General features: G+C 38.1%; 2 protein-coding genes across 2 annotated transcripts; one reads left to right on the plus strand and one right to left on the minus strand.

Annotated features, from left to right (window-relative positions):
- Positions 1–9,655: 9,655 nt before the first annotated feature.
- On the plus strand, positions 9,656–12,799 carry myl13 (myosin, light chain 13). Its single transcript, XM_030751637.1, has 5 exons — positions 9,656–9,804; positions 11,316–11,343; positions 11,767–11,916; positions 12,130–12,303; positions 12,395–12,799. Exons 1-5 carry the CDS (start codon positions 9,697–9,699, stop codon positions 12,499–12,501), a joined length of 567 nt encoding a protein of 188 aa, XP_030607497.1. The 5' UTR covers positions 9,656–9,696; the 3' UTR covers positions 12,502–12,799.
- Positions 12,800–16,371: 3,572 nt separating this feature from the next.
- LOC115795641 (corticotropin-releasing factor receptor 2) lies at positions 16,372–58,617 on the minus strand. The gene is given in 15 exon segments (XM_030751636.1): positions 16,372–18,914; positions 22,756–22,797; positions 23,261–23,396; positions 28,420–28,505; positions 29,542–29,614; positions 30,802–30,862; positions 34,903–34,994; positions 34,996–35,054; positions 35,144–35,184; positions 35,187–35,260; positions 38,279–38,363; positions 38,366–38,384; positions 39,341–39,426; positions 58,182–58,301; positions 58,420–58,617. Coding segments are annotated over 15 exon segments (1,236 nt in total). The 5' UTR covers positions 58,541–58,617; the 3' UTR covers positions 16,372–18,773.
- Between the last annotated feature and the right edge of the window lie 13,472 nt (positions 58,618–72,089).

Below are 72,089 nucleotides of genomic sequence, written 5' to 3' on the forward strand. Positions count from 1 at the left end.
ACTATCAATACTTGCAAAAATAAATTTGTGTGTGAAAAACAAAACTAACAAAGCATGTTACGCACACCAACAATTTTGTTGAGTTGTGATTGAGTGGGCGTTTGTGTCTGTGTCATGTTTGTGTCTGTGTCATGGAACGTACTTACCAATGAGGGCAAAACGCTGCAGCTCCACCCATCAGAAGCCAGAGGCAGGTACGGAAAGCCCCCGGAACCCCAGGCCACCAGCAGCCCACCAAGGGCCAGGAAGACCCCCGGCCACTCAGTCCAAAGACAACCGCACACCTACCCCAGCAGACGGGAGAGGGTGGTCTCAGACGGGTGGTCCTTGTATGTTTAGCGGACTAGATAATTGTCAGAGCATAGAATCAAAGGCCTTAAAACATCTTCTTTTTTTTTTCTCCCTGGGTAAAATTGGATTTGAATTCCTTAAGGCTTTTCTTTAATCAAGTTTTTAAAAAAATGTAAAAAGTAAATTAAAAAGTAAGCAACTCACAGTATGAGTACACCAAACAAAAATGTTTTTGGTGCTTTTTGGTATAACAGGCTACACCCGCAGAGTCTTGATATTATTCATATTTGGCATTTTGAAAACAGTCCTTAACCTTTGATTGTTTTCATACAGTATATCACCAGCAGAATGACATTTTTACACCTCAGTGCAATGGATTATAACACAATGGAAAAAGGGAAAAAATACATACAATGGGAAACATGCCCTCCACTGCTGTGAATATATATGTGGTTGGTAAACAAGATCAAAATGAACAGAACATGTAACTGGTCAATAGTGAGATACAACATGCTAGTTAAAGTTAAGCAAAAGCAACAAGAGGACTTTGTAACTTGCAGAAATCACAGTCAAAAAAGCAATTTTAAATAAACAACACTTGTCAGAGTTACTTGGTGTGACACTGTTGCCTCACAGCAAGAGCAATCTAGTGGTCAGTGGCCACTTGGCTGCCTGCTGCTGAGCTCTGTCAAATTCAGAGAATGAATGTCCCCAGGAAGATCAATACATATGAAGTACCTCAATAAATCTTCCTTCATTCTCACTGACTCACAGAAATATAAGAGGTATATAGTGGGCGTATGGAGACAAGGTACAAGCAGATAATTACACAGAGAGCGGAAAGAGTGGGGCTGTATTCAAATAAATTAGATGTGACATCAAACTAATGTGAGGATAATTTTAAACAAGGCTGTCTCAGAAAAGTCACAATAATTCAGCTGTGCTGCTCTGCAGGATTAAGTACCCAAATATCCAGATTGCCCCATTATTTTCTCAGTGTTACCTCATGTTAATTGAGATAAAAAAAATATGTTGCATTCAAATATGAAATGGATGATATGAGGAAAACACAAGACGAGAAATCATTTGGGGATTCAAAGGAAGATTTGCTTTAACAGTTTTTCTCAATTGCTTTGGCACATTTTTTGCAAGCTTTTTAATCTCTCAGCTCTGAAGAAGCATTTCCCAAAACATGCAGCAAACACTACATTACCTGCAAAACAGTACAAATCACCCACAATCTTATGTGTCAAAATGAAGTTTTGTGTCAATGGAGAAGTCATTGTCAATACAATAAATAATCTTTTTGACATTGTTTAAACCAAGGCAGCAAATGTTTACTTACAATGACAATAGACTCTAAAGGTGTGTTTCTTCTCTTCAAGCTTCCCAACAGTCTTGCCCTTCATGTTTTCAGTGAAATCCAGAGCAAACTATTATTTTTCTGAGGATAACTGAGTGCTGTTATATCAGAGTGTACAGTATATAAATGCGCAAGGTTTTACCTTTGACTTTGAAAACAAATGCGTTTTTTTTTTTTTTCCATTTTCATATTTTGTGAGGGAGACATTTAAATGGCTACACTACAATACAGAAATAGAAAAACTGAAAATCTACACATAAGTGCATAGAACAAAAACAACTAAACACATAGGCTACCCAAAAAAAAAAAAAAAAAGTACTGTGGTGACAACACATCAGTCTGCTATGTGCAATATTTCTAGTTCTAAAATACATCTGCTGATGCACCAAGAACACATCATTGGTGATGTATCCTGGGGGTTATCGGGTGTTTCGGGTCTTCCAATATCATACTCCCAGGCGACCCGACCCCAGTTGATCAGACTGCGGCCTGTGTTCAGAATACTATCACTGGATCGTTTTGCCCACAGACTCTATTAACCTTCACACCTAATGCTCCCCCTCACAAGGTAACAGGGGAATGCTGCATCCATCCTCTGCACTCTTCTGCGCTCTTCTGTATTCTGTTGACTTCCCTTTGCTACAGTGGCACCTCTTTACTCCTCTTCCTTTTTCACCATAAAATGTTTGTCTGAGCAGACTCCTTCATGTTCACAGATGTTACAATTTTGTTCACTCAAGTTCTCTCAAATTCACTCAATATGTTTTACAGCATTTCAATTCATAAATTACACCTGTGGGTTTGCCAGATTGTGATAGTTAGGTAACCTAACGCACAACTAAATAATGCAAGCGTATTGTTAAGCCTATTCAACTGATCATTAATTTGTAGTCTAAGCTAGAAATACTCTTTCAAATGCACACAAGTAATAAGACGTTACTGGATGTTAGATGTCGTCTCTCTCGGTGTTCTTCAAGAACTGTGCCAAAGCAGCTGAGAAAACCTCTAAATTGTGTTGCAGTATTAAGATCCAGATAGTTACACTGTGACCATAGGAGGGCAGTGTAGTTCAGCTGCTGGCTGAGTTCTTGGTGTTTGACAGCACAGATGTTGACAACTTGTAATTAAGGCTTGCAGACTGACATCCTGCCCCTGAATAATAATACCAGTCTCTCATTATATTTTAGAGTGAAGCCTTTGGTGTATGAACTTTCAGCTTGTGAACATTAAGATGCTTTTTTTTTTTTTTATATTAGAGGTATAAATGATTGTGACAGAATAGGTTAAACTAGGACTTTGTAAAATGAATGTTGCTCTCTGGCAACACACACTCGCATAAACACACATAGCATAAATGTTTTGGATAAATATGTTCTGGTGGACATCCTGCTGAGAGTCCCTAAAAAACAGTTTTTAGATTTTCTTTACTAAATAAGAATTTCTGCCAAACAACATGGCAACTATGGAGTCTATGTTGGAATGAATCCTGTGCAGACTGGCACCATCACCTCTTCAGCACATTAAACTGGATACCACATCGGATCCTAGTTGGACAGGGGACAGTTTAATTACATGCTCTTTCACTTCACTGACTGCCTTGTGGACCTGATAATGAACACGTCAAACCTACCAGGAATCGAGCTGGTGTATTAACCACCTTATTAGTATTAACGCTGGCGAGGACACGCTGTATCCTGAGTGCTCGTAAATGATCACAGTGGAGCAGTGTCGCCCCAGCTCCACAGAGCCCTGACACAGAGCCAAAGGGGAGTTTGTCTGTTTTTGCAGTTACAGAGCACTGGATACACTTAATCTTGCTCTGAAAAGAATTCTGAAAGTAAATAAAAAAGATTTCCCCAACACTGCCACCTGCTACCAGTGTTAGGTTTGACTGTTGACTTTAGTAGAAAACAGGCTTATATTTAGTGTTGAACTGATAATCACAATAATGCTGAGCTTAAATCTGCAACTGAAGATACAGTATACTATTTTTATGTCATTTTTGAGTAATACCACATATTTATGTATAGGGTACAAATAGCTTAATTTGTATTCAGTTTATGAAACTTCACTCAAACTTATTTTTGTTTTAATATCAACCCTATTATTATAATTATTCTGTGATGATTTACATACAATTCCAATGAATGAAACTTATCCTAAGATTATTTCTTTCTTTAAACAAAAGCTTTATTGTTCACCTACATCTTCCTTTATCGCTCCAATACACTGATGATGGGACTACAGCCAACAAAAATCTCCCTCCAGTGTCAAAGTGTACAAGCAATTCAAGAAAAAAGACAATGCTGAGAAGCAGCTGCTCTTTCTCTTTGACTTCAGACTCACTTTGAGGCCTGTTTCTCCCTCAGTTGAACTCATCAGTCCAAAGCAAACCCTGAGCCAACAGCAGTTTGAGGAATCTGTCTGAACCCTCTGTGCCAGCGATGGTAAGGCTTGCACCGAGTTCAAACACAGGGAAGCTTTCTGTCTCTTGTTCTACAGTGCCAGCTAACATGCTTTCAGTCTTCCTTGTTCATTAGCTAGCTTTCTATTGTATTCTTGGCTCCTGTGCATGGCAATAGCCCTGGCAAGCACTTTAGCATTCCTGCATGACAGACTACCCACAATAAAAACTGCCAGATCACAGATCTGGCCACATGGGAGATATGGCCTGCTACTGTCCCCACCTCTCACTTGACATCATTGCAGACCTTGTCCAAACCTTTATCATGCACAAAGATATGGTAGAATTTTTAGCTTATATGTGACATAAATAATAATGGATGCCAGTTATAGGCTTTATTCCTGCTTGCATAATGCACAGGTGAGCTCACCTGTTAGCTCTGTAAGTGAATAGAACGCCCCAGCTCAGTTACAGAATGGAGGAGCACCAGGTTTGTCACATAGTTTGTTTCACCCGGCATGAGAGTTTGACAGGCGGTCAGTGTCTTTTATTGACACTGATGGGTTCAGATGTAAGCTAGATGAGCCATTGGGCTGTGTTTACCTCTTTACCTGCACCGTTTAGTGCCTATGCTGACATAAGCAAAGCAGCTTGGAAGGTTACTCAGAGCCCATTTCTCTTCACCTACTTCACACAGCGATTATGTTAACACAGGCCCTAACAGAGGCTTTTAGGTGCATTAGGGGCTTTACATCTCTATGCTATGCTATGTTGTGATTATGTCAGCAGAGGAGGTTCTGTGGTTAAGCACTGTGCACTCCTGATCTTACTGCCCAGTGCAGCAGTGAACCGTTCCCCCTGTTGAAAGTCACTGGTTCTCTGTTGTGGAGCATGGAAGTGAATCTACACCTGTACTGCAGGTATAGCTTCCAGGTTGTGATCATGCCGTCAGTCGATTTGATAAAGACCTTTTATTTTAAAGTCATGCAATTCAAAATTGTTTCTTTGATTACCAGTGATGATGCAATGCCTCAACATGAGCTGATGCCCTCATTAGGAAAAAGCTGGTTTTGACAGCCATGAAACATGACTGCAGCTCCATGCCTCCATCTACATTTAGTGCTCACTTTGCAGTTTTGTTTTCAGCCTCTTCTACATGTGTGGGTTCAGGGGTTAGCTATTTTTTAAAGTTAAAGAACAGTCATAGTTCAGGCTGTTTCCATGCCAGTGACATCAACTCAATGCCTGTACATGTAGCATGTAGCACATGTAGCTGCATGTACAGCTGTGCTACACTGTGCTACACAGGTTTTTAAAAAAAATGCTGTCTTTTTTCTACAAGTCCTGAGAGTGGACCACAAACTGCATCTAAATGTAGTGCTCATGGTACCATGTTCAGTATGAAATGTTTGTTGGACTAAAGAGAACTTGAATGTTGGTCTGGTCATTGCTGCACACAAAAAAATCTTGATTATGATGAAAGATCATGATGTGCACATATTGCTGAACAGATCTGCCATGTCTTTGGCTAGCATGTAGCTAATATGTTCCGATTGTTTACAATAAAAGGTCTGCAAGATGGGACATGCAGACAGTGCTGAATGATCCCAGGGCTCTTGGGGTCTTATGAACACCCCAGGTTGAAGAGCTCTTTTGAGGGGCATTCTGCAGCTACTTTGAACCTTTTCAGGACTTTGCCTTCAGTGATAACAAATAGCAGTCTGTTAGCCAAGAGCGGTTGCCACCCACTGATTGGATGCTGAATCCATGACCTCTTGTGGTTCCAATTGATTAAACAAGTCTCATAGTAAGCACATAGTCAGAGAACTGGAGTGGCATCCAATTACTGTCATGAGGATTTTATTTTACAACCACGGCCTCAAATCAGAGGAAAAACATATAGTTAGCCCAGACCTAAACATAAACATCTGGATTTCATGCTTACACAACATTACAGTCTGTACAGTAAAGCCTCAGAATCAAACTACATGTCACTAACACATCATGACTTTTGTTATGGCTTTCACGTCTTTCTGATGCCGACTGATAAATAGCGTTTGTACTCATCAGAATTGGACTATTGCTTTTTGGAGTGACAATGTAATAGCGTTGCTTTATCCAGGCTCTTAAAGCATACACTAAAAGCTGCAGCTGCACTGAAGGTCGTCTCATAGGTCAGAGTAACAATTGGCATTGTGCACTTACTGGAGTCTTTCCAAGGTGCATACCAGCCAGACAACAGACTAACTTCAAAATAGCAAACTACACAGGTCTTGGATGGTTTGAGAGCTTGAGTGTATGTGGTTGGTCATGTCAGGAGTTGTTGCTGCAGAATGTTGATGGGATCACCTGACAGTTGGGGGATGGGGGGGCAGTGTGCTATGTATGGCTGGATCCATTTATACTTGGGCTAATATACACTGTTTCCATCTGCCTCTGTGTGGGTTTGCTCAAGCCAGACATTGACAATTTAAGTCATCTGCTGTTTGAAAATAATGAGGAACAAACTGCAGCCATGACTAATTATTTCTCAAGCATTCACTCATCAGATTTATTTTACAATTTTCTGCACCATCTCTTGCATGCCAGACAAGGCCACAGTCAATGACAACAACAGAAGAGGAGCGGGCCTAATTATTTTTCTTTTAATTGTGTTTTAAAGACTTTCTCTTCATCATATACTGTGATTAAGTTTCTTCTCTCCTTTTCTGTCATTTTTACAAACTGTTTACACCGTGGCACAGTAATGAAAGTTACCTCATTGGTTCATATTGTCTGTGACATCATTCCTAAGAAATTAAATTCTAGCTAGATTGAGATTTGCATTCATTTAACTCAAGTGCAACATCCTGAATATCATCACAACAGTGAAATTAAATCATTCAGGCTGCTACAAAATTGACTATGAAAGGAATCATTTCAAATCATTCAATATTCATATTAAGTAAAATTGTCATTATGGACATGGAAATCTCTCAGATTATTTAATTTCCTCTTCAAAAGCTGGGTTTGAGGTGCAACCGTGTCTGTCCAACTAACGACAATGAATGCCAGGATTGTTTGCACATCCTAACAGTGAATTTGCCAAACTTAATATTTGGCAATATTGACTTCATTAGTTGCCATTTTTGTCACATGAGCCCATGCTTTAAAGACGAACCATGCGCAGCTGTTGACTGCTGTATTTCATTCCAAGTACATGTGAATGTAATAATGATCAGCCTGTAGAGTGAAGGCATGGAGCACACTGATATGACATCAAAATATATATTCATAAAAATAGACAAAATACGAATCTTTTCCCTGTTGCAGAAGATTGTTTCAAGCCCACTGTCACTCTTGTGTATTTAGGTAACATTCATATTTCATCGTCCACATGTCAAGTGGTACAAACTCAAAATTGATTGCAGCACCAGTGCATCAATCAAAATATTCCACTGAATCAATATCTACCCTTACCTTCAGCCCCTCAAAATGAAAAAAGCAGTAGAGAGTAGAGTAGAGTAGAGAAAGTAGAGTTATGAAAATTTGGCCATTTTTAGTCTTGTATAAGTAGACAATCATTTGAAGATTTCCATCTTTAAAATTATGATAATAATGATCATTCTTTTTTACTTCAGTTTTATCTGCTGTCATGTGAACCAAAGAAATGAGATGGTCTTAGCACAGTGTCCTTTGATTTAGTGACTTTTAATGATTTTACACACTGTTGAAGTTTTAACAATGTGGACAAATGTCCTTAATGAAACATATTCCAAATAATAAGATAATTCAAACTTATTTGCACAGTCTAGTACAGAGGCAGTGATGAAATTATGGCATGCAAGGAGAGAAAAACCTTCAAAAAGGGGTAATAAAGAGCTACAAACTTTTAAAAATTCAAATCCATAACATATCCATAAACATATTATATATGAGTATAAATAATTAAGCCTCTAATGCATCTGTGAATGGATGCTTTGCTTTTATGTTATACAGTCACTGGCCACTTTGTTAGGTATGTCTGTTAAACGAATCAGCCAATCATATAATTATGTAGGAACGTGTCCCCACCAAATAACATCTGTTACATCCCTACCAAGTTAGTTAGGGACGGTAGGGAGATGTCCCTACCAATATCAAATGATGCAAACAATATGAATGCTTGGATCCACCCTGCCTTATAGCAACGGTTCAGTCAGCTGGTGGTGTTATGGCCCACTGTGGGCCTCTTAGTACCAGCTGAACATTTAAATGCCACAGCTGAGTATTGTTGCTGACCATGCCCATCCCTTTATGACCACAGTGTACCCATCTTCCAGCAGGATAATGCACCCTGTTACAAAGCTCAAATCATCTCAAACTGGTCTTGAACAGGATAGTGAATATACTGTACTCAAATGGCCTCAACGGTCACCAGATCTCAATCCAACAGAGCACCTTTGGGATGTGGTGGAACAGGAAATTCGCATCATGGGTGTGCAGCTGACAAATCTGAAGCAACTGTGTGATGCTATTATGTGAATATGGACCAAAATTTCTGAGAAATGATTCCAGCACTTTGATGAATCTATCCCACAGAGAGAAATGAGGTCCAAACTGGTACCAGCAAGATGTACCTAATAAAGTGGCCAGTGAGTGTATTTCTGTAGCTGGATAAACAGGTCACAGTGCAGTTACATCCCTGTGAATGAGCATCTTATTCAAGATGTGTTAAATCAGAAAATCACGGGAACTGTGATGCTAATGTGAATGTCAAGCTTTGGAAGATATTTCACTGTATTAATTAGCAAATTAAATGCATGTTTGCTTGAATTATTCTTGCATATACGGTCTTTAATTCATAATCATGTGTATACCAAACAAAAAAAAAATCATCAGATGGCTACCACTCTGGCTGAAGAGTGTCTCCATTCAAGTATGAGTGGCAGCTTTACAAAGTGGCACTCAGTGTTATCACAGATTACTTTCCTCAATTCTATGTTTTTGACATTTAAGTATGAGAGCAGTTTGTACACATTTAATCACTCTCAAATAGCTAAGATCACACAGACACAACACTTGGTGAATCCTATTTTCAGCTGGATTTAATTTTAATGGCCTGAAAATCCCTCTGATCAGACTAGATAAATGGTCATCATAAAGGCTTGTCCTGGCACACAGTGTGCACAGTGGATGATGATGTCTCATTGGTTGTAATTTTGAATAATAATCAAGGATAATTGCTGTTCATCATAAAGCATTGTGGCACTGGAATTTAAGCAACTTCCCTTCTTGTTCAGCAATCATCATTTTCATCATACTCCCATCACTAATAACCACCACACTTCACCGAACAAGGTCAGTAGTCAAAGATTGGTTAGGTTACATGAGGTCTGACACAGCTTGATTAACAGAAGGCTCCAGGATTGGGATTTCAGCTAATGCAGTTTTCCATCAGTCCTGTCTTGATGATGTTACACGCACAACAACCTTTGTCTTAAATAGAAGCACAAAGGCATATCCTTTTATAGTCCTCCCCTATTGTTGGCAGCGTGGTTTGGCATGGGGGTGGAGGTGACACCTGTGGACAGTGGATAAAGGGCCTCTAATCACCCATCTCTGACCGCAGTGTCCAGGATCACTCGGCTGTGTCAGTCCTCCCCCTTTATCTTTTGCAATGGCCCCTAAGAAGAAAGAAGAGCCAAAACCTGCTGCACCAGCTGCCCCCAAACCCCCAGAGCCTGAGCGCCCCAAGACCCCGGAGTTTGACCCAACATCAGTGACGGTAAAACATCAACAGATATTATTACTGTACACACAGATTGTATATTGACTTAAGATAGAGACAGATTGTTAATGAATTTTAATTTTTTTTAATCTCGATTAGATTATTATAATAAGGAGATTTCATTAAAAAAATAAAACAATATTTTTTAGCTATGCTCATCTTTAAAGTGCATCAGAGACCCCATGTGACATTTACTTGGCAGTGTAAGACAAACAGGAGGGTAGAGCCTTTTCAAAGGATTGTTGTTATTCTTGTAATATTTTTTCTAACTTTCTTAATTCATAGCTTCATAGAATTTTTCTTAAACTGTAAGCATGCAGATCCAAATGTGTTGGACAGTTAAAAAAACAAAATAAATGCACTGTTAGGGCGAGATTCAGAGGCAAACTACTTGATATATGAGACATCATGGAAAGATTGTCTTCTGCTGACTTGGCCCTTTCTCAATGGATAAATGTTTTCCTGGTTGAGCGAGCTGCCATGTTACAATGGACCGCGGTTAAATCCACAAAATATGATCTTCATTATGTCTGTGACTAGCAGACCACCCTCACCATTCCTCTGTGGGGAAGAGGGGTGGAAAAACTGGGAGGAAGAAAAATACAGATAATTATAGTCATCTTCATCCATCTTTAAACATGCTTAGATAAGTTTTTGGATAATATTTTTACAAAGCCTCATGAAGGGGCTAGGGGTCTGTAGATAGTCTGACATGAGGCAGAAACTGAGGGCACACCCTGACAAAAGTCCAAAATACACTTGAGGTGCAAAACTTCAAAAGGTGTTGCGGGGTATTGAGGGCAACACTATTTTTAGACTTAGAATAACAGATTAGACTGGCGCACAAAGCTGATTGTAGAAATGAGCTGTTGTACAGCTGGTTTAAGGTTCAGCTTTTTTTCTGCTCTATGAGAAAAACTAAAAGTATTTTAAATCAAATTTCTGTCTTTATCTTAATCTCACTCACAAAGACACAAAAAAAAAAAAAAATGAGGAGAAACAGCTGGGTTTCCCTTCAAGGTTTTGAACTGCTTGTTCTGCTTAACAAATGGAAGAATAATTAGGAACATATATTCTAAAATCACTGGATCTCAGCTGTTCTAAATCTAAATGGAATTTGTCAAATTTTATTTATTTCATCCTCTTTTTACAATGTTGGTTATGTGCATCACATGACATTACGACCTTGTTACTTCCCTGTGAAGTTGACAGTACCAAAGATTCCACGTTAGGTCTAAAAATATCCTCAAATGACACTGACACTGGTAGACAGTATACATCTAGTAAGAAGGGGGTATTAGCCTCAAGGTCACGAGTAAACAATGCACTCTGATCAGAACAGATGAGGACTGTAACTCGACCTGCTGAAATGGCTTGATGATGCTTAAAGGAGGGTCATCAAGGTCATCGTCGTTCTCTAGTTTCTTAAATGAATTCACTTTGTGAGCTGTGCTAACTCCCAAATGATCAGCGTCCTCAGTCGTTTTGTTTTCTTTGTCTTTTTGCAGCTGGAATTCACTCCTGAACAAATTGAGGGTAAGGCTGCGGTGGCTGTTACAGTTGTCTTTTGGGCTGCATGGATTGTGAGTTATTTATAGAGTGAATAAATTGTTTGTGTGATCATGCTCCCCATAAGTGTGTGAGAAATGTTCAGCAGCAGCTGGTGATACACTAGAGCTGGCATATGCTATTATATTAAAATAAACACATCCATCTGTGTCACAGTCCCTTTGAAAAAGGCTTTAAGATGCATGTCAGTCTAGGTAGAGTGGAACATCTGAGGGTTTGACTCTCTCATTAGCAGAGGAGCCTTTTATCTGAGTCATGTGATTATACGGTTGATCATTACATACACAGAGTGCATTTGGGGCCTATTCTCAAAGATTTTGCATGTGCTCTTAGATCACAATAAAGTAATGAGAAATCAAAAGGAATAATGTGCTTTCTTTTCATTCATAGACTTCAAAGATGCTTTCCAGCTGTTTGACAGGACTCCAACCAATGAGATGAAAATCACTTATGCCCAATGTGGTGACCTAATAAGAGCCTTGGGCCAGAATCCTACAAATGCAGAGATCATGTACGTCCTTGGAAAGCCCAAAGCTGAAGGTTAGTAGTATGCCCAGTGTGCAGAATGAGTCATTCCACTGTGTGTCTGCTGTCAGATTGGTGTTTAAAGCCAGTCCTGGATCTGGTTCAAAGACAGCATCTGTCTAATACTGGTCCAAGTTCAGGGGTCAAAAAAAAAATCCAGCTTTTTTTTTCTTTTTTTTTTTTTTTTTTTTTTTGCTTTATTTTGTGTACTTTCATTATTTTCTTCAGATATGAATACCAAGATGCTTGACTTTGACCAGTTTCTACCCATACACCAACACATCTGCAAAGCCAAGGACCGTGGAACATTTGAGGACTTTGTAGAGGGCCTCAGGGTATTTGACAAGGAGGGGAATGGCACAGTCATGGGTGCAGAGCTCAGACATGTTTTGGCAACACTGGGTGAGCTAATTAACAGCTTTAATGCTTGAAGCTGTGATCATAAGAAAAACTGAGCTGATTTCTCTCCTCTTTTCTTCCTTGTGGATCATAGGTGAGAAGATGAGAGAGGATGAGGTGGAGCAGCTAATGCAAAACCAAGAGGATGCTAATGGATGCATAAATTATGAAGCTTTTGTTAAATACATTATGGCATCTTAAGGCACTCAATGTCTCTTTCAGCCTCATTGTCATTCTGGTGCTACATCACAGTATAAAATGAAATCAATATGAGTGAATAATGAGTGTTTTTTTTTCTTTCTCCCTCATTGTGAATTGTTGACCGCAAGATTTCTGTACATCTCATCTTGTATATTTTTCATTTCCATGCATCTTGGATTGATCTACAGTATAACTCATCAATATTTCACAGTTTTTTTTTTTTCTAAGGTCCCTGATGTTAATGTTGTGCGCGCATTGCGCATTACACATTGCCCCTGTTCATTTTGTAGATCATAAATAAATACACTCATGATGATTGTACTCTCTTTTTCAAAAATGAATGCAACAATGTGTATTATTCTCTGCGCCTTTCACAGAAGACAGTTTATTTTAGACTGAGTCATATAATACAGTGCAGTAAGATTAGTGGCTCTGTAGTTTCGTGGATAACACAATTGCCTAACATGTGAAAGCTTTCTGGTTTGAGAAACACAAATCGCCTTTCCTGTTGCATCAGGAAAGGCATCCAGCGTGAAAACCTGCTTAAACAAAAATGCGGAACCATCCACTGTGGTGACCCCTCACGAATAAGGGAGCAGCTAAAAGAAGCTATACTAAGAGACAAATAAATAGAGGATCCTATTTGCTTTTTCTTAAGATATCAACAAAGAAGCAACATATGAAAAAACGCACAAACCACATAACATCTCTGTAGCTTCTTCTGTGAACAAACATAAATTTGATTCAATTGCTTCTTCTAAAACCATATTGCCCAAATAACAAATATGTTTCTTAAAATGTATTTCATTTTGCCAAACGCATTCACCGAGAGAAAATCTTCTTTCAGAAATCCTACTGTGTTTCAGTTCTGTGTGTAGAATACAGAAATAAACACTGACTTGTCGTCCATGTTAGGAGCATGGGATGAACAAAGACAAAATACAAAGTTTTTAAAATCTGTGTTCATCAAAACATCAAATAACTGCAAAACATAATATTAGGCAGTGTCATTTAATGCATAACGTCAAAGGAAATGTAAAGAGGACTCCCCTCCTCAGCCAACAGAGAGAGCTGTTGCTCAAAAAATGTCTTTCTTGGAGTGAACATGGGGATTCTGTAAACACTGATGAATTAAAAACAACATGCAATTCTTCACTTCCAGCCCTGCTTCAAATATACAGATGAGGGATATTAAGGTGCCACAGCCTGTCCCTCCTACTAGTCCCACATCACTGAAAGTCAAATTAAATTCAGGTTTGCATTTTTTTCAATAGTTAGATTCATAATGCTGATTAATCAACATATAAGCCCTAAATAAAGAGCCATAATGAGCCAATTTAACATCACTGGTAAAATGTTAGCTGATTGTAATGATTGTTATGTAGTTCTGCCTGTGTAGTTTTGGGTGGTAAAGTTTGGGATTTCATGGAAGCTTACTTAACAATGTCAATCCTGTGCATGCATTTTCCTTTACCCCCCCCCCCCCCCCCCCCCCCCCAAAAAAAAGAGAAAAAAAAAAAACTTTTTATTCCTGAACAGTATCATCATCATCATCATCATCATCATCATTATCATTATATTGTGGATTATGTTTAGCAGGCGTTCTATGAACCTGTACAATAAATAAGTCAAACATTCAGCACCATTGCTTTATGACTGCATGGTGCTTAATACTTACTTACATACATGATGCATACATAATGTGGAGTTTCTCTGCCTGTGGATGACTGGAAAAGAACGATTAACTGAAGCCCGAGACTACAAACACAAACCTGCCACAACTACAGTCTTATTGTTGAAAAACAACATATTTCAGCTTAAGTCTGAAATCTGAATATTAAAAGAACCGTACAGTAACAACTGTCACGTCAGCTTCTAAAGGAGATTATCTCTTTTTATTTGAATTCATTTCAACATCCATGACCTTCTCCTTCACCTCAAATAGCATTTCAAGCACTTGTTTTTCACTGGTCTGTGGACCCTCATCACACTGCATAATCTTTTTCAGTCAGCTTTCCTCATCAAGTTGCTTCAGACCATACAGTACATTTACTGCTTATGTGTGCATAGACAGTTTTCCACCAGATGGCCCGGCTGGCATCAGCTCATAGTTGCTGGGACATATTGACTGTATGGGTTGAGTAATTCAGTAAACTAGCAGCATGATATTCGAATAATTTCAATAATATGACTCTCTTAAGGAAAAATCCTATTGAAATCAAGCATTCACATTTAAAAAGAATTGGTTTAACTTGATTCATTGGATTTCCAGTTACCTGTATGATCTCCAACTTTTTCTAAAAGAAAGAAAGAAAGAAGCCTGTAGTTAGTCTGTTGTGTCAATATTTTGAAGCATATAAGCCAAATTTTATATTCTGTTTGTAGAGCTTGAAAAAAAGCCAGCGTGTTAAAGCTGGAGACTTAAAAAAGAACATCATTTACATTAAAGCCCTCACCAAATGAGCCCTCACACAATGCTGATTAAGCCTATCATCACAAGGCAACATTAAAGCAAGAGTTATAAATCCGGTGTCTGTGATGACATTCCCGAGCTGGCACAGTTTTAGTGACTCATCTCAAGTCAACTGGTAAGAATTGTTTTGCCAGTGGTGAAGATGTGAGCAGCTGCCAGTGGGAGTAGTTTCCCTTTAAGGTGTTCTAACAGAAAGCTTTATTTTCTTTTGTAATATTCTCAGTTTTCAGATGCTGTTGGCTATTTTTAGGCAACAAAACTACTTGGTAAGACTTAAATTAATAGAAGGGATTGAGAATTTGTCTGGCAGAAAACCCTCGAAGGCAAACACCACCAATAGTATAATTTTCTTAGCCCCTTCCAGTCTGATGTGTTTCAAACTTTGCCCCACCCTCCGTGTAGGCATGTGATGCATGCCTTCTCTTTGCAGTCTTGAAAGCCTGAACTTGAAAACTCAAACTTGATTAAAGTTACTTGACAGCCATAATTGACATTTTCCCAGGCTGAAGCATATTGTCTATGAACATTGCTATTAACTTACCTTTAAATATGAAATCAGGAGGTTGACCCTTGCGTGGCTGTGTTCTTAAAGAAATTACTGTTTCAGCTTAAAGCAGCAATAATTAAGTGATGTGAGATACTTCCATTAAGTGATGTGAGGTCATTTAATAGTTTATGTGAGCTTACTGTATAAATATTACATTACAGATTGATTTATTTTCAAATTCATAAAGCATCTCAGGCTCAGTGGCAGCCTTATGTTGTCATGCCAGTTATTTATTTTTAGTTGACGCAATGTAGAATGCAGTTTAATGCAGACACGTGGGAGTTCAGGGCAAATAACACATGATGCTGTGCAGATGTGCAGCATGGCACTGGAGAATGTGACATCTACTGTGTGTCTTTCACAATTCTGTCAACCATTTCAGGCATTAATTGTCACAACAAGCCTTTATTAGGCTGCATCAGAGTCCCGGCTGATCGTTTGGGGATGTATAACTCGAGCCCTGAGGGTTCTGGGCATAGGCAGTAGTTTCTGCTCCATTTCACTCCAGCCAAGCCTCCAGCATATGAAACTGTGTCTACCAAACATTCTCTGAGTGCATCTCCCGTTCTGTGACTGAAAGCTACAATTTCAAATCAGGCAATAGCATGCCACAGTGTCAGTGAAGCAGCAGTCAATCACTATCATAAGAATACATGTGAGACTGGATCATTGCAAAACTGCTGTATTTATTTTAAAAAGTGCCTGGAGGTAGGAGAAATAAATGAATCAACTTAACAGAGCCTATTACTGCAATCTGTGACTTTGTCCAACTGTATAGACTCAGTGCATCATATTTTCTCTTAATATTGATCATAGCTGTTGCCATTTTTCTCTGAAATGGTCCCTTTATTGTGAAAAGCTCAAAGAAGTATGTCGTATAATATATAATTTAAAGTACAATTTTAATCAAAATTTTTTTTTTTACATGTACAGTCCAAGTGTATACAAGTAACACAAAGATACATCATTTACAGTACAGAGACAATAGCTTCATTTCCACAAAAATGCTTTTTCTTTTGTTTATAAGGCAACCTGGGTTGTTCAACAAAGAGGTTTTTTTTATATATATAAAATTATGTCTGACATCAAACAGCACTGAATACACTTCATGTACAACAAATGATGTACAAAATAAAAAATATGATTTGGTCGGCAAAGTCCAGTGGAAGTAATAGAAATACACAGAGAATTAAAAAATCAGTATGTCAGTAAACATGATTTATCTCTTTGGTGAGTTCAAATAAAATATATTTTATTTATATTTTATTCACATTTTTTAAAATTCTTTATGAAAATATTTCACAGTTCTAATGTCATGTAGTACTTTTTGTGTTAGGGTAACATAATTAAGTCTTGGAAGGGTGTGCAATGTTGTAGGTAAATTGTGATGCCCTTGATTACAAATATATATACACAGTATTAATGGGTAAATAATGAGAAGTGATCAGTATTTACCAGCTAACATCAAGCAGCAACAGCAAAAATGAAAACAATCAAAATTAATGTTGTAATGTAGCAAAAGTTTACCAAATACAAATGTACTTTTTACAATAAGATGATTAAATATTTTATGTTCTATACAACATCCTCACATTAGATCAGTCTTGGAAATAAATTCAGTATATTTTATGTGACATTTTTAAATACAAACCCCAATATAAATGCAAATATGATCTAAAATAAATACATAAATTAATAAATAAATAAATAATATATGGGGAAAGTGAGACACTTTCTGTCTGAAGCTCACAAAATCTTCTTAATGACTCCTTCAGAGCTCAACTACAGCATTAAGTGTAAGTGTTACTGTTACAAAAAAAAAAATCTGACAGAAGTGAGTGGTACCTATTTTGCCATCCATCACTCTGCAAGACAGGCAATTAGTGCATTTACCTCAAATGTGGTGCAGTTAATTTAGCAACACACAAAGGAATATCTGAATCAAAATGTAAGCTTTCTGTAATTCATATTTTTGATTCCTAAACCTTTTCAAAACAAACATTACCTCCACCATTTTTACCGCTTATCCTTACATGGCTGTTTCCATTATTACTGTGTGAGAAGCCTCAGGAGATCTAAATGCTGGGGTTACAGGCAGGCAGAAGGTTGATCTCACCAGATCAAGGGTTTAGGAAACGGATCGGCCCTCACTTTGTCAAGCTCCTCTTCCTTTGACCCAGAAGCTTAGTTGTGACACTGATTATAAGGAAGCCACAAGGATTTCATAAAGCCAAAAGAATTTAATCTGCTCCTGCTGTGCCTGCATGACAAATCCATGCACAGCACTTAACAGGTTATATAAATGAGAACACTTAGAGCCATAAAATAATGTATATAATCTTATCTTTACTCGTCTGGAAGAGGGGTCTGACTTGGGAATGCTCATCTATCAGCCTCGGGGAGTTCAAACACATAACACGTTAAATTGCTCTTTATGTTGGCACCCTCCTTTCACAGTAAGAAAGTGGGGGGAAAAAAAGCCAAGTCTAACAATAGGGAAGTAAAAATAGTTGTGAAAACATATATTTTAACAATGTTTACAGCAGTAGAAGTATAAAGATGTATGAAAGAAAAAGAAGACAAATGTTTTTTATTTTTGTTTTTTTTAATGACACATTATAAAGGCTCCTTAAAATGGCTTGTTTGTATAAAATAGCCGCACCTCACATTAACCAAAACACATCATGTGTTGAAATTGTGTTTTAGTAAAAAGCATTTGATGACTCTAGGTTGAAGTGTTTTCAGTCTCTGTTCACTTCAGAGAGCAATGTCTCAGTTAAATCTTTTTACTCTGTGCTGTTTTCTGTTTTCTTCCTCCCAAAAGCCTCTTTATGACAAATTAAGCTGTTGATAAAGAGCAGGTAACTCAAAAAGCATTTTAGCATTTTTATTATAATAGATACAAATGGCAGTTTTGGCAACGTATAAATACATCATGAGCAGTCAAATTTCAAGTACTAATAACCACTAGGCAGTTGGATGCCAGTGACAACAACACTAAAAAAAAATTATAGAGTTACCTGCTGTGATGTGACGATGATCCCATTTCTTTGAATACTGCAGTCTTCAGAAAAACGCAGCCCCTGTACCTCATACACAATACCTCATATCAATAATTTCATGTGATTTTTGTGCAGTTAAAATGTACTTTTGTCACCAGGCAGAATAAATTCCATGGCTCCTTAGTTGCACTGGACAAACGGTGACCTTGCTGGAGGAGTCAGTCTGGAGCTTGTGGGTTTGTTTCTGTGATCACACAGCTGTGGTCTGTTTGATGCTGTGGAAGCTAATCCTGGTTGGGGATGTTGGGATAGACATGGCTCGTGCCACTCGAACTCGAAGAGCGTGGTTGTCCTGCCAGCGGTGCCATCGTTTTCTTACTGCTGAGCGAACCTACAAAGATGAGGATATTAGTATATAAAAAGTTCTAATAAGAAGACATATAAAGAGGAAAAAATGCTGCAATAAACTCAAACTTCAAACTAGATTTCTCTTTTTTTTTTTAGATTTGTGTAACATTTTGGGAAGTCCTCCTTTTTTACTTAATGACAGGATACAGTCAAGTGAGAAAAGAAAATTTTCATAGGACTTGCAAGCATTCATTTTTGCACAGCTTTCTTAAGGTCCTGAGTATTTCACTCAGGTTAAGGTCTTTGACTTTGACTGGCTATTGCAATACCTTGACTCTTTTACACAGATGATCTCACATTTGACTCATTTATAGCACATTTTGGTATACAGAGGAGTTTATCGACTCAAAGACTACAAGGAGTCCAGTTCTTGTGACTGCAAAACAAGCCGAATCATCACCCCTTCACCACCGTGGTTGATGCTCAGTATGAGGTGTTTGTGCTGATATGCTGTGTTTGGTTTTCACCAAACATGGTGATGATCATTGAGGCCAAACATCTCTGCTTAGGTCTTGTCTGTCCAAAAGACCTTGTTCCAACTTTGCAAATCTAAACAGTGCTGCCATGTTCTTTTTAGAGAGAAGAAAGCTTCTCTTGGCAACCCTTCCAAAAAAGCCATACTTGTTCAGTCCTTTTCTAATTGTACTGTCATGATATTTAACATGAACATTAGATATTTAACATTAGAGTCTGAGATGTAGCTCTTGGGTAATTTTGTAGTTTCTCTGATCATTGTACGGTCTTACTCTTGGGTAAATGTGCTGAGGTAGCATTGTGTTAACACTCTCCTGAACGCAGCAGACCAGCAAACTGCCAAAACCGCTGCTTTTATAGAAGTGCGATAAAAGCAGATGCGCTTGATCAATTGATCAACTGCATTTAATTAGCAGCACCTGGCTGCTACTTACCCTCAGTTCTTATAGAAGCATTAAGGGTGTACTTTCACAGGACTCTGTGCAGTCCTGCGAAAATCCTTTTTTGTCATGACTGAACATACATTACATTTACAGCTCTTTTAAAAATCAGGCTGCAACCAAAGGACTGAGGATGGAAACACACTTAATGGTAAACTAATTAACTGTTATTAAACTAATTAAGTGTTATTAATATATAAAATCTTTACTAATAATTTGCAATGCTCTTTTGCATGGTTGTATTTTTAAAAACTGAGCAGCTTCGTCTTTATTTATTAATCACATAAATTAACCTATTTTTATTCTAGAAGATTCTGATTTGATTTCTGTTTACTTTTGATTGCAATCAAGGATGAAAAAGCCTTTACTCCACGTGTCTGCTGTCCTTTTATATTTTTATAATTATAGCTTTTCTTTTATTGATCTTTTAATCTGACTCCCTTTTTTTAAAAAAAAAAAAAAAAGGTCATATTTACAACCTTACATCATGGCCTGACTACATATGTTATAATCAATTAAATGCTGATTTCAACATATATGACCACAAGCCCTGACTTTCTGTGCCTGCTGCTAGTCCATCTGTCCATATTGGTTCTTTTGAATCCAAGTCAGCTAGAAAGTTTTCCACACTGACATTAATTTTAATGACTGGAGTCAATGGTCTTTGATGCTAGTCTTGCCACTTGGCAGAACTTGACATCTTCTTAAAACTTCTAGGCAGTTTTTGGGCACTTATTTTTAAGACCCTATCTAAAAGAATGGGAATTTCAGTGGTCCTCCGGGCATAAAAATTGCATGTATCAAATCACTGAGTGAAGCTTGGCAACTTTGCTCTGAAAAAGGTTTCTTTCTCAGAAGTTTTACTTCTACTTCACTTGTGGAGAGTTACACAGCCTTACAGTTTCATTATCAGCTCATTCCAGAGTGCCGACATAATCACTGTCTCTGTTCAGTCCACCAGAGCACTGAAGAAAAGCCAGTTTAATTAACATGGTTACAGTAAACCAAGAAAAACAAGTGCACTTACCTACGTCTTCACTATGCATCCATATGCCTACCACCAAACTACTGAAACTGTTCTTACCCTTAACTGTGCACTTGCAACAACCCAACTAATATGCTTCATGGTTTGGCTGTCAGAAATCAGTTGATTGACTCCTTGAGGTAAGAGCAGGAACTGCACCAAGTTTCTATGATAATGTATATGCCTCAGTCTTTCTGATTGCTTTGATCTACTCAACATTTTTGACTGAACGGTCTCAACTATTATCCAAACGTCCAGAAAAACAAAATAACAACCACACGGGTGAGCCAGAGTAGATTTCTTGTTTTTTCCACAACTGCAACTCTGCTATCACTACTCCCCAAAGTCAACACTTCAAATTGAGTATACAAACCAGTGAATCTTTACTGAACACTCTAACACCGTGCCTCACTTTGAAAATAAATGTAACCTTAAGACTTTAGAAAAAGTCTCATTTGAACTCAATCAGTAATCCTTACAGTTTAAGAAAGACAATTTTCCCCCAGAAATTATTTCAGTTGTCAGCAAATAGTTGACCTGCAGTGGCACACGTGCCAGTTTTGTTAGTTTTTTGTTGTTGTTGTTGTTTTAGAAATGTTTCTTAAATATTTTGTCTTGTGAATCATATCAATACCTATAAGCAATTTCAGTCTTGATGCTGCACATACCACAGCACATAAATCATTCACTCATTAATCTATTCCTCTTTGATTCTCCTTGAATTAAGCTCAGATGACCTGCAAACTCACTATTAACTGTTGTTTGCTATGATGACATTCTCACTTAAAATTGCAAACAGCTGCCACAGCCTGTTTGTCAGAAATAAAAAGATGGATAACTCCAAAATTTAATACATCCAAATTAGACATTATATTAAATTGTCACACCCAACCAGACCACTTACATACAAACAAAGCTTAAGTTTTATTGACATTTATATATTCTTTATATTATATATTTAAATTAGTGGCACATTCTGTAACTGTGGTTTGAAAAGTGCTCTATAAATTTATGCACTATTATTTTATCACATTTGTCTTTTAAATCTGAAGCCAAAGCCAGGCAGAGACTAAAAGAAAGCCAGAATGTCACTTTCTATCTAAAATGGACAAAAACAAAGTCTAGAAACAACAAGCAGTGACAGAGCCGGACTACCTGTTTTGTATTCAGTGTTAATATTTGACAAGCAAAATTGGATAAATTAATGGAAAATGGTGAGCAACAGGCAACCCAACCCTCCTAAATTTTCACTTTTTATATAAGGATGGAATGAGACTTTAGTGCAACCATTTGTAACATGCTTGGTCAGTGGCCTATAAATATTCTTTAAAGTCACACAATCAGTTTTGCCACTTGGAGTCTTAAATTGCATTAGATATTTATTCAAAAAGGGTGACTCAAGTTCTTCACATCACATCATTAAATTAAACTCTTTACCCCCGAGTTTCAATAATTTGAGGGCTGGAAGAGAGCAGCAAGAGGGTCCTTCATTTTTTTCAATCACTGACAAATGTGTAATCATAATGGCTTTGATGACTTTTAAACAGCTGGAAGTTTTGTAATTAGTTTTTATTTCAATCAGGCAAAAATGAGACAGCTCAATAAAGGTTTTCTATCGTATTTATGGGCTCTCATCAAAATGCTACCATTTCCCTGAGTGTAAGGAGAATCGTTGGCATTTTTTTTTTCTCATTACATCTACTTGAGCCTACCCCTGGTTGAACATAAAAATGGCAACTTGGAGGTAAATTAGAAAAACAATATTAAAACTAATTAAAGCGATCAATTTAGGGTTTTATCAAGCTCATGTCTAAAAAAAAATCCCACATTGACAATAAAATTAACATCATAAATACAGAGTGTTTCGCTAAACTTCAGTGACTCACCTCTCCATTTAGAAAGCAGTAAAACACTGACACAAAGAACCTCTGCAAAATAAGACACATTGGAATTAGCAGAAAATTTGTATTATTGTGTAACTGCAATGTAATTAGCTACAATAATTAGAAAGAAAAGGCAAAATAAATTTTTAAAGCTCTGTTTGAAACCCCCCTCCCCCCACTCAGTACTACATTTAAGCACAGAAGAAAAAAAAAAATAGCCACAGAGCAGAAATCATGCCCACATGACTCTGTTATTCCTGACAGCTGAGAACACTGAACATGAGGTAGGAGGGCCATATTGCGTCTAAGCGCAGCCAGGATGCTACTTCAAATCATCTTCCCACAAGAAGGCTTACAATCTGAAAAGTCACTCTTAAAGTAGCAAAAGAACTCCCCAATAAAACACATTAAGAAATCTGTATGATTCATATTGTTAACTTCGTGGGCAGTGAGTGTGGGTTTTCAAACTCTGGCCACTGTCACATTGTATTATTAATCATATTCTCACCTGAAAAGACTGTAGAAAGGAGTTGAAATAGATGAACACAATTTGTGAGATGTCATCCTCCCCCGGATTCACAAAGAAGAGCATGTAGGTGATGCCAAGTAGAGGCAGCAAGACTAGTGTTGCTTTCACGGCTTTTCTGTGAAGACAGAGTTGGAGCCTCATTTATAGAATTGCAAAAATGGAGCCTTGAATGTCAGCCAAGTCGATTTTGGAAAATACATGACTCTGTGTCAGTGGCAGACTGGAAAAATAAAAATAAAAATGTCACCCATTGCTGCATTGCCATAATATTGAGGATGTTTTAGTTTGAAAGATGGGGCCCTTGTCAGAAGTATCCAAAATATCCATCCATCCATCCATTTTTTTCTGCTTACCCTTCCAGTTCTTTCTATAATAATTAGACAATGTTAATAAGAACAAAGTTTAGCTTTCTTGGATCTGCAATGCAACAATAAACTATCACATTTGTAGATAAAATTGTAAATGATTCATCAATTAAGTGTTTTACTATTTGCAATATTATCCATATAGTATCTCAGTGTAAATTAATATTAATTAGTTGTAACATGCTGATTTTGATCTGAAGGTTTAGCAGCTTTTAACAAAGGATAGTTAAACCTGCCATTTGGTTCAATTCAATAAGCTTGCTAAGAAGACATAGCAAGTATAATACTATTAGATCATGCAACCTTAGAATCCCTTTAGGGGTTGCCACAGCAGATCATCTGCCTCCATCTCACCCTATCCCTAGGATCCTCCTGTATCACACCAGCCCTCTGCATGTCCTCCACACTACATCCATGAACCTTCTCTGCGGTCCTGCCTGCCACCTCTGTCTTCGATATCCTGTGTCCAGTAGATCCACTTCTCTGCACATGACCAAACCATCTCAGCCTTGGATCTCTAACTTTGTTTTCAAAATAAAGCTCAAACTGTCACATACTTTGAAATGTTTAAGTTCACAAGAGGACCCAAAATGTAGACACAGCAGGTACTGGCAGGTGGGTAGATAAACTCGGAACTTTAATATAGAACTAATAGACAACAAAAAGCACTGTGCAGTCTGGTGGAAAAACTCTGAAAGCACTCGGCTAAGGAAAAAATTCAAGATCCTAAGGGTAACACCCAAACCTAAGGTTACAAAAGAAATTCAGAGAGTAACACAAACACCGCCTTAAGCAACATCATTGAGCAGTGCGTCGAGTACCGGCAACAACTCGTCGTCAACTTTGTCGACTTCAAGAAAGCATTCGACAGCATCCACCGGGACTCTCTTTGGCAGATGCTGTGCTTGTTCGGTGTCCCGGCCAACTTCATCAAGATCTTCAAGGACCTGTACTTGCGATCGAACTGTTGCATCAAGACAGGAAGCAGCCACACCAACTTCTTCGAGATCACCACGGGCGTCAGGCAGGGCTGCATCCTGTCGCCGCTGCTCTTCCTCGTTGTCCTCGACTACGTCATGAGGCGAGCCAGTGCCCGCATTGAAGCCGGCATCCATTGGTCCGATCACAACCGCCTCGGGGACCTGGATTTCGCCGATGATATCGCCCTGATCGAAGAAGGCGAGACAGCATGTTACAGCATGCAACGACCGATCTGGGAGGAGAAGCCGGCAAAGTTGGCCTGAGGATGAGGGCCCAGAAGTCAAAGGTCATGTTCGTCAGCTCCACGGACCCACAACGGGGGATTTATATTGGGACGTAGCGGCTGGAAAAAGTGGAGGAGTTCACCTACCTCAGTAGTGTGATTTCCCATGATGGTGACGCGGAGGTGGACGTCAAGTGCCGCATCAGGAAGGCGGCCGCAGTATATTTCGGAGGATGAACAAGATCTAGTCCTCCCCAACCATCTCCCTCAAGATCAAGTTCCGCTTGCTGAATTCAATAGTCATCCCGACCGCCATCTACGCCAGTGAGACCTGGAAGTCGTTGGCCAGCATTAACACCAAGCTGGACGTCTTCCAACAACGGTGACTTCGCCAGATTCTGAACATCCACTACACCGAACACATCACCAACGAAGAGGTCCTGCGAAGGAGTGGCTCAGTCAAACTCCACAACATCGTCGCACGTCGAAGACTCCGACTGGCCGGCCATGTCCTTCGCATGGATGACTCAAGGATCCTGAAGATGGTAATGCGCTGGCAGCCCCCGGGCACCAAAAGACCCCAAGGATGCCCCCGCAATACCTGGCGAAGGTCATTCCACCAAGACCTCAGAACATCGAATATTCCATTGGAAGAAGCTGAAACACGGGCACAAGATCATGCCCAGTGGCGATCGTTTGCCGCCCAATATGCCACATAGGCATGGGAGGTTCTCAGTCTCAGTCAGTCACACAAACACCATGGCAGCGACTTTAAATATGAGCTATAATTTAAAGATGACCAGAAACCTTTCTTTGTGCTTACCGATTATAATTTTCATGCAATATGAGGGGAAAAATCTATTTGTAGGTCAAGGAGTTAAACTTGAAACCCTTGTTCTGCATTGACTTAAATTTGCATGGCTCAGAAATCCAACCCCAGCCAGAAAAGACTGCATTCAAATTGCCTGAGCTGTGACACTGAAAATACTCTGTGTACTTGAAATAATTCCCACTAGAGACACACACTTGACACAGTAACAGCAGGTAGGAAAACAAGCTCACTATTTCAGACATTTCAGATACACAACATAACAACATAATTCGGGTGTGCACTCAGCTCAATCCTATCAAGTGTAGACCAAATCTCTGCTATCTCTACTCAGTCATCTAGTCTAGTAACACAAAACCAGAGAAACTAGAGGTTTTTCACCGCTAACAGTAACTAGTGGGATTAAATGAAACAACCTCTTGCATAACTACTTCATGCAAGATGCTTGTCTTTTTTCTATGTAAAAAGCACATTTATAATGCTTTTTACAACATCTTCTAATTCAAAACCAAATGCCATTGAGAGACTGTTAAAACACAAAAAATAATACTTATTTTGTTTCATTCTTACTTACAGTGACACTCTATTAAGTAGATCTCAGCAGTACCAGGTTGAACCCCCTTATGCCTTTAGAATTGCATTAGTTCTTTGCAGTATAGAGTCAACAAAGTGCTGCAAACATTCCATATTGGCATGACAGCATCATACAGTTGCTGCAGATTTGTCAGCTGCTCATCTATGATGCAAATGTCACATTCAGCACATCCCAAAGCTGCACTGTTGGACTGGCATCTGGTGACATTTGCCTTTTGCCTTTTGCAAAGTGAATTTGTCATGTTCAAGAAACCAGTTGGAGATGGTTTGAGCTTTGTGATATTGTGCAAAATCCTGCTAGAAGCAGCCATGAAAAGATTTGGCCATAAAGGGAGGGACATGTTCAGCAGCAATGCTCAGGTAGACTGTGGTGTTTAAACGATGTTCACGTAGTACTAACTGTCATGTCCTGGGCCGCTGGCCCAGTGTTTTATGTTTTTTTTGGTATTGTTTCTATTGTGTTTTGTTATCTTTTGTATTTGCCCTCAGTCATTTCTGGTTCCTTGTGTCTCCTAGTATTGTGACTAGTCTGCGTCTCTGTCCTGAGTCTGTGTGCCTGTTCCCGGTGTTGGGTCTGCATGTTCCTTGGTTAGTCACTTCCTGTTTATTTTGACAGTCTGGTTTTCCCTGTGCTTTGTGTTTAGTTTTGCTTCCCCTGTGTTATTAGTTTAATTTGCCTCACCTGCTGTGCCCTGCTGTTTCCTCTTACCCTGATTACCCATTGTGTATTTAAGCCCTCAGTTTCCATGTGTTCTTTGTCGCGTCGTTGATGTTTACGTGCCAGTCTGTTCCTGTGTTTCCCGTGTTTTCCCTTCGTCACCCTCCGTAGGACTTTTGTATTCATTCTCCTCCCAAATAAACCTCTTTTAAGTTATGTCTGTCTCTGGAGTCCTCCGTTTTGGCCCTTCTCCGCCCGTCTCAACCCTGGCTGTGACACTAACAGGTTCAAAGTGTGTCAAGAAAATATCCCCACACCATTACACCACCACCACCAGCCTGAACTGTTGATACACGGCAGGATGATCCAGCTTTCTTGTTGTTTATGCCAATTTCCGACCCTACCATCTGAATGTCGCAGCAGAAACCCAGACTCTTCTTAGCTGACAGGAGTGGCACCCATTTTGGTCTTTTGCTGCTGTAGCCCATCAGGCCCTTCAGCATTCGACATGTTCAGAGATGCTCTTCTGCATACCTCGGTCATGACAAGTACCTATTTGAGTTATTGTTGCCTTTTGGCGGTGGCTGTAGCTCAGTAGGTAGAGCAGGTCTCCTATTGATCGGAAAGTCAGCGGTTCGATTCCTGGCTACTCCAGGTTACATGCCAATGTATCCTTGGGCAAGATACTTAACCCCAAGTTGCTCTCCGACCGTCCTGTCGGAGTATGAATGTGTGTGAATGTTAGCTAATTAAAAGCACTTAGCTTAGTAAACATGGAAGTGCTTGTATGAATGGGAGTGCATGGGTAAATGTAAAAAAAACATGTTGTATAAGCACTTTGAGTGCTCTGACTGAGTAGAAAAGCGCTATATAAGAACTAGTCCATTTACCATTTACCATTTCTACCAGCTCAAAGCAGTCTGCTGATTCTCCTCTGACTTCTGACATCAACAAGGCGTTTTCACTCAGAAAACTGCTGCTCACAGGATATTTGCTCTTTATCGGACTATTCTCTTTAACCCCTAGAGACGTTTATGTAGATCAGCAGTTTCTGAAATACTCTTCTTCCTCATTCTTATGAGTTTCTGCTATGTGTTTTGTTGATTGCATATTTGTGTTAAGCCACCAGGAAAACCACTTTTCACAATTCTGAGACACAAAAAATAAGTATCTGTGTTTCACTGACACATTAAAATAGAATGAATTAAGTGAAGTTTTCTTTTTTGCCTTATCACTTTATGGCTAAGTATAACTCACTGATAAGCTATTAAGACTCATGGATTTGTATCATGGTCTGATGCTGATGAAGGGTAAAAAAAAGCTATAATAACTCTAATGCTATATATATATATATATATATATATATATATATATATATATATATACTCACAGTTTAAAACACTACATATTGTCCTTCAAAGAAGGAAGTGGAAAGACAAAGCGTACTACTTCTAAATTTCTACACAGTTAACAACAAAATCGACTCACCTGTACTGTATTGTTTCTGATGTGGTTGAAGCTCTTAGTTTGGTCATAAGAATTCGAACTATATTGAAGAGGAAAACAAAATTTATCTAGAAGAAGAAGAAAATTTAAAGAAATAATTACTTTTAAATCCTGTGCTAATGATATGTGTTATACACAAAGGACAGTCATCAGTAAACAGACAGCTCAGTCAATGCTGAGTTGGGAGAGAAGAGGACAAGACAAGTCAAAGCACATCCTTTTTCTTAACAAGACAGTGAGGGGCACATAAATCATAAATACTACATGCTGGTAAGGACCTGTACATAAGCACATATATTTATATGAAATCAATGTCTTATTTTCCGAAGTACTTTTTTTTTGGAGGCCTTAAGATTACAGTTCTGTGCAAAGTCTCGAGTAACTCCTCATTTGCTTATATTTTGCTTCCAGTGAACCAGTTTTTCTTTGGACATTGGCTGCTTTTTCACTCATTTTCAGCTCAGTCCTTGTACCTGACCATTTTAACAGGGATATTTTTTTTTGGTTTTCTTGGTTAATTCACATTTAGCATGACAATGATCCCAAACACACTGCTAGTGCAGTAAAAGCATATCTGAATAGAAAAACAAACAATGGTATACTATCATTCGTGGACTGGCCTCCCCAGAGCCCGGATGTCAAAATTATTAAAACAGTGTGGCATCATCTTGACAGAGAACAGAACAAAAGGCAGACAGCATCCAAAGAAGAGCTCTGAATGTCCTTCAAAAAACCTGGAGAACTATTCCTGAAGACTATTTAACTAAATTAGAAGAAAGCTGAGTTCAGGCTGTGTTGAGGACTAAAGATCGTCAAACCAAATATTCAATTTTTTTCCATTTTTCAATAAATAGCTTCACTTATCTCTGCTTTTCCCAACAAAATTTAAAGAAATGATGGGTGGCTATAGACTTACACTGTATTGTATTTCTACTGTAATTCTACTGTTTCTAATATCTAGTCGCTGCACAGTAATTCAAAAATTATTCAGTACAGGGCAGATTTTCTATATTAATGTAAAATGTGTGATATAACTTCAGTAAATAATGTACAAATACTGTAATGGCAATGAATTTACAGTGCAATATCTTTGTTGTAGCTCACCAAAAGCACAAGAATAACTGGTCCTTGGTAAATGTAGTCCATATATTTTCCAGGTTCTTTACCAAACCAACATCTGTTGACAGAAAAAGAAGAAAAGTACAATTGCACAAGAAGGACTCCAAGAGTGCAAACCTCCCCCAAAGCAACTCGCTCTCTGTGCAGTAATTACTTTTAAGTGAATAGTATTGTATTGTGAATACTGTATATTCATTTTGTTTTCTTTGTTCTTTTTAAAAGTATTATATCATGTTTGTAGCCTGAACAAAGTACAGTCTTTTGTTATCTGCCCTGTTAAATCCATCATAACATACTTGATATAATTTTGAGTATGATATTATTTTTTTATTTTGTGTGCGTGTGTGTGTGTGTGTGTGTGTGTGTGTGTGTGTGTGTGTGTGTGTGTGTGTGTGTGTGTGTGTGTGTATTCATTCTCTTCCTCTTTCTCTTGATAATACTTTCTCTAAAGATAGAACACATTTGGGATCAACTTGAAAGAAAGGCAAATGTGAAATGTTAAAGTGAGGTCAAATGTGACATATTTGGATGCAAACTACAATGTGATATTTAGAATCACCATATACGAATATCATTTCCTAAATGTTTCCAATACAAACAAAGGCAGTAGAATTTAAAGCAGAGTTTCAAAGATAAAAGACATTTTATCAAAGTTTGACCTTATTTGAACGTGAAGAAGAGGTCAGGGGTTAGTAATGTGATATTTAGAGTCCCCATATATCATTCCCTATATGCCTATATGTTGTCAATACAAAAAATGGAATTAAGAAATATAGTTTTAGATAGCTCTATATAGCATTATTACCATTGTGAACTTCAAGATCATTCAGTCGACCTTGAAGGAGAGGTCAGAGGTCAAATGTGAAGTGATATTTTAAATCTGTATATGGTACTCTCTACATGTTGGCAATGCACACTTGTAAGACTCATAGTTTCTAAGTTATGAGGCTTTTTGTCATATTTCGACCAATAATTCATTAAGTTGATCTTGATGACTGTTGTGGGTGTAAGCCAGATTTTAATAAATTGTTAACAGAACCTCACTCGATACCGCTACAAAGTTTATTCAGAATTCATTCAAAACTTTCCAAGCTATCATTTTTACAGACAGAATGCATGCACTCATACATGCACATACGCACACAAATGCTACCAAAAACATAACCTCCTTGGTGGAGGTAATTAAAGAAATGATTCCATAAACATTCAAATTATATGACTATGAATTATTAGGGCAATTCTTACTGTTCATTTTCATAATACAGCTTTCCTATGGCCCAAGCCACAATTATAGGACATGGAATACCTGGAATAATGAAGAAGAGTTATTTAAGTGAGAAAAATGTAACAATCCACAATAAAATACAATTTTATACATTTGTAATACAGATTTCCTTTTTGATGGCACTGAAGAAAGAAGATCAGAAAAATAAAGATGAGAATCAAAGAAAGTTTGGGTTTTTTTTTTTTTTTTTGCTTTGTTGTTTTTGTTTTGTTACATGCAGAACCATGAAAAAAGAACATGCTCCCATTTTTCCTCCCCTGAAGGGTTATATGTGTATCAGCAACAGTAACATAATTTCTGCCAAAAGGAGCTTCACTCATACAACTGCTTTTCCTTGTCCAGCAGACAAATAATGAATCAATGTAAATGTATAATAACCATGAGAATTTTATATATATATAGATCCATCGATTCGCTTCCACTCATCCTGTTCAGGGTCACAGGGGGGCTGGAGTCTATCCCAGCTGTTGTAGGGCAAGAGGCAGAGTACACCCTGAACAGGTCGCCAGCCTAACACACAGAGACAAACAACCTTTCACACTCACATTCACACCTATGGGCAATTTAGAGTAGCCAGTTAACCTAACCCCAGTAAGTCCATGTCTTTGGAATGTGGGAGGAAACCGGAGTACCCAGAGGAAACCCACGCAAACTCCACACAGAGAGAGGGAGAGGCCTGGCCAAGGTGGATCGAACCCAGCCTAACTGTGAGGCAGCAGTGCTAACCACTGCGCCACCGTGCTGCCGATATATATCTGAGCTATTCATTTTGACTGTACCATTCACCGTACAGCTAACACTAGTCGGTGCTGAACAAAGGGCAAATGTTAACCATAATATGTCAAATCAGCATGTTAGGTGCTAGGCCTGACAAAGACTGATTGTGCTTGAATATGCCGAGATGTTTAAAAGAAAGAAACGAAAATAAGAAAAGAAAAGAAGAAAAGAAAAGAAAGAAAAGAAAGAAAAGAAAAGAAAAGAAACAATGACCTTTTTACGAAGGAGCAACTGCTCCAACTGTATCAATCAACAGTCTGTTATTTATTTTAACACGAGTGTGATCTTCATTCAGAGCATACACTTATTTTATTAGCTGTCTTGAGACTTTCCTGCATCAAAGCCTTTTGGTTACATTAAAGCAAGAAAGTGAAGCCCTTTGGAATATCTCACTGCTGCCCAAAAGCAGACCAGACCACAGTTCAAGGAAAGTCCACTCTTTTTCAGCATGCAGCTGATTCTAATCTTGTTCTCCATGAGGCTGATCTGACACACTAATTGAGCTAAATATCTTCCAGGTAGCTTATCTAGTGCATAAATCAGAAATGTTAAAAGCATACAGAAAGCTGACCAGATATAGTCAAGCTGTTAAAAAAAAAAAAAACCCACAAAGTGAAAAAGATGTTCATAAATCTGCTAAACGATCAGTAAAATTACTTTAAATAAAACACAGATCAAAAGAAATTTTGATCCCAGCTCATCGGGCCTGTGGTAGGAGAGAGTTTGTGTGACCCACTTCTGTCACATCCTAATGAAACTAATTAGAAATCTCTCCAAACTAGTGGCACAATGAGAAAGTACCTGCAATAAAGTATATGCCATAATATTTATACTCTGTTGCATATATATATCACTCCTAACATGAAGTTAATGGCTTAATTGAAAATACATTAAATATGGATGTGGAGTCCAGTGATATTAAATTTCAGCAGAAATCATGAGAGCAGAGTGGAACTGATGAGTGGATCTGCAAATGGAAACAACTCTGCTTATCTAATCTTTACAAGAAAAGCTGCCAGTACTTACAATTACAATAATATCAGAGAATTACAAATTTGATTAATATGTGTGTAATCTCCTTTTTTAATTCATATTTTAAAGCTAGTATGTGCTTCCCACTATTATCATCCATCTGTCGTTCACCATCATCTACTCTACTCTCTACATCTGCTGATAAGACTTTAGATTTTAATCTTGTGCTCACAAAGCTCCATTAACTCATTTTCTCATGACCTAGTTTGAAGCGAAGTATCTGTTTTTGGTGTTGTTGTTGTTTTCTTTCTCCTGAGCACACGATGTCCGGAACATAAACAGAAGCAGAAAATGTCAGACTGTTTCTGGGAAGCATGCACGCAGTTTGTGCATTTTTCTGCCTGATGATGTTGGCTCTGTACAGCATACAACATGCTTGATTTATCAGTCAAGGTGAGCATCGATAATTTATATGATCATGGCGGGGTATCTGCTGCATATTCAGAACACTGCGCGCCGGTTCTTATATTAAATGAAATTCTTATGTCGGATATGAGCCACTAAAGAATTTCCCTCCTCTTCACTGGAGAAGGGATTTTACTCTGGAGCACATGTTTACTTCAAACAATAATATCTCATAAAAGTGTGTTGTCACAATCTGGTTTTCAATTAAAACAAGAGAAGTCAAATTCTCCTTTTGAATGTGTGTATGGCTTGACAAACTCCTCTTCTTTTCCTCTTTCATTTTGGCCATACACACTCACCAGCCACTTTGTTAGTTACAACTTGCTAGTAACAGGTTGAACCCAATTTTGCCTTGAAAACTCAAAAAGATTAAACAACTGGAAACATTCCTCAGAGATTTTGGTCCATATTGACATGACAGCATCACACAGTTGCTGCAGATTTGTCAGCTGCACATCCATGATGTGATCTCCTGTTTCACCTCATCCCAAAAGGTGTTCTATTGGATTGAGAGCTGGTGACTGTGGAGGCCATTTGAGTGCAGTGAACTCACTATAATGTTGAAGAAACCAGTTTGAGGTTTGTTTGAGATTTGTGATATTGTGCGTTATCCTGCAGAAAGCAACCATCAGAAGATGGGTATGCTGTGGTCATAAAAGGATGGACATGGTCAGCAACAATACTCAGGTAGGTTATGACATTTAAACAATGCTCAGTTGGTACTAAAGGGTCCAAAGTGTGCCAAGAAAAAAAATCCCACACCATTACACCAGCAGCCTGAACCACTTTTATGCTGTTTGCACCAAATTCTGACCCTAGCATCCAAATGATGCAGCATTTTTCCAGTCTTCTATTGTCTCATTTTGGTGAGCCCATGTAAACTGGAGCCTCAATTTCCTGTTCTTATCTGACAGAGTGACACCCAATGTGGTCTACTGCTGCTGCTTCAAGGTTTGATGTGTTGTGTGTTCAGCGATGCTCTTCTTAGTTGTAATGAATGGTTGTTTGAGTACTGCCTTTCATCAGCTCAAAACAGGTTGCCTACTCTCTTCTGACTTCTGACATCAACAAGAACTTTTTTTTGGACTATTCTCTGTAAACTGTTGTGAGGTTGTGTAAGAAAATCCCAGCAGACCAGTCTGTCCGACACCAACATGCTATGTTCAAAGTCACTTAAATCACCTTTCTAATAAAGTGTCAGGGGAGTGTATATGATTTGTATCAGCAACCATCAAGACTGACATTAATGTGTTCACCATGTTTGTTTTACTTTTCAATTTACATAATTTAATGTAAAAATAATCAGAAATTTAATTGATCCATAAAACAAATACATAAATATTGTCCAAGTTTGATGTTCCTACAGGCCACTTTCTAATTTTCTCTGTGCTGGACTTTTATTCTTCTAAAGAAGTGTTTCATAACCTGCTTTTAGAGAGATCAGAGTACATAGAAAAAAAACAGCTATAAATATGGCAACTGATTTTAACAGTGGATAAAAATATAATTGCTGTGCACTGTTTTTAGGTTTATCCAAGGTCTTTGAATTGGTGCATTATGTAAAATTCACTGACTTAGAATTATTGGTTTATCAAAGGACAGTGGGAAGTTTCACACTGTGTGCAAACAGATCTGTATACCGTAAAGGAAATGTTACTTAATAAAACTTTGTGTTATTTGGTTTCATTTTTATTTATGACCAGAACATGTATATTAATTCCTGACAATGTTTTGAATAAAATATGTAAAGCACATTGAGTTGTCATAGTGTATGAAATATGTTTTACAAAAAACTTGCCTTGAGCTGAGCGTAGCATGACAAATGCAGTGATAAGAATCATACTTACACCACCCGATAAAGAGGAAGACCCACTTTCTCAGCTTATCTGTTGAATACGTCATTACAATGGCTGTGTGGAGGTAGCATCCCTCAACAACATCCAGAAAAGTTTGTCACCAAAAAGTAGTTGTATATTGTTGTAATTAAGCGACACCAAGGCTGAAAAAGAGAAAGAATTTAAAGACTTTGTATTAGTAAATTAATACCTTACAATACTTTCAAGCCCCATAACACATCAATGCTGTTACCTCATTGCTCTCATGGATATTGTGGTCAATCAGCTGAAGCAAAACCACATAACATTCCTCAGTATGAAGGTGGTGATCAAGTTCCAGTGTATGATGTTTCGCAGACATCGTATGCTCCTAAACCAAGATGGAGATGGTTTATTAAAATGTTTTCAAAATTAAGTCAAGTCAATTCATTTATCTAGCACATTTAAGCAGGAGACAGTGGCCAAAGTGTTGCACAACTAGAAAAATTATCACAGAAACAATACAAAAACAGTTTAAGAACAGCAAAAATAAGAGTAGTAACTTAATTAAAAATAGAGTAATAAAATAAAATAAAATAGCAAAGAGATGCACTGGGGAAATGACACAATAAACTGAAACAAATCTGAATGACTATTGGACATGACTTCACGACTGAAAAGACTGTTGAGGAAGACAAACTATTTGAGGAGGGAGAAGATTCCATAGTTTTCCAGCACTGCGACTGAGAATGTCGAGTCGCTGTAAAGGCCAATCTGGAATTTCGAATTACTAGAAGCTGCTGATTAATGGACCTAAGTGTAAAAGCGTGGACATAGGGTTGTAAAAGGTCTAACAGATAACCTTGCAAGCACTTATATAATTATTAATACAATATTTTGTAACTGTACTTAAAAGGAAACCAGTGCAACAATTTTAAGAATGGGCGAAATGCAATCATGCTTCCGTGTACCTGTCAGGAGTCTGGCAGCAGCATTTTGAACCAGCTGTAACCGTGGTATTAGTGTTTTACTCAGTCTGACATATAACAAATTGCAGTAATGCAGTCTTGATGTAATAAAGCATGAATGACTTTCTCTGGGTCATTGATAGAAATAAATTGTTTAATTTTATTTGAAAGTCTTAATTGGAAAAAAAAATGGCTTTAAAAACTTATTTGATCTGTGAGCCAAATTTTAAAAAGGAATTATAGACAATAACAAGATTTTTTTTTTACCTGAGGTTTAAAATATGATGCCAGGGGCTCGAGGTCTGAGGGGTGATGGAAAGTGTAACTGCCTGCCGACGAGTGAGATGAATCACTAAAATTTCACTTTTGTTTTCATTAAGTTTAAGGAAATTTTGTGAGAGTCAGGATTTAACCTCATCTACACCGCAGGTTAATGGATTTGTAGAGGAGCTGGTGACTCGTTTAAGAGGCAGTTATATCAGTATCATCAGCATAAAAGTGCCAAGCAACATGTCTTTTAAATATAGAACCAAGTGGCAGAATATGCAGTGAAAACAGAATTAGACCCAGAATAGAACCCAGAGGTACGCCACAGGTTAAGGGGGCAGTGTTAGAAGAGTAACTGCCAGTGGTGACAGAAAAAGACAAAGCCATATATGACTTAAACCACTTCAGGGCAGTGCTATGTATACCAATACTTTGCTCAAAACATGAAATCAAGATTTTGTGGCACACTTTATCAAATGCAACGGTAAGATCCAGTGAAACAATTACAGCAGAGTCACCAGCATCAACAATACATAAAAGGTCATTGACAACTCTTAAAAGAAGAGATTCTGTGCTGTGATGGAATTTAGAACCAGGTGGAAAAACATCATCAATATCATTGTTATGTAAGAAGGACTGCAGCTGCTGGAAAACCGAAAACCAGTACTTTAGATAGAAAGGGAAGAGTAGGGATTGGCCAAAAATTTGATGGATGTGCAGGGTCAAGATTTATTTTCCTGATGAGACGTAAAATGCATGTTTAAAGTGGGTTAGCAGCATCCCTGAGACTAAACAGGCATTTATCATTTTTAAAGTTGATGACCCAATTACATGAAAAACAGACGAGAGGAAATAATGTTTGATTTACACGTAGTAGGCTTTAACCAGTCAACAACATTAGTTCGGGCAGAAAGTGAAACCGAATGCAGCACTGAAGGTAGAAGAACTGAGAGGATCATTATTGTACTGTATTGCAGCATTAGTTCTGAGAAGGAAGATCGATCTTAACAACAATAAAATTTTAGAAAGCTGTCACACAGTGAAGGAGACATACTTGGACAGAACTGAAAGCACTGAAGTATTTGTTTTTTGAGGACTTGACAGCCCCCTGATATTTGTTTAGAGAATTTCTTCCAATGTAATAACACACTTGCAATTTGTCTTTTTTCCACTTTGTTTCTTCTGTTCTACATTGTTTGTCTAAATGTCTAAAGTTTAACAATAAAGGACGGTTTATTCATAGTAACATGACATTAAAGGCAGGAATATTGGCAGAATATTTTTGTACTTGGTGTAAGACTGCTGTAATTGTTTGCTCGGTTATTGGCTTTTACACCTTTGATCAATTTTCTGGTGGTTCTATAATTGTAGAGAGTGTGTGAAAGCAAAGTCATTTTTAGCCCAATCAATTTTTTCCAGTTGGCAGTTCCTGGCAGTTTGTAGGCAATCATCACTAGATTAGGTTATAACTACAGAAAACTTCATGATAAACTGAAAGTGTACTAACTCTTGAAATGCATGTATAATGTTTGTGTGTTCAAATCTGACACAGTTCTGACTCAGGGAGCAGACACTTTCATGCAAATTGGGGGTTTTATATCAAAAAATTCAGATACCTTCAGCTTTAAAGAGCTGCTGAAAGTTAATCTTTGACTTTTAGTTACAGGTGATTCTTCAAATGAATGCCCCAAAACACCCAATGAGAAACTTATATGTGGAGAAGTAGTTCCAGATTTTTCTATCAAATCTAGGGAGATTTAATCTCAGAAGACAAAAACTATTTTGGTCTCCAAGCTAAAATAATCGTTATTTGCTTTCAGAAGCCTATATTGATCTAACCACAGCACACAAATCTCAGGATGTTTGGTGTTTGCCCTTTTTTGTCATAACTGATGTAGTGAGTGGGAGTGTATGTGTGTGTGCGTGTGCCTGTGCGTGTGTTTTCAAGCCAGGGTTTGAAAAGAGATAGAGATTCAAAAAGAAGTGTTGGGAAACACACATTAGGCTCTTCTTTGCCCAAGTGGTCCAGCGAAGCTGAGCTGCAGAGTTCTATTCATTTGACATAAGCGAGTTAATGATAAGCGGTCTGAATATGACGTGACTTTCACTGATTGTCTTCCATGAGGTCTCATGCACACAGGACATGTTTAAATATGCACTATTTTTGTACTTGCCTTAAGCACAAGAAGAGAATGAAGGCCACGACAAGAGCTCCCACAGAGATACAATGGCCTAAGTAGTTGATGATCAGCGCTATTTATAATGCATCGGATATTTTCTCTCTGAAAGACAGCACATGAATTCCTTCTTTAGTGTTATAGCTGGAATAAAAGAACAAAGACAAAGCAATATATAAACACACTGGAAGAGCCTATCTAGTGTGTGTGCTTAACAAGAGTGACTTTCCCTCCAAATCTTTGATGTTAATGCATGTTCAATGTACTAATGGGTCGTCACAAGTAATTACATGCTTAGGTGTCGTGACACAGCAGCAGAGGAATCAAGAGGCAGTGGCATGCAGAGTGCATTCAAAGCCAAGCTTTTACATTACCGATGCAAATGATCACTCATGTTTAATGAAGCAGTTAGTAAAGTATTCTATGCTTGGATGACAATGTTATTTATTTATTTATTTTGTCTTTTAAACAGCTTCATTTGCAAACATTATTGTGCGAGTAATGATCCCACATTGGTGAGTAAATATATGTTTCCCTTTGGCTGCAGGTAAACTATTTCAGTCCGAGATTTTTGAACTTAATGGCAAGAGAATGATAACAAAAACATCAATTGGTGTGACAGAGTTGTCTCTACAGTACATCTTTTCAGCTGTTTCGCTGTCTATCTAGGCTTCATTGTACTGAGGTTTAACTATGAATAAAAAAGCAAATGTCATTGACATACTTCAGTCTTGGCTTAAAATTATCTAAGAATGTAGAGCGAGACCCAGAAACACGCAGAATCAGAGCCACGGTACGAGGTAATCAGGCCAAAACGTGCTACATACAGTACATTACTCTTACAGTTTGTCATCCGGCTTTGTTTACAAGACACAGGCAAGACTGCATGAATGTATTTGTAATCCGAAAACAGTGTTTAACAGTGTGGAAAATGCGGTTCAGCGCCGTTCATTTTCATTGCTACACCTGATTGCAATTTTTCCGATGATGATGAGAATTTATCTGAGATGCTTTACAGAGTGGAGGACAGTGGGGTCACTCCTGTGTCACCACACCTACCTTTTCCTCCAAAATGGGTTCACAACTGGAGTAATTACTCTTCAGTGCCCATGTCCCATTATCCATACATTCCCTGTAAGCGCTCCCTGCAAGAAAAGAGAAATGCAGCCAAGAAAACAGTAAAACTGTGGCACTGTTTTAAGCATTATTGTTTTAAAAAGCACGCTGCGCTATAAAGATAAACACAGATTATACATACTCATTAAGGAGCATTGTAATCAGTCAGTGCTGGCATAAACCAGTGATTTGCTGTTGTAGTAAAGTATTTGCCAAGTAGGTAAGCTAAACCATCCTTGTAATTTCTTCACAGCTCAGTTCAAAGTTGAGCGCTACTATCCGTCTGACTCTCACCCAGAATACCAATTTAGAAATACACATTTTTATTCATGGGATGGAAATGCAAAGCCTCTTACTCTGTCAGTTTATTTGCATATCTCTTAAAACCTGATTCCCATAATCAACTTTGAACAGAATTCTTCGTTTTGAAGTTCCTCAGTTTGCATTCAGTGGGCTTTTTATCTCTTTAACACTGAGAAATGTATAGGGACCAGATGGAAACACAGTGGAAGGTTTTTGTCTTATATTTTATTATTATAACCAAGCCAGTTAAAGTATTGAGTTAATCCACTTTTTGGGATTTTAACATCATTATTTACTTCTATCAGAAGCCATCTGCATAATACGGTTTTCAAAATCCATAAAAAAATAGAGTTTCAGTGTGCATTCACTATTATTATTATTATTATTATTATTAAATGGTTTTGATATTTTTCCTGAATACAAGCATAGATAATAAATGTATTCATCTCAATGTTTAGAAAGCTGTATATTACTTTTCCCCTGGGGATTATTGGTTTAGATAATCATATCCAACTGTAAACTGTAATGTTCATATTAACTCATCCTAATTCAAACATTCTTGTCAACAACAGAGCAGAAAGTGAGGAAAACATCCACCTCAAAAATGCTACAATAACTTTGAAGCAGTGGCGGGAACAGAGTAATATCCTTTGCATTCAATTTAATGTTATATAATGTGACATTTTTGCTGTTTGACAGCAGAGAGCACAAAACTGCTTGTGGCAGCTATACAAGACAAGGCGATGTAAGATTTAAAATGAGCTTGGTCTAAGCTCTTCACTTGACTGATGGCAACATATTGTGACTGCAAAATGTTCTGTCCTGTTCGTGAGGGAAAATCCTAATTCTCAGCCATGTGAGAGGGATGTACATGTGCAGGCATAGTAAAACAATGGCATCAGTGCTATAAGACACTTTTTTTTGACATACTCTAAAACAGTATGCATAGTCTGAAAACTGCCTCAGTGTGTTTATTGATCAAGTGCCATGTGGCATTCATAAAGTCCCCATGTGTTTAAGCCTGCATATCTGCAGGGTTTAAAGTTTGATTCAAATAAATGAGAGAGCCTGGATGGGTTTCTTTTGTAAATTTGTTGTTTTTACAAGCATTGAAGACATCAAGGATTTCCAAGAGGAGCATTATTTCAACAAACTACATTCATTTGGAGGCAATATGCATAAAATAGATGAAAAAGTTCATTTCTGTAGGAAGAAAAGGAAGATGACAGAAGTACCCCTCAGTATTCAGCGGTCATGATAGTTGCTTAAAAGGCACAGAAAAGAGTGCTTGTAATCTAAAAAAAATGTTTTGAGTGCTCAGTTACAGCCATTGATTAACATATGATCAACACATTTTTTTGCAGACTGATATATAACAGAATCTGGAAGGGGTGAGTATTAAATACTGCATCACCAGGTTTGTGTCCAGGTCCCAGTTATGAAGCACAATGCCAAGATACTTTAAAAACATCAAATGCCTTCACTGTGTAGTGCCATCATAACAGCTTCACTCATTATCTGTAGCTTGCTATCTACCTTATTGGTCTACTGTGAAGGTTCTCGTGAGAGCAAACTTTAATCTCACTGAGCTAACAAAATGGAACATCAAAATATATATATATTTTTTTAATTGTCTCATGATTATAACAAAAGAACAGTAATCACAGGTGTCTCGGTTACTTTTGAAATAAAATGGAAATAAAGCTGAAAGTCAGTATCATGACATCAACAGGATACGTGCAATATTTAAAGGTATTAACAGCTAAAATTCTTCCAGACACTTTTGATTCATTGTTTTTAATCTGTGTAAAAACATATTTTAAAATCTCATCAGAATCAGAATCAGAAGGTTTTATTGCCATATGGGTGAACAGGTTCACAGCATTAGGAAATTGCTGCGGTACTTCGTGCTTACAGAAAAAAAACAAAAAAAACAAATAAGTATAAAAACTATAAGACAATATACAAGTATACAAATTGCAAATATACAGAGATATTAGAGCTATAACTATAGCACAATATTACAAAATTACAAAATATACAGTGCAGAGACTAATTAAAAGATAAAAGAATGTAGACTATATTCCACTAATATGTACATCAGTGCAATCAGACAGGTGCATAGACATAGGGTCTCAGCGTTTGTGGAGGGTGGTGGTAACAGTCTTAGGGTAATTGTTCATGAGTCCAACAGCAGAGGGGAAGAAACTGTTCTTATGGCGGGAGGTTCTGTCCGTATGGACCGTAGCCTCCTGCCTGAGGGGAGAGGGTCAAAAAGTCTGTGCCCAGACTTTTGACCCACCTTAATATTAATAGTAAATGACACCCTCAAACAGCCTAACTATTATTATAGCAGCAACACAAAGTACTTTCCAGTTACTTTCCAAATAGCCTACTATGTTTGCGAGTCAAGCAGTGATGGCGAAGAAACAGAGGGAGGGGAGCAGGTTGTGGATTTCTCCCTGTGAGCTACACCACTGAGGCAGGACTAATTCAAAGCACTGGTGCAGGGAGAGCACATTTCTGACAAACCATCTGTGCATTGGCCATGATGAGGCTATTTTCTTCACATTATCCTTATAGGGTATTACACTCCAGCAGTAAAAAAAAAAAAATCTCTAAATGACTCATTCTGTGAGTTTGGGAGGAGGCCACCATGTGAGGTGCTAACAGTGCTGTAAGCAACTTAACGCTGACCACACTCCACTGGGGTAAAGATGCACAAGAAGATGGAAGACATGTACAACTTCCAACTGACATACTCTGTGCCAACAATGCCCACCTCTTCAGCTAGCCGCTCCACCAACTTACTTGTGTTTCTCGGAGGCACAAATAAGCAAACAAACACCGTACAACTACTCAAAGATTAGAAAAATGGAAGCTCCAAATTCGGAAAGGAGCTTTTAAATTTTGTGTGGATTGGTTGTTCATGTGTAAGTGTTCAGATGGAGGATTCAAAGCACTTAAGATTGTTTGATCTTGATTGAAGTTATAAAATTAAACTGGAAAAAAAAAATCCTAATCTGAAGAACAAATCAGCATCTCTTCACCCCTTCTAAACTTGACCTGTTTCTTTTATCCGTGAACTATACCAACAAACACAAATAGTTCACTTGCACAAGCCTGCCTTTCTTTTTGTTGTATTTGATTACTCTGACCTTCTCTTATCCAGGAGGTTGGTTTCCTGAGGGAGGTACTCAAACAAAAAAGAAAAAAAAACTTGACACGACTTTTACGCCTCCTCAAAAGACCAAGCTGCTCTTTATAGATTATCAAAATTACCCACTTGTTCTGCTGTTCTGAGAAATAGTCACTAAAACTGAGGCTTTTTATGTGGGTAGATTTCAAAATATAGTGAAGTTGAAAGGCTAAAATATCCAAAAAACTGAGTGAAAGCAACACATAAAAGCCATGCACCTGAGCGCAGTTACAGCAGCTTTTACTTCAAGCCATATGAAATTTGATTTCATGAGCTGGGTAGGTGGATAAACTAGGCCATAAATACATGTGAATCTCATAGCTCATTGCACTTTGATATTTTATTCAGGCAGCAAGAACTGGAGCAAACCTGCCATATTACAGACAGCTAGATAAGAGCGAAGAAAGGAAAGTCAAGAGAATTAAAAAAAAAAAAAATTACTTATTTTTTAGCCAATTAGTCCAATAAATAGTTTTTGGTGAATTGTGGTCCCAGTTTAACATATTTATTAAAGTGTGGCTGCTGTGGGCCTCCACAAGAGGCACACGGACGTGTACTTAAGTCTCTTTTAGTTTTGGAAAGGATAACTCGGATGGAATGAAAGGGGGATATCACTCATTCTGTGCACTGTTTTTTTAAAATCTGACTATTATGAGGTCAGTGGTGACACAATCTTAAATCAGTAGCATTCTCTTTTACACCTTGTTTCCACATCAAAGAATGTGATTGAATAAGCAACCTCGTTTCATTGTTTGCATCTGCGCTTTTTGATTTTGCTCAACAAATTTATTAGACTACCACCCAGTTTAAGGTTTATGCCACAGCTGTCCTAAATTAACACTTTTGTAATTACCAAAATAATTGTTTATGTTTCTGTAATGGTTAATCCACCAGTATGCACAAGCTCTGACTATCTAACTAACATAACTATTGGTCTTGCTTACCGAAAGTGATATATTGTAGTCCATTAATTTGTCATGCTCTCTCTGTACCATTTGCTTTCCCACCGTGTGTCCTTTTTTCCCTCCCCTCTTCTTTTTGTCTCTTGTTTTATTTTCCATCTCTGCTGTGTTGCATCTGTGTTTGTGAGTGGTATATGTGATGCCTTCCATCTCCCACTCTCCTGGCTCCACTCCAATCAGTGTGCGCACCTGTGGTTCAACCTCTCAATTTTGTGCAGTATGCCCTTGTCTCCAGTCATTGCCCGCTAGAGCTTTCTAACTGCTGCTGTAGTAGTTATGCTAAGGCCTTGTATTCTGCTTATGTCTTTTGCTCAGAACTAATTGACCTCTGTCATGTTTAGAACTGCAAAACTAGTCCCTGCCCACCCAAGCTTCGACTCGTCAGTTCATCTCCAGCAACAGAGGACTGATGGCAGTCACCTGCATGCCCACTCTCACGCAGGCTGCCACACAACACGCACGCTCTCTATCGCTGGCATCAGTCTCTGTCTGCCTCTCTGCCTCCACAGTCCTTCTCTAAAGAACCATCTCATCCGCATCCAGCTACTTAAGCATTCACAGTAAAAGCCTGGTTTGAGTCACTGCCAGTCTGAGTATGTCCTGCCTTTTGGTTCCAGAAATTCTTATCATCTTAATGTTTGGCCACAGGTTATCCCTGGATCAGTCGGGTTCTTTATTCAATATTTTAAACTTTTACCTTACAACATAAAGACCCCCAAGAAGGCTGTTGTAAACAGATGCTATATAACTGAATATATTATTTCATAACATTATTTTTATATTTATTTACACCTATTTGTGTGGAGCTGTTTTAAAATGTGGGTATTTGGGTTGCTTTTTAACATTGTCAGGATGGTTCCATTTTTGGGCTAGCATCACATGTTCTTTTTTTGTGTGTGTCAGTGACTGACCTAGCCCTTTTTGTCTTGCAAATGAGTCTTTTTCAAAGGGCATTTTTTTTCTTTTGATCACATGTCTCCCACAAGGAATTGCCCTAATTTGTATGTCAGCTCGAAACACATAAGAGAATACACTTGTGATTGACTTTTGCTGATGAAAGCAGGAAGTAAGCACTCCTTCTGTAGTTAAAAAAACATTATTAAAAATCAAAGAAAGGATCTCACTGCCTTCAGTTTCCAAAAATCATTTATATTTGACCCAGATGACCAGTGGTTCAGATCAGAAAAAGTTAGTCTTCAGTGAGCCTAACCCAACAACATTAACACGTCAGCACGACTGCATTAAAATGCAGCTGTTCCAAAGCCCTTCACTGACCTCAGTTTGATCAAAGACAACGTGGCAGCTAAACAACTTTCCAAAAAAAAAAAAATGTAGTGTCCTGTCCTTGTCACATTAATTCTGTTATACATTTTGTCAGAGGTGCTGATTCCTTTCAAATCAAAACAGTCTGGCTCTCTGGCATTATCAGCACACTCTGGAGCTGGATTACCTGAAATAAATCTCTGGGTGATTCATTCTATGACAGCACTAAAAACCCAGACTTTGTTAGATCAAAGTCAAGCATACATCAGTATTTAAACTCATTTCACAGATAAGACCTTTTTGGTGCCATTAAGCACTGAGCTTTTTGTGTTTTCACATGCATTTATGTTTACCAGTAGTCAATACATTAGCGCAGAAAGTGGGAAAAGGCGTGTCACCAGTTTCATTAAAAAGAATGTTTGGTTTTTAGTATTAAATCATCAAGATCCTTCTTTTTACTAAATGAAAAATTAGATGTTGCCACTATTAAAATTAAACCAATTCAAGCTTTAAAAGTTTATAAATCAAATACCCATTTAGCAGACTGTGATGAAAATCTCTGTTTTATAAGCAGACTCGTGTGAAATGTACGCACACTCATGACTTCTATAAAGGGAACAGCCCAAGGGAAGAAGTAGCTCATGCACAGTTGTGCTGCACACGGGCTTGTGCAGAGATGTTTCTGACATATTTTTGCTGACAAAATTAGTCATCCACTTCTACTGTACAACAGATCTTATAGCTTAAACGTATTTAACATCTTGAGAATATAGCCAACATGGGTGTAGATTTGGGTAGACAACAAAAAAATGTGTAAATATGTGTGTAAATATGTAGTAAAGCCATGAACACAGATGGTTACATTTAGTGCAGGGAATCTGTCTGAGTAGAAAATCCCACTGTAGCTTTAGTGTTTTCTCAGAGCGACTTTAAGCCTCAGTGTCATGCTCTTCCTCCTACAGCTGACAATTGAGATGGCAGCTGGAGATGTGGCTGTAGCAATGCTTCACTAGGTTTGCAGAGAGAAAATTCTCAGAACAACTGGGTCCAGGAACAGCCTCATGGGCCACCTAACCACACAAGCACGGGTTGGCCCCCACTGAGCTAATCAACAAAAGACATATGGGGCTACTCTAAAAGCTTTGGCAACAAGAGTTGTTCACCCAAACAGCAGCTGCTTGCTTGATGTCTTTATGCTGCATCTATGCTGGATACACAGAGCAGGAACATTTTTCTTTAAAATTTATGTGCAAAAATCTCATTTGTGCAGTACCAGTCAAAAGTTTGGACACACTCATTTGTGTCCAAACTTTTGGTATTGTATTTCTTTTTTTTTTTTTTTCCAACTTTATTTATTGAACATTTTAAACTTTAACAACCCCAAACATACAGTGTACAAAAAAAAAAAAACAGCTTACATAGTAAATAAGTGCAGATATTGTATGCCCAAATCCCACCCACCACCCCAAACCAAAGGTCAAACCAAAAAAAAAAACAAAAAAAAAAAAATTAATCATCCTCCACATCAAAAGTAATTTTCAAGGAGTCTGCATATTTCAAAAAGGGATCCCAAGTGTCATGAAAAGACTTTATCGATCCACACAATGAAAACCTGAGCTTCTCCAGTTTGAGGTTATAGAGTACTTCCTTGACCCAACGATTTTGTGAGGGGGGATGGGGGAGCTTCCAGTTCAACAAAATTAGTCTGCGGGCCAGGAGAGTGCTAAATGCCAAAGCCCGCTTTAGCATTTTTGGGACAGTTGCACAAAGAGGAGCACCGAAAATCGCTGATATGCAATTTGGGATAACAAGGAAATTATAAGCTTTACTTAAGAAGTCAAAAATATATGTCCAAAAAGGACTCAACTTGGGACATATCCAAAACATTTGGGCATGGTTGGCAGGAGAATGGTTACGTCTGCCACAAGCAGCATCAACAGTGTTAAACATTCTAGCCAGTCTGGCATTAGTGTAGTGGACTCTATAAAAAATCTTACACTGAATGAGCCTGTGACGTGCACAAATGGATGATGCGTGCACCAAGGATAAAGCTGAGTTCCACTGTTGCTCCGTGAACGTAACATTAAGGCTTTCCTCCCAGGCACTTTTTGTTGCAGTAAGGGTTGATAAAGATGTTGACCAAATAGATTTGTACAAGAGAGAAATACATCCTTTAACTACAGGGTCAGTAGAAAGAAGGGACTCTAACATGTTTTCTGGGGGACGATTGGGAAAATGAGGAAACAATTTTTTTAACAAAGTCCCTGACCTGGAAAATCAGAAAAGATGATTATTTGGGAGATTATAGGCAGTGGAAAGCTGTTCAAATGTACAAAATATTGTATTTCTTTAAGCTTGCTAAAAACCCAGGGTTTGGGAAATGGTTTGTCAAATAAATTTAATCAAGTTGTGAAATGATTCTTAGTGTAGGCAGGAAAGTCTAAATTACAATTAAATATTGTACAACTTTATCTCTTTAAGGACAAACAAGAAAAAATGCACTCGGACTTAAAAACAGCTTCACTGCTTTTTGAATTAAAAAAAAAAAAGTCGGAGTTGCTTTGCATCTTAGGTGTAGGTTGGATACATCACCTAATGATCACCAAATACTAAAAAATATGTACAGAAAATGTTTATAGCTATAACTACTTTGGTCCGGAAATTATATGAATTCATGTTAAAGGAAAAGCTTGGTCTCAAACAAACTAATACCAGTACCTCATGATTGCTGCAATTCAGCTGTGTTCTCATACGTATATAATTACTTAAGTATGTAATTACTTACTCTATTAGTGCATTATCTATAATAGAATCCAAAATTATATGCATTATTGTGCAAAACTCTTGAACCACAACTAATTTCTTCATATTTTGCCAGATATAGAATGAAATAAGGTGCAGTGATTTTTTGAATTATGTGAATTTTGAGTATGTACATGGAAATACAGCATATAAGGCATAAATAGAGTTTGTACAATTCCAGCAAGCTCGAAAATCAATATTTTAGTATGACCAGGTGGTCATACCAAAATAATGACTTTAAAGTATTCTTCAACACAGCCCGAGCTCTCTGAGGCAAGCTTTTTTTAAATTTCTTGAAGTAGTCTTTAGGAATAGTTCTCCAGGCTTCTTTCTTTCCAAAGCTCTTCTTCGGATGTTGGCTACATTTGGTTCCATTCTCTGTCAAGATGCTTTCACACTGCTTCAATAATGTTGATGTTCAGGCTCTAGGGAGGCCGATCAACGACTGATAGTGTTGCATTGTGCTTTTTTTCTATCCAGGTATGCTTTTACTGTATTTACAGTGTGTTTGAGACCATTGTCATGCTAAAAAATGAAGCTGTTGCCAATCAGATGCTTTCCAGATTGTATTGCGTGGTTATATTTCAGGCAGTATTTCTCTGTATTCATAATTCTAACAATTTTGACAGGATCTCAAATACCACTGGCTGAAATGCAGCCCCAAAGCATGACAGAGCTTCCACTGTGTTTTACCGATGGCCAATGGTCAGTGTTAAGTGGATTAACAATTTTTTAAAAATTCCAGGACTTGCTTGAACACGAGTTTTAAAAAAGTATCCAGTATCTTGAAAGCAAAATATAGAAAAGAGTGTGGCTCTAGACTTTTGCACAGCACTGTATATTTTAATCTCAGTTTTCCACTTTTGTTCAATTGAAGACACAGAAAAAAATCCAAGCAGAAAATTCACTTTCTTTCAGTTTTTATGCTAAAGTTGGTCACTCACGCTCACAGAACTTTAATATATACTTGATGTATTATTCTGATTTTTTTCAGCCCCATCCAGATACATTAAACAGTGATGCTGGTGATAATCTTAGTTTACATGTTCACTACACAGAAATAGTGTAGTTTTCATTGTAGTGTTTCAGCATATTTGTCTGGTAATATTATCATTTACTATAAAGCATCATTGTGCCTAAGTACAGGCTCTCACAGCCTATGAATACTCAGTTCTGTTAGTAAAACAACTAGTCTGTTTTCCCTTTATTAATCAAAATCTGCAGCAGTCTGTCAAGACATTATTGACATCTTTATTTCTTGCCAATATTTTCAATTGTCCCTGAGTTCAGATTGCCTGCAGCCGCTGACATTGAAAATAAGGGTTTCCTATAAAACAAATTGGAGAACAAACAAATAGTACTTATTTTATTTTAGTGTCACCCATTATCATAAAAGCGTAACACTTTCTATTATCTACCTTGAAAAAAATCGCTGCAGAATAAGAGATTGAGCAGCCTTGAAGAGTTTCTGCATGCAGAATAGCTCATTTAGTTTTGAGGCGAAATGAAGCAAAGACCTTGGAGTAGGTAATGGCAGGCAACTCAAGGTTACTGAGCGCTTGTGTAAGGTTCATCACAGTAATGAACACAGTACTGACAAGTTACAGAATAAATCCCTTATGAAGGGAGAAACAGAGGAACTAGTACTGGCACTGTATTTCACTTTAGATGCTTCACTAAATTTCAGAAATGAACTAATGAGAATGATCACATGGGTGCATACTGAACGTGGCAAGTATTAAGTCTGACTTGTTTAAACCCCGTACCATATGTTCTTTTCAAATGTGCTCAGTACTTGGGATTTTTTTACAGGCCAAATTTAAAGTTTAAAGAACCAGCTTTTCTCAGTTGAACATGAGAGGACAGATTTTGTTTAGTTTTCACACACACCAGGAGGGAGACAGTGAGACTACAACCAAGTATTACTCCTTCAATGTGAAGATTTTGTTTGTTTTGCTTCATTGTCAAATATGCAGATTTTGAAGGCTAAGGCAAAAAAAAAAAGAAAGTGTATGACCACCTCAGTTGGAGAACATATCAAAGGCCAGTGAGTGTTATTATTTATGGCAGTTTACTGCTGGCATAACTGATTGGTTCAACATCAGAAGACTGAAGAAACCAGCAAATACTCACATCTGAGAAATGGAGACCAGAGAAGTTTTGCTAGGTTGCACACAAGTGCTAGAATCTGATGATAAGAAACGAATAAAGTAAGCGCAATCAACTTTCGGTTTTCATAAAAAACATGAGTAGCAGCTTCACTGGGCATGCCTTATAAGTACCACACAATGAAAATTTGCTATGAAAGGGAGATTGTGCAGGGCTGTCAGTGTGTCTCCTCTTGTTTAGCAAGGACAACTGAATCTCTTAAAAAGCCTTGAGTAATGGCTACTGAAGCAGACAACCCAACAGAGCCCAAGGAAGAGATACTGGGTAATCTTTTACTCACAGCTGTGGCTCTTAAGCGTTCCTGTTTCTCTCCATGCCCTCTTGACATATTAGCTATAACTGCAAATGCAAACATTTTCTTGCCTGTTTGCCGTCAAACTCTCAACCCTCACAGCGATGCTGAAGCCAGCTGGTGAGAGAAAATTAGCAAAAAGCCTTGTACTACGACTATGTCCTTCGGGGAAACCAGGAAAGCATGAGGAAGATAATGAGAATATTACCCCACACTACACAAATGAAAAGCATGCAAGTACTGCCACGTTTTATAAGCACCTTATTCAAGTCTAATCACTGCTCAGTGAAATAACAAAAATGACTTTTCAGTCGGATTATAATCAAGGATTTTATTTGTCTTGGTCCTGTAGCCTTTGAACTTTACTTCCTCTGTCTCTTTGTTCCACACACAAAATTGTACACAGATCAGTCACAAAAGTGAAATCACTGACAAGTGAATTAAATCCCAAAGATAATCTTGTTATAGTACAATGTTCTGGGGGTTCACACTCATTAGCAACCAAAACAATGATGCAGACCAAGCACCCCCACCAAACATTGCAACACCACTCCCTGACAGAAGGTGCTTCTCCACTGCACATCGCAATTTGCAGAAACTAATTAGGACTACCTCAAGGAACAAAACAAAGAGCTCAAGGCATTTACCCAGAAATTCCCTAATTCCACTCTGATGAAGGGTCCGACTCACTAAGGCCTGCAGACTATGGGACAAATATGAATCAAAGGTGTATGAGCAAACATATGGTATATACCCACCTCTGGGGATTTACTATGGAGTAAATTTTGTGGAAAAAAAAAAAAAAGAGCCTGATACATATCAATATCACAGATTTTCTTTTGATGGATTCAGCAGTGCTGCACAGTTTTCTTTGATTTTAGACATATGGGCATTTTCTCACTTTAGACAGCAAAAGCAAAATGAGACTACAAAATGAATATCCCTGATACCCCAGTAGCTAGTTATTCTTGCACATACGCATGCAGAGCTCAAAATAGTAAGTAATGAACAAAAACTGGCTCACAATTCAAAGTGTGATGACAGTTATGAACTACAGGGAGATGCATCTCCAGAAGGAGACAGTAAGAAGGATGCAAGGTTAACTGACAATTTTTCATGGGTGGCAGTCGCACTGCAGGAGTCCCAGTGGTATACCTCTGTTAACAGGGACTGAGATTTTAAGGCATTTTTAACAAGAAAGCTGGTCCATCCTCTGAGTTTGGATGTGTGAAAATGCCACTATGAGATGGAGTGGGGACCATGAGAGTGGTAAATGAATTTGAGGCATCTACCAACACACAAATACAACACTAATATGAATATAGTTTTTTAGGAGATAGGGATGGAAATTTGTCATTTGGTCTCAAATGATAAAATTAAGGTGTTTGGACAGAAGAAAGACATACTATATCTACTGTATCACTATATACAGTAGCTAATGGATTTTGGGTGAAGACGGGTGGGAATGAAAATAAAATAAATAATAATGATAATAAGCAATAATGACATTCTTTGCAGATATTTGTATTATTTGGTATCTTAAGAATGTCTTTTGTACTTCAGCGTGGCATGTGTGGAGTGTGAACCAGTGGTGAGTGTAGGCTGGTGCTGATTGGACCCCCTCTGAGACTTGGTGTGCAATGGCTAGTGAAATGTTTGCAACACATACTGTCCTGAATTTGCTGATTGAACCTCTTACTCAGTCTCACCGTGGAGAAGGGGATCAAAGGTTTCAGAGGGCTGGATTCGCAGTAGGAGACATATTTTGCAGAGACCTGTGGTGCCATCATCAGACACAGCAAAGAAAAAATAGCACACATTGTGGCAGCCACATGTGCGTGATTCTCCGCATGAGAAACTACACATGAGATAGATTGCATCAGTAAGATAGGAGCCTAAAATAAGACATGATTTGAAAACACCTAAACAACTAAACACAACAGTAATATGACTGTTGACTGTCCACATGTAATTATTCGCAATTTCTTTTCACCGCTTTAAGAGGTAGGAAAATTAGTTTCGCATTAATCCTCCTCCGTCTAGGGACATGACAGCTCACAGACAAGAAGATGCAAAACAGCCACTACAGTCATTTAGACTGTCATTAAACTTAAGTGAGTCATTTGGTCATGCTGTGCAGTAAGCTTTTGACAAATAACGGAGGATTTCTTTTACACAGTCGTAGTCACACAACCAATCCTACTCAAAATATGCACTAGATTTTGAACCTTATGTCCATAGGTGTGTCTGCCACCATAGAATCTAAAACCATTTTTAATAGGGGATGTCTTAAAAAAGAAGTGTACTAATGCCAGTTTCATAATTAATGACAATGCCTGTCTATGTTTACCCACCACCTTATATTAGTGTCATGTTTGCCTCTGGAACACAAGGCACAGAATTAGCTCTGATTTAAAATAAAGCGACAGGCTGCATCCTCAACATGCAACACGACATCAGCTTCGCTCTCCGCTGTCAGCCTAAACCTGATACACAGCACGGCACTGATATGTCTCAGACTTTATTAACCCTGATAAGAGAATCAATAGAGCTCTATTGTAGACACACCTGCCCTGATTTTGATGTGTGTTGACTAGGAAGGTACATTATGTGCTAACAGGGTGTCTCCTATGTGAGAATGAACACACACTCACAGGGAAGAGGTGAATTTACAAGAACAATAGGAGCGATTCACTGAATAATTAAAGTTACTCTCTGGGTGAACAGAGAAAACACACAGGTCACACATTTTTTTAATTTAGCTTCCAAAATGAGTACTTCAGTACTGGTACCACTCTTCTGTACTGAACAGTTTGTCTTGCCTGAGGCTTCTTGATAGAAAGCTCATCATATAGTAGTTAGAAAGCAGACCATATCTAACAACTGTGGCCCAGCAGTGGTGATTTTCACCACTGAAAAACTGCATTGCAAAAAAAAAAACATGAACAGAGGAAAGTTTAAAAATGCATAAATGCTCTTAAGTCACTCTGCGCAGACATTAATATTTATACCAGATGAGAAGGGAAAGAATTTATAGCTACTTACCTGAACTGCCCCGCTAAGCCTCTTAAACTTCAAATTTTTGTAAAAGAATTGCAACATTTTGCCTACCTTACACTTACTCAGTTGTTCATTTGAAAGCCCCACAGAAAGCCTACATGGTTTCACACAAGAAACAGCTTTTATAACTTATACTGTTCAACAACAGGGAGTACAAAGCACAAGGGATTCACCTTAAAATATGGGTCATTCATTTCAGATATGCAGGCTGGTACAGAAGCATGAAATGTCTGGCTATTGGATATACCAGGCAAATGGAGGTGAATCTGCTGTTGGTTCTGTGGTCAGAGTGACTGACTTTGAAACGCACCTCGTTTGGCTTTAGTTTGCAAAATGCTGTGATGCAGTTTCACTGAGGTTTCACTGAGCTAATTTTTTTGCGTTTGTTAATTAACACCTGCTCATGGGATGTTAGGACTTACTTCTATTCTTAGTCTGACCTATTTTGTGGTTTATAATTTGTATTTATCCCTGACTGCAAATGAGGGCTACTAATGTGACCTAGAAGGATCAGAGTTCTCGCTTCCGTGGTCCATGATCACTTTGCTGTCAAAACACATAGAATCCTGAATTTTAGGTATCAGTTGTGAATAGTTTTATAATGGGTTCCCTGCTGTGTCGAACCACAATCGATTAAGTGTTCTGCTTTACTTTCTTTAATAGTGTGAACTTGAAACAATGCATTTATTGTAGCATGTCTGATATCCTAAAAAACTGAAAATCTGAATATTTTATATGACAAAAAAAAAAGGATTTGTTAACATAGGTAAAATAATCCAAGCATTTCTAAGCTTATTAGCGGCACATGTCAAATCTGTGTTAAAAATACAACAATGCATGTAATTATAAATGTTGGTGACAGTAGAAGAATAAAACCTGTAATCGGTGCTGTCACATGAACCAATCTCTATAATTAACTTAATCATCAAATCATTCATACAAGGGTTAAAAAAAAAAACAAAAAACCTGCAACCGCTTCTATTTAAATTCTGAACTGCACATATGTTCAATACATCAAATTTTCCAAAAATATTTTATTTACTCTTTGATTGTTGCATTCATTCATTGCTGGCCTCAATATCTAAACCTCAACCTGTCAAAAATCGAATATGGATTCACTGGGGTGCTATCAAATAAAAGTACATTGGACAAGGTGTCTTGATATAAGCTTTTCACACCAGTGGATAGAACCAATAGACATCCAGTTAATACTAAGCACCAGCATAGCAAAGTTGAATCAGCGCAGTGAGAGGTGATGTGGCAGACAGATAGATGATTGTGGGTGTGTACTGGAGGTTTAGTGGGTAATGACACTTTACCCGAGTCTATTATGGCAGTAACAGTTGCAATAAATGAAAAATCTAGATTTGGACACTGTTGCTTGGTGCGGGACCGTTATTTGGTGAAATGAATGGTGTTTGTTTTCTGAGTGCAGCAACAAGTTCATCTGTCTTATGACTAACACAGGAGTTACATAAAGTGACAGTGCTGGTGCGGTAGGGTTGTGATATGCTGTTCTCAGCTCTTAGCTAAACTGTTGGCTGACACAGATTAGTTCAGAAACTGCTCAGCCTGTCAAGCCAGCAGATTAAAACCATCCTCTTAGCGTATTGTTGGAATCAGAAGCAAAGTGAAAAGTATTATTCTGAAACTCTTTCCCCCACCCTGAAATTGACCAGATACTGTAAGTAATTTCTGCAAGCTGTGATGTATTTTCCAGTTAAGCAGTCTACAGGGGCTGTGTTAATAACTGTGTGATCCAGGGTGACATCCAGGACACCCAGGTGGTGGGTAGGGGTGGGTGAGAGAGCCTCAAAAGTATATCACAATAGTTCAAGGACATTTGCCATAATGAAAAAAAATATGGAACAATGTTGCAATCGGTGATTGCAGCTTGCAGGCAAAAGCATTTATTACTGCAAATAAAATGAAGGACATTTTCGGTCCTTTTTTTCCAATAAGCTACTGTCATTGATGACAGACTATCTAATTTGAAGCATGAATCTACTGAAATAAGGTGCCAGCAGCAGCAGTATTATAATGCAATAGTAGTGACACAGCATTCTATCCAATGATGCAGCATAAGTCAGTTGTAAGCACAAAAGTGGCCTAAGTGGTGTTTTCCCTGGAAATTGCTTAATGCTTTAGTTTAACAATAACTAAAGTAACTTAACTTTGTATCTGATCAGGAGCTGCACAATACTGTTATATAATAAAACTGAAACTGAAAAATATATTCTACCTGGGATGTTGTATCTTGGGTCAAGGTTTTTTTTAATCAGTTGCTTAAAGCCCTTTTTTTCCACCATGTAACCACATCAGTAATTTCCATCCACTGTTTGCTCCTCCTGTCATATGGAGTGCAGCTAGGGGGTGCAACTAGTGAGTTCTCCAGAGAGGCTCCGTCTGTTTACTTTTGGGCGATCCATCACCTGCTGCTCATATCGCCTCCTTGTATGCCTTCCTAGCCTGGTTGTACTCTATAGTGTGTTTTTGCCACAAGTGGGGAAACAAGTTTGTGGTTCCTGCTGAAGTTGCCACCTCTAGAAAGCAAAGTTGTCTTGCATATTTTGCAATGTCTCGTGGTGTGTTGGAGGATGTTTAAGTAGCTCTTTTTTTTTTTTTTTTTTACTAAATCTTCATTGGAGACAGACCTGCAGCTCTGACTGTCAGATATGTCTGGGCTTGTCTCGTTCTTGCGCACATTAGTAAATGTAAATGCATGGTGTTGCTATATGAGTGATATCACGATGACACTTTTTATCATGTAAAAATTTATACTGGTATTATTACGGACAATATGGCTCAGCCATAGTGGAGCCTAGAGAATGATTTGTTTACCCATATCATGATCTTTTGTCACCCTAACCAAGCAATCTTTCGATGAAAAGCTGGACTATTCACAAAAACAAAAGTAAAAAAAAGAAAACTGGCTCCAGACAAAACTCAAACCCCAGTCTCCCCATTAGAGGTCGGGTGTGTGAATGTTGACTTTGACGGACCTTTTAACCGGAAACACTCCAATACTTTTTTAGGAACACATACATGGCTTGTTTCTGATTGCAGGAACAAACAACTAACATGACTGTTTAGCTGGACCATTTTTCAGTTAATGTTGTTGGGCACTACAGCAGAGACGACTGATTACAACTTTATTAAGACTTGAATTCAATTTAAATTTTTTTTATATAGCACCAAATCTCAACAACAATTACCTCAAGGTGCTTAACCTTGTAAGACAAAGACCCAGCAGTAGTACAGAGAAAACCCAACAATCAGACAACCCGCTATGAGCAAGCACTAGGCAACAGTGGGAAGGAAAAACTCCCTCTTAACAGGAAGACACTTCAGCAAAACTAGGCTCAGGGAGGAGCATGTGCCACAGACTGGTTGAAGGTGAGGGGAGGGATACGGGAAAAAATACAAAAGGCTTGGTAACAGTATGAATTAAATTAAGAGAAAAACCTTGAAAACTCAAAGTTTTAATTCCAATGGGGGCTTCATCAAGTCAGCATATTGGTTGTTACTGGACTCATTTATATATTTTACTAGTTGTCAATTATAAAAATTTGAACATCTGACTAATTTAATAATAAAAATATGCAAAACTCAAGAGGCATCCGTTTTTTAAAAAATGCTCCAGCCTGAATGACCAAACCTCACTCAAAGGGACCTTTAAATAGAGGCACACAACTTGTTAAGGATAGAGACAGTTTTAAAGAAAGCAAACTTTTGCCATTATGGTTGTTGTAATAAACATGTTCATGGTTTAAATTAACTCTATATTTAAAAAAAAAAAACTTTTACTTCTTAGGCGTCAAATGGGAAATTAATATTGGGCCTTTGTTACATATGTTACAATAATACACACGTTTAAGGCTAAAAGTAGCACCGTGTATCATTTTAAATTAATGAAACACACAGTGGCCTCTGGTATTAAGGTGCAATATTTAGTTGACCCATTCATCCACCCTGCCCTCGTCCCAACGCAGACTTTCATTGTTACGCCTCACACCTTATATCGGCCAATAGAGGGTGCTGCTATAATAACAGTAATAACAATGGTTCTAACCTTGTGCAGAAACAACCTGTGGATTATTTTTTTTATGGGCGGTCAGTCTCAGTTTTACAGCAGAACACCCCCCCCCCCCCCTCTCTCTCTCTCTCTCTTTCTCTCTCTTTCTCTCTCTCTCCTGTAGTTATACTGCAATATCAATATCAACTTCACACTCAAGTAAAATCAAAATAAGAGATGTCCTCACATGCATGTCAGTAGTTTACAGAAGCTGGGATTTAAGTGATTTAAGGTGTGTTTGCCCTTTAAGTGCACACAAGCGGCTGTTCCAGAAACAGGAGGTGTAATAATGATCACTGATTCACGGTCTGCGCTGCTTTACACGAGAACGGGTGGGGGGGACTAATAACAAGCCGTTGGAAAAATGACCAAATTAGGCTAGAAATGAACATTCATATGATTACAGGCTAAATGAGAGATCATTAAGCTTCTAGATTTGTTTGTTATTGCTTATATTGACGGGGCGGTTCTTAAATTTGCACCATAAATCATTTTTGCCATTAAGTCTTGCTGTAATTAACACACCTGCTGATATTAAGAGTTTTTACTTGGCGCTATTTCTTTTTCCATAACTAACTAAACATTTGTGCACAAAATACGTCACAATTCCCCACACAAACACATGTTAAGGAACTTTTGCCATGATAAAACCGTCTTACTCGTTGTGTTGTACTTCACCCCATTAATGTACTCAGGGCAAGGTCTCTCTACAATCCTGCCACTGCTGCTCCGCGGCCAGCAGGTTCCAATCTCATCGGTGGTGGCATTGCAATATAAACCTTTTGGGGAAAAGACATTTAGGGGGGGGGGGGTAGTCGACACTTAGCTTTCCTTTTCAAGATGCAACAGCAACACATCTCAATACTAAACAAGGAAAATGAGGCAATTCCATCTTACCATCAGCGCTCAGCAATGACAATGAAGCGTTTTCCGAAAAAGTGTCCTGGAAAGCCTCCATTAAACTACAATTTAGGTCCCCGAGCTCTCCAAATATGATCTCATAAATAGTAGCATCCATAGTGCGAGCGGCCACTTTTAGCCTAAATAATGTGAGATTAATTTCAAGTCCGAGAGGAGATGGGCACACTGAGCCCAGCTGTGTTCGTGGGCATGTGAATCGGAGAAACGGTAAAGACAAGTAGAGAGCCCGGCGCGCCTTCTGGGGAGCGCGCGCCTGGCCAATCAGAAACGCGAATCCGCTCATCCCTCCACGTGAAAGACAGCCGTCACACCGCGCTGACCAGATCATGAGCTTTGTTACTCTGACATTTCACACCTGCTTCCCACCTGTCATGTTTATGTATGAAGAGAAAAGTCCCTGCGTTAGAAATTCAAAGCAGCGTGTGTGGGAGAGATTTGGAGTGAAATGTACAGCCAGGTTAGGTGTTGCTGCCAGTGAAACTTGAATGTGTACTGGAGAAACAAATGAAAGGAAAAGAAAAGCAACAGAAAACAATTTATATATATATATATATATATATATATATATATATATATATATATATATATATATATATATATATATATATATATATATATATATATATATATATCCCCAACCCTGATAAGGAGAGGAGAGGATGGATGGATGGATGGATGGATGGATGGATGGAAAACTGACAATTCCAAGGCAAAACGCTGAAAAGCAGACTGTCAAATGTCCCATAGTAATTAGACTCAAGGTGGTGTAAGGTGGGTTTTGCACCTGGGATGATGCCTTTGAGGTAATGTGTTCCTAAATAGCACTTTAAGGACCCAATGCTGCTCTTTAGGATGATGCAGAGCCTAATCTTGAATACTGTTTGGTTATGTCTGGACAAATTTTAGGCCTGGCGGTTTTGGATGATTTTTTTAATTTTTGATTTGGGTTGCTGTTTAAGTCATTTCCTGAAGTTCTCATGTGTTTTTGCTTTACTTCATTTTATTGCCCCTTTTGCACATACCACCCATTGCCTATTATGCAATATATATATATAAACCTTTCCAATTAGATGCTAGATTCTAGCCATTTCTTGGTTAGTTTCCACTGTGTTTTTTATTTTGAATTTTTCTGTATGCAAAAGGCCATACAGGCTCCCTGACCTGCGCTTCAACCAGAATCCCTTAAAGTTGGCTTTCATTGTCCCCAGATTTTCAGAATATTTGCCCTTTTTTGCTTTCCCCTTGTCTGTTCTGGTTATCTTGTGTTTGACCCTTGCTGTGATCATTAATCTTGGGATTTTTGGACTTTTACTTGCCCGTGGTGTTCTGCATTAGGGTTGTCTCCTCCTGTGAATCATTAAGAGGTTATCCAAGGACTGTAAAAGAAACAAATGTGCTCTTAGTAACAGAGAGACTGCAACTCTGGCATTAAAGTCTGACATTTGGACTCCAACCAATTACCTCAACAGAGGGATTTTTGTGAAAGTGAAACAATATCTTATCAGTTCCAAATGTGTGTCTGATATATTTTTCCCCATTCAGAGAACCCTGAAGTCATTTAATCACTTAAACAAATGGTGCAGCTGAGGGTAGTCTCTTTGATGACTGATGAAACTACAAACTAAATACAAAATATTATTGTGTACTTTAGGACTCACACTCAGAACTCCATTCATTTGTTGTAGAACAGAGCCTGATTTTGCACTTTTGCACAGTGAGTAGCCTTTTGCAAAGGTGAAAATAATTATGACCACAATGGCACTGATCATTTAGATCAACGCTCCCTGCCAGGTTTACAGTTTTGAGTACCTTTCAAATTATAGTATAGTTCATTTCACACATGACTGAATCAAAAGGAAGAGTGCTTGTCATTAGAGATGCTTTAAACAATTGTGATTTATTTATTTATTTTGCAACGCAAGTTTGATGTTTAAATTTCTGTGACACAAAGTGCTTCACACCTTTTCTCAGAACTATTTCCAATTATTTCTGGTAAATAGAGGGCAAAAAACGGTCTAAATAATAAACTCCCAAGGCTTATATTATTTGATTAAATGTTACCGCTTCTCATAAATCTAGAGCTGCAAATTTAACACGACAAAATATTCAAATGTTTTGTCTCAAACTTTAAAGCAGATTAATGAAAAGTGTCTAGACTGCAAATGTGTCTCATAACAGAGTTTAATATCTTGGCTGTTTACTGTTAAATGTGAGACGTGACCTTTTCACCAACGAGAGGCTTTCTGTCTAAGCTCCCTCTTAGCTTCCACATACAGAGCTCCATGTCATTTTACTGCCATCATGCGCTCATAGATTAGATGTTGAGTTGACCCAACCATGTGATGAACACTGTTATAATTGCCCAGCTATAAATAGTACACCAAAAAGTTAATTAATTCTCTCACAGCATCCACTCTGTATTATACTGCTTCCAGGGATGGGAAGACAAAAAGCACAAAAAGACAAAAAGGTTGAAGAATAAAAGAACGTCTTTTATTGTTTTATTCTCTTCCTTAATGTTGCACAGGATATCTGAGATAGCTTTGCGAATAGCTTCAGAGCAAATTTCTTCCATTTGTCACCTGTGGAGACCGAGTACAAAACGCTTGTAATCATTAATGTAATGTCGATACAGGATTCATTATCTCTTTGTGAGTTAATTCATCTTTTTTTTTCTCCCTGTAAATGAAAAACTGGTTAAAGACTCTCCCCTGCTCACCGAGAAAACACAATGGAGAAAACTTGGAGCAGTGGTGAACCTTCCAGGAGTGGCCGACTTACCAAATGTATTTCAAGTTTGCATCAACAACTCAAACAGAAGGTCACAAAAGAAACCAGAATAACATCTAAAGAACTGCAGGCCTCATTTGCTTCAGTTAAGATCAGTGTTCATGATTCAACAATAAGACAGTGACTGGGCAAAAATGGCATCTGGCTGGACTTAAAGAACACAAAGGCTCGTCTCACATTTGCCACAAATCATTTTGATGATCCCCAAGACTTTTGGGAAAATATTCTGTGGACTGACAAGACAAAAGTAGAACTTCTTGGAAGGTTTGAGTCCCAGTATATCTGGCATAAACTAACACAGCATTTCATAAAAAGAGCATCATACCAGCAGTCAAACATGGTGGTGGTAGTGTGATGGTTTGGGGCTGCTTTGCTGGTTCAGGACCTGGATGACTTGTTGCAATTGAAGGAACCATGAATTCTCTACCAGAAAATCCTGAAGGAGAATGTCTGAAAATCGGTTCGTACCCTGAAGCTCAAGCTCACTCGGGTTATACAGCAGGACAATGATCCGAAATACAAAAGTCCACCTCTGAATGACCAAAAAAAAAAAAAAAGGTTTTGGAGTGGTGTAGTCAAAGTTCAAACATAAATTTGTTTGTTTTGGCATGACCTTAAACAGGCCATTCATGCTCAAAGACCTTCCAATGTGGCTGAATTAAAACAATTCTGCAAAGTAGAGTGGGCCAAGATTCCTCCACAGCAATGTGAAAGACTCAGTGCCAGATATCACAAATGCTTGATTGCAGTTCTTGCTGAGGTTGTTAGGTTTAGGGGGCATTACTTTTTCACACAGGGCCAGGTAGGTTTGGATAGTTTTTTTCCTTAATAAATGAAATCATAATTTAAAAACTGCATTTTGTATTTACTTGGGTTATTTTTTTTATTATCTAATATTAGAATTTGTGTGATGACATACTATGTAAGTGTTACAAATATGCAAGAAACTAAGAATTAATTAAATACTTTTTCACAGCACTGTGCAAGTGTCTCACTAAGTTACTGGGCTGCCATAATAGCTTCAATGTGACTTTTAGAAGTCTCTGAAACTGTTTTACTGACAGCATTTTTCAAAACGATATTCCCTTAGGTGGAAAGCACCCCATTCATTGGGGTTCAATAGGGTTGAGAGCTGGTGACTGCAAAGGCCATAGCATATGATTTACAACACTGACATATTTATCAAGTCCTTCGGTGACCTTTCATGCCCCGTGGATTGGGGTATTGTCACGATGGAAGAAAACACTCCCCTCAGGATAAAAACTTTTCATCACAGGTTAGAGGTGACCAATTAGAGCTCTTTCGTATTGATTTTGAGTGACGCTTCCTTCAAAGGGAACAAGTGAGCCCAAACAATGCCAGCAAATTACCCTGCACAGCATAACCAGAGCCCATCACTGCTGGTCAAAGGGTCTGATTTTTTTTATTTGTCAGCTGCCTTTTGACTTCAGTTACTTAAACGTTTTGTACTGATTAATGCAGACATTTTACAAAAGTATCAAGTAAAGTTGTTTTGGAGCTTAAAGTTTCATGCTCATGATTTCCCAGTGGAAAATCAGAATAAAAAGAGTCGTCAGGAAAACATTAGGAAAATCATATAAATATGATGAATATATTTCAGCTCAGCAGATTGGTCATGAAAAAAATATTATTTTTTTCTTATGCTTGCATGTCATTTCATTATATACAATCATCTTCATGCTTTGAGTACTTTTTTTGTTTGAACAACAGAGTGTTCACTTTGAGCTCAGATGAGGGACATTTCATCACAGTTGCACGGCCCCATCTTTGCTTCCCTGAGCTTCAGATCTGGGAGCCCGAGTACCTCAAGACCCAAAGGCATTTAAATCTAATTCCACATAAATCAAACACAGATTCTGGGCTGATTTTTAAAAGGCTGTTGATTCTTATGTGGGACTTCTCTTGTAGTCCTTAGCCTTAGGGTGCTTGATGACTCAGGGTTTCATTTGTTAATATAAGTAGATAAGATGCGAGTTTTATCTGCCAGAGGATGACTAATCAGATATGCTGTATCAGAGTTCACTATATTACTTGAAATTCTCTTTGCCGGCTACTTTGAGTCTAATTGACCTGTTTCTAAAGACTGTGATATCTACAGTTGAGCTATTTTGAACAAAAATGATACTATTCCTCCTTCAGTTAAAAAAGACAGATCCAAACTCCTAAGATGGCTAAATCCATCCATCCACCCATTCGCTTCCGCTCATCCTATCCAGGGTCGCGGGGGGGCTGGAGCCTATCCCAGCTGTCATAGGGCAAGAGGCAGGGTACACCCTGAACAGGTCACCAGCCTGTCACAGGGCCAACACAGAGAGAGACAAACAACCTTTCACACTCACATTCACACCCATGGGCAATTTAGTGTAGCCAATTAACCTAACCCCAGTAAGTGTATGTCTTTGGAATGTGGGAGGAAACCAGAGTACCCGGAGGAAACCCACGCAAGCACGGGGAGAACATGCAAATTCCACACAGAGAGAGGGAAAGGCCTGGGCCAAGGTGGACTCGAACCCAGGCTTTCCAGATGGTATTCTAACTGTGAGGCAGCAGTGCTAACCACTGCACCACCTAATATGCACAAGTGTAGCTCAGAGCAAGGACATGCAACAGAGAAGCCAACCACAGAGAGAAAACAGTATGGGGGGAGGTGGGGGAGGGACACAAAGTGCACTTCAGATCACCTAGATGATCTTCTAGGTTAAAAACAACTGCACCCAACAAAAAAATTAACACTGGTTAAAAACAACAAAAAAGGTCAAGGCAATATCATTTTGTGAAAAATACAGAAAGCCAGTACATAATATAAAGAGCAGTGTAAGGTTTTGAATGATTTTAACATAACACCCTTCATTATCGAAGGGCAAAATGAGAACGAGCCAGGCTGAGAAACTTTGCATGGCTGCAGGGTGGAGTGTGAGCTACTTACTGCACTCTATGACATGACAGCTGCCAAAGTAATACCCTTGTGTGTGGTGGTATAGGTCTCACAGCATAAAACCATTTGACAGCTCAGCTAAGCAGTCACATTGTGATTCCTGCTCAGGTGGCATAAGTGATAAGCCCTGCTCATTGTAGCCATTTAACTCCCCGACCATTTGGCTGTAGATGTGAGCAGTTGAGTCCACTTTGTTGATTCTCTGCTGCTGCCAGCTATGACACACTCCTCTAAGTATCACAAAAAAACACTACAACGGCAGGCGGATTGATGCTCTGTCTGAAGTGAGTGACCGTGCTGATATGAAGCGGCCGTTAAACACTCCATTTCATTTCTGCTTAAAAAGACTTTCATGTTTAAATATCATAAATTACCTCTTTGGAGGCTGAGGGAGGCAACTGCACTACAATTAATATTCCAAACCAAATGAGCTGCTGTCAGTGGCGTCTTTGTAAATATCTGCCCACACTTCTCTGCGAGCTCTGCTTCCAAGCAAAATCACGATGAATGCAGCGCATTATCACAGGCAGAGAACTTCCTATGCATTATGAAGGGTGCGTGGAAATGCCACATCTTTTCAATGTGGTTTGCAAAAACAGATCATTACAGTGGGCTCAGTTCAAACTGTGATGCTGCTGTCGCTCTGTAGATAAACATACAGCTTTGTATTACTGATGCTGGCATTGTGTGTCATGTCACTTTGTTGTACTGTGAATCGTTCACCCACCATCCTGTGAGTAGGAACGCAGTTTTTAACACAGACTTGTCTTGTTCAGTATAGAAGGTGAAAAACGTGTTGTCCATATTAACTTTATAAGAAAGGATTGGATGATCTGATTAAAATAAACAATTATGTAATGATAGTTGTTGTGTAATATAATTAGTGAGATAATTACAGAGAGTAGCTAGCAGTTTTGCAACATTCATTTTTATTGCTGCAGTTAAAAGACAATTTTATGGCATTAAGGCAATTTAAATGTAGTGAATGAAACAAGAGTTTGAAATGAAACTGGCATGTTATATGAATTGTGATGGTACAAATGTCAATGTGGGTGTTTTATGTCTGCTTTTGGGTATGTTTTCTTAGGGTTTTTGGTGGGGGGGACTGCAAAATAAAAACACCACACTGAAGGAGTGACACAGTCGCTAAAAACAAACCAAAAAAAAAAAAAAATCTACTGAAGAGGAATTAGCCTGAGGCTGTTCTCTTTATAGAACAAAACAGGTAAAAAAAAAAAAAAACTGAGGTGAGTTGCTTGCTATAAGAGGCTCTATAATAAGACCATGAGATGTGGGTGGATAGCAAATATCCCTCCAGCTTTCATTCAAACAAACACTCACACTAAAGTTCAACTCAAGCCTGGACTTTTTTATCCCGATAGATGTGTTCGTGTTGTTTGCCTATTTGTCAATGTGTGTGTCTGTTTGCATGTATTTTCCTTCTTATCTACTGCGAGGAGAATGCAATTCTGTGTCCCTTTTTTTTTTCCCCAACATCGAGCTGATGTGAATGATCTGAAATGACTCCTGGTAGTTTGTGGTACTGCTGAAACTCTCGGACTCTGAAGTGTGAGTTATTGAGTCATAGATGAGAGAAGACTTTTCAGCCGCGGTCTTTGTTTTTCTTTGTTTTTAAATCTTTTGTCTCAAAGCATGTAATTTCCTCTCGAAACCTTATAAAGAGTGGTGCTACCTGAATATATCTATTTTGTCTGTCACAGCTTGAATTCTTTGTCAAATAAATTTTCCCAAACCACTGCTATCAGAGAACACAGATATACAATTAAGGTCTGTTCTCAGACAGCAGCGGTGGCAGCTGCATGCTGTGCATACTTAGGCCTTCACAAAATACCAAATTCAAGTAAAATATTTGATGGACAATTTACACCATAAATTATGCTCTTTAAAATATGACATAAAAATGTATTCTATGTTATGATGCTGAATCAAATGAAATCTGAAGGAAGGATTCAACTTGTTCCAGTTTTCCATATGTATAAGATTTAATTAAACCCCTCCTGGAATTAATAAGACATTGTCTCTGTATAAGTCACTATATGATGTATTATTTGACTTCAGACTTTACCTCCAGCCTGGCAGCAACTTTTAAAATACTATGCATATCTTTAATATCATTAGACTTGGAAAAAATCTGAGCATAAAGTCCTTCTTTGTTAGCCATAAATTCATTCTTTGTTTTTTTCTTGTATTTGTATATGCAAAGGCACTTCAAATAGAAATAGATTTGCTTGTGAAAAGATGCCTTGAGGCCACACGTTCTTCTCTGACTTCACTTCTTCACATTTTCCAGACCCTCCATGCTGCACATTGCTCAAATGGCACACTTACTTTCAAGGTTCATTTAAATTGTGGTTTAAATGAACCAGACTCACCAATGCTTTGTTGATGCTTTCTGAAAACTCAAAGCAACACCAACAACAGAACAAGAAAAAAAAACATACCCTTGCAGATATGGTTCTTCCCTGGAGGGAAAACAAGCACAGTTTAAAAGAATAGCTGGTAAAACGAATTAAACTTTGTTTAATTTACAGACTACAACTTAATTCTTTCTCACTTCACAGCATTTTGGTTTCCCCCCCTCCCACCCACCCCCACATTTCTCTAGTTGTCTAGTTGAACAGGTATGATGCACTGCTGGGGAAAGCATGAAAATATTTTTTTTTTTCATTTTTATATCACAATATATATCTCAATGAACAAACGATAAAATGTACTGTGTGGAAAAAATGCTCATGTAGTTTAATAAGAAAAATGCCACAATTGGAGGCTGCATGTGTCAGATGCTGCATCCCCTCACAGAGGATAAAAGGAAATATGCTGATCTCAACCACTTTATTTCCCAGAGGCTGATTCCATCCATGATCTTCATCATATTATTGATGCTAGACTGGTACACGCTGGGTGCCTTTATGAAATTGCTTGATAAAAAGCTGTGCCTTACGGGATGTTTCTCTCGCTGCATGCGTCACCATAACCTTATGTGAAATACCTTTGCTTCTGAGGCTTTTCTGTGTGTGTTACTATGTTTTACATTTTTCTACAGGTTTTACTTTTTTTTTAAGTTCCATGAGACATCTGTTTTAGAGAGTGTTTTAGAGAACACAGTGTAATAGCAAAAAAATAAATAAATAAATTAAAAAATGCGCATTACCATGTCTGAGATTCAGTTCAGCTAATTATGCCATATGGCTGTTTTTGGTCCATAAAACTAAATGATTAACCTATGCCATGAGTCAAACTTTTTAGAGATTTGAAACATCCCCTCATCTCACTGCACAGTTTGAGGTGAAACTGTGTGATCGTTCCAAATGTAAACACTTTCATTTAAAAAGAAGTTCTGCCAGACCTGTGAGACCTTGTCTAAGTGGTGTCCCTGATGTGAGTGAAAACACTTTAGACATAATTATGGCAATACAACAGTATGAAAAGCTGAGTTTTTCCACAACCCGTACCCTGGGGACAGAGCTTTTGAAGCTAAAAGTCTCAAGCAGTTTTATGAGAAACTAAAGGCCATAAGAAGAGTTCATCTGATAGACATATCAGTGTGTTTTCAAACTTAACGACTTGGAATTTCTAACATTATGTTTTGTACTTGTCAAATGTCTTTGGAAACATTTCTTGATTTTATAGTAATCGAAATTAATAGTTGCACAACTAACAATACATGCATCATCAGTGAAGAGTGAATAAGAAGTATGAGCCACTATCATGATCATTTTGCAACCCTTCTTTAGATAAATCTTTGGTGTATTTGTAACAAAAGAATGAAACTCATCTCCTGAAACACAGCAGGTCATTAAATTGAACGGTGGACCTCTATCACATATGCAATACAGTATGTATTAATTGCCATTAAATTATCATTTGGCTTCTTGGGGGCAGTGCAACAAGCTGCAGTAAAATATGTTGCTTCTACTTATTTTTTTTTTTAACCTTATAATGTTGACATGGCAAACAGACACAGTGCATCCTCTCTGCTGTCAGTATTTAGCTACTTTTTGATCTCCATTAAACCAAAGATGTTTCAGCTGGACTGTATATAAAAGATGGACATACCCACTATGACATCACACACTAGCTTTGGACTAATGTTTTGAAGCTTGTAAGTTTGGAAAATATGCTTTTGATTAATTGATTGTTTTTTTGTTTTTTTTCATTAAGTCAGAAGGAACCTGGGCCTTATACGACAAAGCAAGTTCAGTATACCCAGGGTATCTTTCCGTTATCTGGATTCACTTACCCTAACACTGGTGATCAGGATAAACAGTCACATAAAGCTGGTTATTAACTCATGAAGTTAACTCAGGGTTTCCCGTGTCCATTCACATTAAAAGGGGTGGCGCTGGCAGCAACTAACCAGTTCAAAAAGGGCATTTCACAGCTCATGTGACTTTTCTTCCAGAGAAAATGATCCCTATGCCACCTACACCAGATACATTATCAAATGGTAATTAAAACACTACAAAGAACATTAAAATATAACAGTAAAATACAAGGACAATGGATGAATGTTGCAGAAAATCATCAATCCTGGTGATTTAGCACACAGAGGAGACAGCTGTTCATTGGAGCTCTGAAACTTTAAACTGCATTTGCACATCATTTCAGTAAAGTATGGCTTAAAAAGCAGCACGTGTGTATTTTACCAGCAGAGAATATATATGGTGCTTAAAACATGCTGTAAATAAAATGCTCAGTGAAAACGTGGCACTTCCAGATTTTTAACTGACACTCTAAACATAACCTGCTCCTAACAGTTTTAGTTTTTATTCTCTCCGCAGCAGATTCTGTGCTGTTTAAGGGTTTGAAAGTAAAGATTAAATATAAAAACAGAATTCAAACTTAGGCTTAGTCTACTGTACGTACAAATTTGATTATGAGGTCTGCAAATACAGTGTAGGTGTCCCGTTTTAGAATCATATATGAATTTTGCAGAATAAAACTGTTGTAAAATTGTTTGCTGCCAAAGGAAATAAAATTGAAAAAAAAAACTCAAGAAATAAAGTTACATCAAAGAATCTATGTTTGTTACTGATGCTCAACAGGGAAACCCAAAGACTTTAGACGCTACTGAAAAACTTTGGACCATCCTACTCTTCCTGCTGAGGTCCGAGGGATCTTCCAGGAAGACGCTATTTTCTGGAGAACTGCTTGGTCTGTAAAAAGTGATTTCATATCTATTGGTCTCTGATCTGGAACCTAACCTGCTCCAGAGCAGTTTAGGCTCACAGCATAAGTTACTATAGCGATTTACCTCCGTAAAAAGGGAACCACTTTTACAGAAAACCCAGGGTTAACCCCGCAGTTACCTGGACTACAGGCCCCTGATTACGGTGAGGGTGTTATCAAATAAAACTACTGTCATAGACTCTGGATTTTGTGCCTGAGATTTGAGTTTCTGTATTCTTCATATTTGAGTTCTGGGATGGATTTCATTGGTCTTAGTTTTGCTTTATTTCTAGTCAAGTTCGGATTCCTGTGTTTATGGTGTTGGCTGACTTCATTTTGAGTTTTGTTTTCTTTTGAAATAGTAGAAATTTCCTGGTTGGTTTCTTTATGATTGTATTCCCAGTTTAGTCTTCAGGTACTGCTACATTTTGAAATATAGTTTCAGTTTGTGGTTAGAATTGTAGTTTACATCCTTCCTTGTGTTTCGGTTTATCCTGTCACCCCTGTGTTCCCTTGTATCTTGTCCTTAAGTCATTGTCTTTGAATTGTGTTTCCATTATGTACTTCCTATTTTATTTTGTCGAGACCTCTGTTTCCCGTGTCTTGTGTGTAGTTTTCCTTCCTTACTCATTGTCCTTGATTAGTGTCCCAAGGGTCTCCTTTCTCCCTGATTACCTCCTGTGTATATTTAAAGCCTCTGTTAGCAGCTGTTCTTTGTCAGCATGTCTGTGCATCCTGTCTGGAGAGGTGGGAGGTAAGGAACTATACTTTATTGCTGCACTTGAGTAGTATTTTCAGGTATCCATCCTTTACTTGAGTATTTACTTTTCTGACAGTTTTTTTACTTTTACTCCCTATGTACTTTCTATTCCTGACATTTTCAAAACAGGCTCTTTATGTTAGGTTTAAGAAATTTGAGAGGAGTTATTATTTCACATCACTCCATGCTTTCAAACATCAAATTCATTTTAAACTAAATGGAGAAAGCAATAACACACAGGAAAATCGTATTGATGCATCCATCACCAATGCTGATTGCGAACAAAGGGATGAAAGAGGCAAAAACAAATCATTTATGCATCATTTATAGCACTACACTCAGGGGTTAAAGTGGGCCAGAAAGATCCTGAACAGAATTTTTGGTGCAAGTGCAAATTAAGTTGTGTCGCAGTACTTCAGCATCTAGCTAACACTAAAAAAAAGGAGTGAGCATAAAGGCAGTAATGTTTTTTTTTACATACAAACTGTTTCTGTGCATTTTGACACAAAGTGTGTCTGCAGGCTAAAGGTACAGCTGCTGCATTTCCCTGGGAGAGAAAAGAATGTGAGATAACTTCACTCAGAGAGAGAGAAATATGCAAGAAAGAGAGGACAGGAGAGGAAGAAGAGACACTGTTTTTAAAGGTAAGGACATAGCTTACATGTAATGTCCTCATTCATTTTAGAGTTTTTGAACACTTATTGGATTGAACACAGATTGAATTATTAGACTCAAATTTCTTCTCTCAGAATGTAAATGAGCCCACTCACCACTTTAGTCACACTCTGGGTCTTGGTCTAACATATGGTAAAGAACCTGAACATTTAACAGTACTCCCTTTTGTCTGATCATTTCTTAATACCATTTAAATTTACAATACTGGATTATACACCAGTGGGGAATAAATTTCATGTCATGTGACAGCTGTGTGGCAGGCAGGAAGTGGAACCGAACGCAGAATACGAAGGACGAGGTAAGATGATAATTCAGCCTTTATTTGCCATGTGCAGGACAGAACCAGAGGCAAATGCAGCAAAACAGAATGACAACCAGACTTGAATTCCAAGAACTAAAGTTAAATACAGAAGGGACACAGCAGGGGAGCAAATGACAACGACACGACAACAGGCAGAAAAAAACACGGGACTTAAATACACAGAAGGGCTGATGAGGGAAGAGGAAACAGGTGGGAACACAGGCGATGCTGATTACCTTGACAAGCCTAGGGGAAGCAAAACTGAAGACAACAGACAGGGACCAGACAGCTATCAAAGTAAAACAGGAAGACAGAAGAGGGAAACAAAGACACAGACTTGACACCAGGAAAACATAAGGAACTAGAAATAACAAACTGAGGACCAATACAAAGATAACAAAAAACACTGGGCCACCGGCCCAGGACCATGACATTTCATTACAGTAGAGGTCTTTCTGAAAGTGTTGTGACTACGTTTAAGAATATAATTCATCCACTATTTTCTTCTTCAAATGCCATGTGCCAACACAGTGCAGAAAGGCTACCTAAACTCTACTCCCACAGAGGCTGATTATCTCATCAGTAGTTTCACATATTCACTGTGTACTACTCTGGATACTGTGGCTCAGCTGACAAAGAGAATCAAATCAGAAGTGCCTGACTCTCTGGTAAATGTCCTACAAAGAGATAGTTTATGCTTTCATACTTTGAGTACAATTTAGAGCCTGTACATTTCACTTTTACTTGAGTCAATAAGTTGAATCAGTACTTCATCTTTTACCAGAGTATTTTTTAACACAAGTATCTGTATTTCTACTTAAATATATGTACTCTTGCAACCTCTGCTTGAGATCCCATTTCATGTTTGCACTGCTTGAGCCGTAGTGTTTGCAATTGTTTGCAGATGATGGACTTCTGTATTACACCTGAATAAAGTTTTTGTTGTTGTTGTTGGTGTTGTTGAGGGGGAGGGG

The sequence above is a fragment of the Archocentrus centrarchus genome, chromosome 17 (assembly GCF_007364275.1).
Source record: "Archocentrus centrarchus isolate MPI-CPG fArcCen1 chromosome 17, fArcCen1, whole genome shotgun sequence".
Taxonomy (NCBI): domain Eukaryota; kingdom Metazoa; phylum Chordata; class Actinopteri; order Cichliformes; family Cichlidae; genus Archocentrus; species Archocentrus centrarchus.

Coding starts and splice junctions, on each gene's coding strand:
- myl13 (XM_030751637.1), top strand. CDS start 9,697: ATGGCCCCTAAGAAGAAAGAAGAGCCAAAACCTGCTGCACCAGCTGCC. Junction 9,805..11,315: donor TTGACCCAACATCAGTGACG/GTAAAACATCAA, acceptor GTCTTTTTGCAG/CTGGAATTCACTCCTGAACA. Junction 11,344..11,766: donor CACTCCTGAACAAATTGAGG/GTAAGGCTGCGG, acceptor TTTCATTCATAG/ACTTCAAAGATGCTTTCCAG.